The sequence below is a fragment of the Hakea prostrata genome, chromosome 5, assembly GCF_041222555.1.
Source record: "Hakea prostrata isolate BN-2017 chromosome 5, UWA_Hpros_2, whole genome shotgun sequence".
Lineage (NCBI taxonomy): Eukaryota > Viridiplantae > Streptophyta > Magnoliopsida > Proteales > Proteaceae > Hakea > Hakea prostrata.
In genome coordinates this window covers 20663216-20725276 of record NC_142604.1, presented here as the reverse complement: position 1 = coordinate 20725276, position 62061 = coordinate 20663216, and the positions used below count along the sequence as shown (strand labels likewise).

The 62061-nt window shown below is 38.0% G+C and overlaps 2 protein-coding genes across 3 annotated transcripts; both read left to right on the top strand.

Moving 5' to 3' along the window:
* The first annotated feature begins 27516 nt into the window (after positions 1–27516).
* Positions 27517–39181, top strand: LOC149015662 (protein STRUBBELIG-RECEPTOR FAMILY 5-like). Its single transcript, XM_089155436.1, has 16 exons — positions 27517–27889; positions 29303–29435; positions 29605–29676; positions 29774–29839; positions 30092–30163; positions 30255–30326; positions 30447–30518; positions 30600–30665; positions 32684–32746; positions 32848–33161; positions 33475–33746; positions 35833–36104; positions 37711–37831; positions 38365–38501; positions 38616–38772; positions 38958–39181. The coding sequence occupies exons 1-16, from the start codon at positions 27757–27759 to the stop codon at positions 39087–39089; spliced, it is 2154 nt and encodes a 717-aa protein (XP_089011562.1). The 5' UTR covers positions 27517–27756; the 3' UTR covers positions 39090–39181.
* A 3547-nt stretch (positions 39182–42728) lies between these two features.
* On the top strand, positions 42729–48915 carry LOC149015661 (keratin-associated protein (DUF1218)). 2 transcript variants are annotated; one of them, XM_089157231.1, is made up of 4 exons: positions 42729–43112; positions 44071–44186; positions 45433–45647; positions 48317–48915. In XM_089157231.1, exons 2-4 carry the CDS (start codon positions 44097–44099, stop codon positions 48603–48605), a joined length of 594 nt encoding a protein of 197 aa, XP_089013357.1. In that variant the 5' UTR covers positions 42729–43112; positions 44071–44096; the 3' UTR covers positions 48606–48915. The 2 variants fall into 2 exon arrangements, with proteins under 2 accessions (XP_089013357.1, XP_089013358.1); XM_089157232.1 differs by lacking the exon at positions 42729–43112 and having other exon boundaries at positions 43520–44186.
* The last annotated feature ends 13146 nt before the right edge of the window (positions 48916–62061 follow it).

Sequence of the window (62061 nt, the reverse complement as noted above, 5' to 3'; positions counted from 1 at the left end):
TTCACGGTCTTACCCATTAATAATAATAAATGCAAAAAATAGATAATCAAGAGCAAGAGCAAGTTTAAAAATTAATCAAAAGGATTACGGGAATCCAAATACTCCAAAGAATAAATCAAGAAAGAATCAAATGAAAGTAATCAAGTTTCAAAGATTAACGAATTTAGCGGAAGCAATAAAATAAACTAAATCAGTTTCTTTCTCCAAAATTATAGTCTTCTCTTCTAAAACAGCAAGAAAAGGGGTTCTCCAGTTCTTCTCCAAGGACTTCTCAAAATGTCTGGCAATCTACCTTCTTCGGCCATCAATGGGTGCTATAAGCACACTCGAGGCTTTGTGGACCACATCTCTGTCACTCACTGACGGTGCCAGATCTTCTTCATACGTGATATTGTACCCACACAGTACCTCTCTAGTTTCCAATGTGCTACCATTCTCTACAATATATTATAACATACAAAGAAAGGAATGAGTTCTGATGAACTCAGTAAGGATAACACATTTCTCATACATATGTAGACATAATTAGCAATGCATATATGAAATGAATGATATGTCATAATATGAATGCTACTAAGATCTAACTATGCAAGTCTCTAGACAGTTGACATGCTTTAAGATATAATACCAACCCTCCTCTGGGTAGGTCTAGTCACTCTGATCGTTCATGGATTGGATACCTCTGTTGGGATCCCGGGTAAAGGGGTTAAGTCTTCATTAGTCAACCATGGCTGGGGTTTAACTCAACACTCGTTTACCACGACCATTGGCATGAGTACTGGTGCATGTCGGGGTTTTGAATCCAATGTAAGGTCATACAGTAACGTACTACATGAAGTTCGAATACTTCCCCTATGGCACCAACCAACTCGGTTTCGTATCCTTCTTTACCTAGGAATGAGAACCCTCACGGATTGGCTACCACTATTGGACTCCATTCTTTAACCCTATGGTCATCCACATATTGTTGGGGCGGATGCTCTTATGACCCCTTAGGACTCCTTGGCCGCTCCTTGGATATCCATGAGCCCAAACCCTAACATATGCAACCCTACCATTGTATGACCAATAGTGAACCACTGAGTCTCCACACAGATTGGTTACCATTGTAGGATGAAATAGAGTCACATCACCATTATCACGGGTCATTTGATTTCAATTCCCCTACTGAAAGGGTAGTAGCATGTAAGGGTTTCTAGCCATGCATTCTAGACTTCCTAAGTATATCATCCAACAGTCATGATAGTACTGGAGGCATCAGTGAGCATGTGTCTCATACCGCAGCCCTCTAATATATCAAGCAATGGATATCCTTTCATCACAACTACATCACATCATCCAACATTATATCATAACCATCCATTCAATATCATAAAGTGATAAAGTATATAGAAACATCATATACAACATACTTTCAACAGTAATATAACGACTTATACAACTACAGCAAGTCATATAATCAATGGAAAATGTAAGAAATATATCATTTGTCATATAGCATGTCATTACATATAAATAAGAAAGTATGTCCTTACTTGTAATTATGTAAAAAGCCTACTAAAGTGCAAATAAACTTCACCCACAAGACTTCTAGTAAACTCAGAGAACACCTAAACATAGAGTTGCAAGAATACATTGAATACATGAGTCAAATCAGAGCAAGGACAAACTTCACATAGTTACTGTGACTTAGCCGGTTGCTTGGGCCGGTTGCTTGGGTCAAGCGACCACCCCTATTACAAACAGTTTGTAAGCTCAAAAGTCTAACTTTCAACCATCTAATTTCAATTCAATTTCAGGATGATTTAGGTCCAAATTTCATTATTTAGAAGTCTATAATAAAGGTGCAAATCAACAACCTATAATTATAAATATTCATAATTTAATTCATCTCTCTTGATTAGATCCATCCTTTATTCGAATGCAAGGATCCGTTTTCGGACGGGATCTTCTCGAAATCATTGATAATGAATAAAACCAACACAATTTGGTCACAACCAACAAAAAAAGAGATGGATCCACACCATTCCAAAAGATGAAGGAAGAGAATGGAGTGAATGAAATCACTTACCTCTTCTAGATTCACAAAACAGACGGGGAAAGGTCCCACTTCGTAATCCACACTTCTCTCACCTTCCAGCACGTGTTCTTTGCCTCCTAGTTGTCCACAACAGCAATCTCGAATATAATAATGAGTTGAAAAGGTTGATGTTTGCTTTAAATAGGGAGTAGGGGGGAAAATTAGGGCAACATCCCGCAAACAGACCATGGCGGTAGCTTGGGGTGGTTGATTGGCCAATCAACCACCTTAAGCAACTGCCCCCTAGTACTTTTCAGTACTTTGGTGCTAAACTCAAGTGGTTGATCCCCAACTCAAACCTAACCCTAAACAACATGTGGGGGAGGTCTTACCTTCAATCCAAACATCTTCAAACACCTCTTGACTCTTACAAGAACTCCATTTTTCCAACAAAGCAGGTTCTTCATCAAGAGAATCCAGATCCATGGACTCAGGATAGGGGTGTAAGTTTGGCCTTGGCAGCCCTAATCCGCCCTAAGCCCCTGAGCTCGAATAGGGCTTGGGCTAAAGATTTTGGCCCTAAGGGCGGGTTAGGGCTAAAATATTCTGGCCCTGAACTAAGGGCCAAGGGCGGGCCTGGGATTACTCTCTGGCCCACCCAGCCCATTCCGGCCCGTCCCTGATTTTGGCCCTAATTATGGCCTTGATCTTAGCCCTGCTTCTAGCCCTAATTCTGGCCCTGATTTTGACCCTAATTTTGGCCCTGATCTTGGCCCTAATCTTGGCCCTGATTTTGGCCTTGACTTTGGCCTTGATCTAGGTCCATGATTTTGGCCCTAATCCTAACCCTAATTTGAGTATGGACCCTCCATCCATATGGAAAAGAATTAATTCTAATCCACATGAGTGAATACTTGACACGTGTCAAAATTTTAAAAATATGATCGTGTTTTGTAGAAAATTAATAAAAATAAATTATATCCTCATTACCAATGTAGTAAGCATCCATTTGATTTTGGCCCAATCCTGACCCTAATTTTGGCTCTAGTCTTAATTTTAATTTGACCCTGATCATGTACTAGATTTTTACCCTAATCTTCATATTAACACTGATATAACTATAAGTCTCGACTTTGACCTTCAGTCATTTTGATCATATTAGACTATAAGTTCACTTTTTATATTTTTTTATGGTATTTTTTTTTCTCGGACTAAGTCACTTTTAGTTCCAAAAAACATTGATTCTTGTTTTGGACAAGGCGAGATAATATATTATAAATAATAAAAACTAGTAGATAGAGAATTAATATCCAACAAATCTAGACCCCCAACTTCATATCATGAATATTGGCATCTTTCTTTTGCCTCCAATGTGATATTTCAGAAAAAACTAAAATATCATTTTCTTTAACTATGAAAAAAAATATCAATACTAAATTATAGTTGATTGACTTGTAAATAGGTTTTGAACGGGTTTTTTTTTTTTTTTTTGTTGAATAAGGATATCAATGGGAGAGGTTTTCAATTTCCATCACCAAAGTAATGGGAGAGCTTTTCAATTTCCATCATCAAAGCAATGGGAGACTTTCAGAGCTCAATATAGAATTATGGAGTATGAATTAATTTAGGTTTAGAGCAACACTATCAACTTATTGACTATTTTATCATTTTGTAGGAGCTTAAATCAGCTTATATTTTTATGAATTTTATTTTTAGTTTACTCGTGATACTTTTATGTATTATTATTATTATTATTTATGATTTTAAATTTGATATTTTAGGTCCAAGGATAGGACCAATTAAGGGTAGGGACAAGGCCAATCAGGGCTAGGGCCAAGATAAGGCCAATCAGGGCCAGGGACAAGACCAATTAGGGCTATGATCGGGGCCAATCAGGGCCAACCCATCCCAACCTCAGCCCAATTAGGGCCAATTAGGGCGGGAATGGGCTCGGCTTGGCCTTGTAGGGCTTAGGGCTAAGGACAATAATCCTTGGCCCGAACTAGGGTTAGGGCCAGGAATGGGCTCAGATTAGAACATATAGGGCTGGGCTTGGGATTGCAAAAGCCTAGCCCAGTTGCAACCCTAACTTAGGATATGGATCATGGACTTCAATCCGGATAGCCACAACTTATTCCGACTTGATCTTTAGGTTATCGGACCTGCAATACGAATTCCAAATTAGAAATAAAGGGATTGTTACAGATGCAGCCCCTAAAACTACACTTCCATTCAAGAAGTATAACCCATTCTTCAAATCAACAGTTTAAATTACATTGTTACCCCTCATAACCCTAAGGAAACCATCTTTAGAGATATATTGGAAACCTCTAAAGTCTAATTGACTTAGAGACAACATGTTTCTTCTAAGTATAGGTATATGCCTAACTTATTCAAGATCCCTAACAGTCCCATCATTCAATTTAAGTCTTATTGATCCTATCCCCACAACATCACAAGCATGATAATTACCCATTAACACTTTACCACCTCTTATAGATTCAAAAGTGATAAACCATTCTCTCCTAGGAGTCATGTGAAAAGTACAACCTGAATCTAAGATCCAAGTATCTAAATTACCACTTGAGGATATTACAAGCATTACTTGTAACATCAGCTGCATTAGTCACATCCACCTAGCTGGTACCCTATCTGGCATACCCGGGTATGTGATCCACAGTCCCGAAGATCAAGTATCGAGCAACCATGCCTCCCGCATATGCGATAAAACAATCATTGAACAATAAATGATCAAGGTCAAGCATATAAATAATGAAATCATGATAAGGATAAGAAATAATATAATCAGAGCGTGGAAAAATAAGCGATAGCATTGTATATAATCAAAAGAGAGAGAGTGAGCGGAATTCACTCCCTCGGTAGCAGCGGAAAGTATGATCAAATCAAAGTTAAGTATTACAAATCCAAGTCTTAAAAGGAGAGATAACAATATAAAAATCTACACAATCACTTCCTCGGTCTTATTCATAAGAATACACATATGAGGCCAAGCACGGCTGCTCCCACACCAGTGTGAAACTAATCCTGGTATGAACCGTAATCACCCTCAGTATCTTCATGGTAGCTAGTACCTTAAGGGTAGTATGCCTCATCCGGGTTCGTCTCTGGGTAGGCGCCATCACAACCTTCCATACCTGTAGAGTAATCTAACAAAACAATTGCATAGAAAGGAGTGAGTTTAAAAGAACTTAACAAGACAGTTATTCCATAATACATAAGTCACATGATCCAAAACATAACATGATGCAAGATGATATGAAATAGATGATGCAAATATGATTCTAACTCTATACATGCTAGTCTCTATGGTAGACATGCTTTAAGTCATAGCACTATACTTCTTTGGGTAGGTCTCCATCACTCTTCCCTCAACCATTTAAGATATCTTGGGTTCACCATTGGTACTTGGGTCCTGCATCCCTCGGGACAATCCATGGCTGGGGTTTAAGTCACCGCTCTCTCACATCACCATTGGTATAAGTATTGGCGCATGTCACGGTAAAGCCTAGCCCAATGCAAGTCATCTACTCAGTCGTATCATGTCAGATCCGGATACTTCCCCAATGGCTACAACCAATTCGGTTTGGTATCCATCACACTAGAGTCACGTATCCTATGGGACCAACCAGCTCGGACTATGGACTCATCAACCCTATTGGTCATCCACAAATAGTAAACGGGAAGCTCTCACGTCCTCTCATGGGTTGGTTACCGGTCTTGAGCACCCGTGAGCCCAAGTCTAGCCATTTGCAACCCTACCAATAAATGGCCTCTTTTGAGTATCCACAAGGTGATTTATGTCCTCTCATGGGTTGGTTACCGGTCTTGAGCACCCATCAAACCACATTACTACCACGGGTCGTTCGGTCTCAATACCCTTCCGATTCGGGTTTGATACAACAGGGACATCATAGCCAACACTTCTAGACAAGTCCTATACATGTCATCCAACAATCCGGGAAAGCGTCGATGGGCATCTTTGGAGAACATCCCATACTATTCCCTCCGATGTCCAAGGACAAAAATGTCAGTAGGACATTCCCCAATCCCAAATCATATTTATCCAATCACATTCTCAGTTTCATCACATCATACATAAGTAATACTTCATCATATCGAAAAGTAAGTCACAACATCACATGATCCATCATATATGTAATTGACAAGAATGAATAGTCATGATAAGCAAGAGTATATAAACATAGTAGTACTATCCTAAAGTATGTACAGTAGTCATATGATGTTCAAATACAACAAAGAAGCTAAGCCTACTAAGTTGCCAACATCAGCATAAGATTCATATAGTCTATGTATATATGGAGATAACTATCCTTACTTTGAGTTGAGATGAAGCTAATCCAACAATCACAAGAGAATGATCCAAAGGTAGTATATAGATCCTAGACAAAAATAGATGAAAGATTAGAAAAGAAATTGGGAAAATCGGAGGTCGAACGGGTCAAATCAGCGAAGCGCATAGTTCAGCAACCAATTGGTTGACTGACTTGGTCAACCAAGTAGTCGACCAAGTGAACAGTGCGGGGCTGAATAGTGAATTTTGATCCGAAACCTAACCTTCCGAGGCTCGGATCGATTTGAAACTTAGAGGGATTGATTGTAACATTATAAGAACACTATCTAGCAAGTAATTAGCATAATCCAATGGTCTAATTAGGAATCCCCAAATTGAAACCCTAAGTTCTATATGCAAGAATCATAGTCTTCAATGAAATCAAATGCAATTGCAAGGGAAATTAGGGAATTAGCTAGGGGAATTGATATGCAATAGATTAGGATCATATGTTAGCATAGAAATTAGACTTAGCATGCTTCATAAATCGTTTAGGATAAGCTAACAGAGCTAACTGACCAGAAAACCTAGTTATTTGTAGGTCCGATGAATCAAAAGTAAGAAGTCAGCTTTGAGCCAAGGTCCAAATGGAAGGAGCTTGGTGCATTACCAAGGCTTTGAATCCATGAAAGTGGTGGATGAAGTTCTATTTATGGAACCGAACTTGATGAAGACGGATAGTGATGGACGGAGTGCCTCTATCTTGGTTTGAAGGCATTTCTACCTATTAGGTAAGCACTTGACATGTGTACAAAACCCCTAGGATTGGATTGATCGGGCCTCAATCCCCGTGGTCTTGGGCATTGGCGAGATTGGTCGAGGGCACGACCAACACCGACCAATGAGGCGCTTTGGCAATTAGGTTTTTCTTGCTCTATTTAAGTCCAACCGAGTCCACCGAGCGCCCCAAACCTGGAACGAACCAAAGACCCCCGCAGTCATCTCCGCATCCGGTGTTTTCTGACGGATCTTGTCAAAACTCTTCCTTTGCATCAAAAGGTATGTCTACTCTCTCTTCTTCTCCTCCATCTTTGTTTTCTTTCCTTTTTGAGTTGAGACAGAGAAGAGATGCGCATTCTCGTTGCAAACACTCCGAACATGTTCTCATGATCATCCTAAGGATTTGAGGCAGAACAATGATCTTAATCATGATCATTGCAAGCTTTGAAGGAATCATGATCAAACCATGATCTAATCTTGTTAAACTCGATTTGAATTCGATCCCTTTGGATCTTCTATATTGATCATGTTAGTAGTTAATACGTGTTTTCTTTCCATGATCCATAATCTATCAATTTCTAGTTGTTCTCTTCTACCATACTATGTGTTCTTCATGAAGCATGGTAGTTACATATATGGTAGGTTTTATTTCCTTATTTAGATTATGCTTCTAAGTCTTTTTCATTGAAGATCTAAGTATGTTTTTCATGATACCTTTACCGAAGCAATGATCCATCCTCCTATTGTTCTTGTCTTTGATTTCTATTTCGAATTCATCAAGATCCATGGTTGATCTAATTATGGTAACTTTGTTTCCTAATTTGGATCTTGATGTCTTGATTTGATTGGTGTTTTGAAGTCCCCTATATGTTAGAATACTACGATGTAGTTTACCCCTTGATTAGTACCCTTTGAACCACCAAATTCGGATTTCATATCTTAAAACCGTTTTTAGGCTATCGTGATTGGTCGACCGATTGGTCGACGGACAACGACCAATCCACTCGACCAATGAGTTCAGCAACCCGAATTGGTCGTGTTGGATGTTTTGGTATCCTTCGTTAGGGATCTTTCCTAATATGTTGTATATACTTGTTTAGGACCTTCTCTCAAGTTTGCCAAGATCTTACTTGACTTCTTAGGATTCCTTTGCGAGTTATAAGAGGTAAGGATGGTTATTTCCTTAATTACATAGATAGCATGAATCTAGTTTCTATATTTGAATATCATTGACATGTTTCCTAAATTAGATTCTTACAATGATATACTACTGTGCATAACTTTGATTACGGTGGCATTACTTATTCATATTAAATTGATTCATGTGTGATTTACTTACCAATTATATACAAGTGATTGTAATTATTGATTTCTTTCCATATATGAAGTTACCATATATGTGATGATATGAATTGATGCATGTGTATGCTTAAGTATGGTTTGGAAAGGAGAGGTGTCCTTTGACACTCGTCCTTGGACTACTACGGGAATATTATGGGATGTTTCCGGAGATGCCCTCGGACACCTTCCTAAACTGTTGGATGACATATCTAGGATTGTCTAGTAGTGTTTGGCTAGGATGTCCGTATGTGACCCTAATCGGAGGGGTATTGAGACCGAACGACCCGTGGTAGCAATGGGGATTCATGGGCGCCAAGACCGGTAACCAACCCGTGAGAGGACAGAATCACATTGTGGGGGCCATTATTGGTAGGGTTGCACACGGTTAGACTTGGGCTCACGGGCGCAAGACCGGTAACCAACCCGTGAGAGGACGTGAGAGCTTCCGCTACCATATGTGGATAACCAATAGGGTTGATGAGTCCGTAGTCGGGGGACATGAGGACCAGTGTGAAGGATACCGGAAAGGATCGCGGGGACGAGGAATGGACGATCGGATCGACTGATGTAACTAAGTAGAAGACTTGCAGGCTAGGTTACCGACATGCGCCGACATACCAAATGGTTGTGAGAGAGTGTGGACAACCCCCGCCATGGGCCCGAGGGATGAAGGACCCAACCAACGGCGCCAAGACCGGTGAAATGATCCGTGAGAGAATCCAAGATATCTTAAATGGTTGAGGATGTGAGTGGACTCCTAAAGAAGTACGGTGCTATGACTTAAAGCATGCGCCAATAGAGACAGATACATAGAGTTAGATTCATTCATCATTGTTGTCTCATATCATATTGATATGGTGGAACCTCGCCATTTATGTTATCATGGATTAAGCCATGAGTTGAAATATCTATTGACAAGTTGTTAGACTATCGAGAGAGACATGAGGTCCCAGAAGAAGCGCAAGGAAGAGGCAACCCGGAAGGGATGGGTACACAATAACGAAGATCGGAGTGGTTAGGACGATGAGTCCGACCACGAGGGAAGGCTGTGCCATTTATGAGATTACACATAAGGATGTGTCATGAAGTGGAGAAAAAGTACCCAATGTACGCACGGGATTAGATTTGTCGGATAGAGCACCGGGTGTAGAGTGGGATTTGCCCACACAGGAACGATATATCTATATTGATCATATGATATCTTCTTATTGGATCTATGGTTATCTCCGCACTTTATTATGATTGTCATGATTATGTTATTGTTTATGTGGGAGGTTGCATCACCCGAACCGGGGGGGGGGACCCCCCGGGGGGGGGGGGGGGGGGGGGGGGGGGGGGGGGAAAAAACAGAGGAGAAGAGAAAAGAAAAAAAAAAAAAAAAAAAAAAAAAAAAAAAAAAAAAAAAAAAAAAAAAAAGGAAAAAGAAAAAAAGAAGAGGGGGGGGGAAGAAAGAAGGAATGGGGGGGGGGGGGTGGGGCGGGCCTTCAAGGTTACAACAGCAAGTAAGAGAAGGGAATAGAGTAGAATAGAGAGTGAGATAGAGGAACATACCTTAGAGATGATATTGAAGACAAGAGACAATGATTGATGCAATATTCCTTCACCACTACCAAGAGAGTGCCTTGGGAAGCTCTCCCCTCATTCTCAACAAGCTAAATGAGTAAAATAAGGTTCAAGTCACAAGGCTCACTTAAGTAGAGAAGAGAATATTCAAAAAGCATTAAATTCTCGGATTTGGGAATCCTTTGGTCGACTGGCTTGGTCGACTAGCCCAATCGACCAAGCTAGTATAGCAAGCTTGATCTAGGGAATTGAAAGGCTAGAACAACTCAAATTGAAGTGGGTTTTCTCCTACAAGTCAATCAACAAGTCTAGATTAGAGTAATACCTTCGAATCGAGTCTGGAAGCATTAGGTACTTCAAATAGACTTCCCCTCTTCTAGGTGTAGCTTCTCACCAAACACTGACAATGCATCCAAGTAAGGGGCATCACTGTCAATATCCATGGGCTCAGAATCAAACACCAAGTCTTCAACTAAGAGGGCCCACAAGTCTCTCCTTCTTCCACTTTGGGTCTTCGGACCTACAAACATCAAAGGTTCCGGGTCAGGGTCAAGGTCAAGATTAGGATAGGGCTGGATTTCACAACATTTGTAGCATCCATTCTCTCATTCCCAATTTCATTTTGTTTCTTTTGAAGTCTTTCCCTACAATATTTTCTTATATGCCCCTCCTTATAATAATAACAAAAAGTTTTTTATTGTTATTATATTTATCATTATTATTCTGATTATTACTTGCATTATTATTTTTTCTCATAAATTTCTTCTTTTTCTTGTTATTATTGAACCTCTTCTTAGTTTCAAAACCATTTCTAGTTTCAGAATTACCAAATAGCCCTTCACCAACTTGTTTTCCCTTCTTTTCAGTTTTAAGCTTTGTATCCCTAATCTTTAATGCTTCATAACATCATCTAGGGTTATAGATTTCCTATCATACTTGATAGGATTTTTAACACCAACATGAGAATCAGACAAAAAAATTTAATAACAAAACAGTAAGGGTATTATCAGTCAATTCTTCATCTAAGTCAGCCAAATCACATGACAGTTTATAAAACTCTTCTACATTATCCGTAAGAGACTTAGATGCATCCATTTTGAAGCTAAATAATTGTTCCTTTAACAAAGTAATATTAGAAATAGAAGTAGTTAAATAGAGTTGTTCAAGTTTCAGCCAAACATCAACTGTAGATGTGCAGTCTCTTACCCTCCTCATACAATGTTGCTAAGGTGCATAAATAATTATACTATAGCACAAGTCTTGTATGTCATACCTCTCATCTTCAATCAGGGATAAATGAAGTTCCTTATCACCTTTCAAGGCTTTATAACAGTGACTTTGGACAAGAATGACATGCATTCGATTCTTCCAAACCACAAAATCACCATTCTCATCAAATTTCTCCAATTCATATCGAATAGGAGCCATGAAAGGAGAAAGAAGACTAAGTCAGGGTATGTCTAACTAATATAATCAGCACCACAGTATGAAACTACTAAATCAAACAATTTCAGATTTAATTGTATTTTTGAAATAAAACAATACAGTAATTTCAAGATTATGTAAAGAAAGCAGTATTTAGGTTTTAAATGAACAAAAACTCACTTCATGCAAACAATTCTAACAATAAAGAATATGAAACAATGAGAAAGAACTAATTTCCAATTACAAACAATATGTATTGTAAACAATAATCAAATCATAATCAATTTCAAATTATAAATACATTTCAAGCATCAATTTCATACATACAACATATTAAATGCAAAAGCCCCAAATCAATTTAAGAGATAGAACCAATTTCTAACATTAAAGAATTAAAAATTCAAGAAACCCTAGTAGCTGAACCCTCAAGTGACACAGTCTGAGATTTTGGATCACAATTTCATACAATAAATTGGGGGTTTCAGTTGCAAACAATCTCAATTAGGACTAGGAATGAAAGCCCTAAAGAAATTAAGTCAACCCCTAAGTTAGGGTTTAGGGTTCACAACTATTGAATCAATGAAATGCTTGAAAATAGAAAGCAAGATTCAACTAGAAAATAGAGGAACACTTGATTGAGCAATCAATAACGTATAACATTATATCAATCAAGGTATATACCGAAGAACACAGCTCTGATACCAATATGTTGAGATTTCATACATTTTTGCAGTGGAATTAAGAAATAAATAAATAAATGAACATAACACACAGAGTTTTTACTTGGTTCAGTCATATAGACCTACATCCAATGATGAGTTTAGCAACTCATCAAGCATTACACTATCAAATATCAAAGAAAATATTATAGATTTAGTTGCTACCCAACATGAACCCACAAGATATAGATTAAGAAAGAGATTAACCAAATAAGAACAACCACACATGATATAACGCATAACCCTAAACTCTTCTTCAAGGCTAACCGAGACCACCAAAACCAACAGCTCACCCACACCTTAGAAGCTCCATAGCTTCACCAATACCATGCTCAAACACCTCATGTAGCAGCAACAACCAAGCATCTCCAGCAGAGCACCATAGCTTAAGCTCACACACCAAGAGATAATGAGAGAAAGAATGGGAGAGATTGAACCCTAAAACCCTTTAACAGATATATATATATATACAAACCATTGAAAGGACCAAATACATAATACTCCCATATCCCATGCAAATGTGAAATGACTATAAAGCCCCTAACACATAACAACAATCTGCAACTACTACTTTTCGTTCATTCTTGCATCTTTTACTTGATTTCTATTCTCCCATAAGGATTTTGTCTTTTATTTTTCTCTCTTTCTTCATCTTCTTCCCTTAGGATATAGGAATAATATCGAAAAGGGATAATTACTGTTGCCCCCCTGTAATTTGATTTTATTACTAATAAAACCCTATTCTTTACAAAATTACTATTGCCCCCTTCCTTATAACGGTGTTAAGTAGCCGTTTAGTTTGAATATGTAATATCTAATTTGCCCTTTATAAAATTAAGAAATCAAAAGACGATGTTATCCCATTTATAAAAACCAAATTAAATGTTCAATTTTACCATAAACTTCATTTATTTTGAATTAATGAAATGGGCAAAATCCAAATCCGATTTGGTTTCCCACATTCACTAAACTTCATTTGTTTTGAATTCATTTATTTTGAATTAAAGAAATGGCAAAATTCAAATCCGATTTGGTTTCCCCCCTTCACTAACTTCATTTATTTTGAAAATATTTTAGGTGATATTCAGTTTCCAATTTGAGTTGAATTCGATTTTCCTTCCTCTTCAGTTTCTATTTGATTTTTATTCAATCATTCTTTCTTTAGTTGGTGGGTTTTTTTTTTTTTTTTTTTTTTTTTTTTGAGAACAAAATGGAATATAATTACTTTTTTCTCCACAGTTAATTATGGCACTACTGTAACTTGACAAAAGGGTAAATAAGTAAAGAGACAAGTATAAGGGTATTTTGGAGTTTTTGAGAAAATATAAAGATGCCACATCATCAATAAACTAACAGAACTTAACGGTAGGGGGGCAATAATAATTGTAGACAAAGTTAAATGTTGGATTAGTAATTTTGAAAAGTACATGGGATACAGTAGTAATAAAATCAAAGTATAAGGGAAGGGGGCAATAATAATTATCCCTATAGAAAATGGATGATTAAAAAAATAATTGAGATTAACAGTATTAGGAATAGGGCATTTGATTGATAATTTGCATAATTCTAGGAATGGTATTAATTTTAAGGGTAACTCACATTGCGGGGTCGAAATTTCCATTTTTTCTTTTCAATTCTTTTTCTAGTTATAGAAGATTCAAAGATTTTATAACTGCAGATTACGTAAATAAAAAAGAACTTTATTTATTTTTTTTTATCGAAGAAAAAAGATTACTATTAATTAAATGTTCAGAACACACCTACACCCATAGAATAATAGTCTATTACAGTCATCCATTCGATTAGTTGCTAAAAAAGCTAATTGTTCAAAGTAGATTTGGAGCATAGAGTTTGGGAAAGTGCCATATTTAACTTTCTTTGTTGTGTTGGCAAACTTCAGTAGTCTCTGTACTTCCCTTAGAGGCCAAACTCCTTTTGACGGTCGGGGTAGAAGATCCGGTAGCTATTGATAGTTAATCCATATTTCTTCTATCTCAATTCCGTCGTTGGTTGCTAGATCCATCCCAGTTTGTAACCCAAAAAGAGTTGCTTCCAACAGTGATTTTGTGCTTTATCTTCCAAAATTGATAGACTCTATATGTCTATCTCTGCATCTTCCAATGCTCCATCCCCCCAGTCCTAGCTGGTGGTTAAAAATCCCTGCACACATCAGAATATTTTTGTTATTTTGTGGTAAATTAGTGCAAAAAGTTAATTCCATTTGTTGTGGCAACACATTATTAATGTACATTGGTACATTGTCATTTTCTACCTTATCCTTTTGTAATTTTAAAGCTACAATCCAGTGTTGTATATCGTTAACACCTTCATGGGACAAGGTGTTTTCTGATTAAACACCCTATTGTTTCTTTCCTTCCAAATGAAATAGCATGAGATTATAAATACAGACATAAACCATTTGAAAATGGATGGATTAAGTTGTGACCAGATGTTCTAACACAAATTCAAAAAGTTTTTGTCACTCCAATTTTCCGTGCATAAGCCCAATGGACTCGCATTGTGAATTCGCTTTGCCCATTCACATGAGAGAAACAAATGCCAAAATGTTTCAATTTCCTTTCCACATAGTGCACACTCAGGCATAGTGTTCAACCATTGGGCAAGTTTTGCCCATATCGGTATGCCTTCATTTAGCACACGCCAAAAGAAAATTTTAAATTTTGGATGGATAGGTAATTTCCACATATGTTTCCACCAATTCGCAAATTGGTGGTCCTCATCCGTGGACCGTTGTTTAACTATTTCCTTAAAAGCCAATTTGACTGTGAAGTCTCCATTTGGAGAAATTAACGAGGTCCAAGAGTCTTCTTGATCCTGTTGTAGTGCAGGGGTGGGGTAAGAAAAGGTTGTAGAAATCTCCCTGTTCAAGCTTTGCAATTCATTTGCCACCTCCGCAACTGTTGTGTTTCGTGGCCACCTAGTGAAGTCCTGAATTGTGGTAGTCTCGCCTGATCGGGGTCTTGCCCATGGGTCAAACCAGAAATAGGTTTTATTCCCATTGCCGACATTGCGAGATACCATGTTTCGAAGCTCGGGAAGAATGCTTACAATGCTGTTGCAAACCCAGGATCCTCTCTTTTTATATACCTTTGGATCAAATAGACTTCTTCCCTTGAGCTTTCAGCACTTGTACCCATAGTGCTTCTAAATTAGAGAGAATGCGCCAACCTTATTTTAGCAATAACGCAGAATTGTAATCTTCCATTTTTTTTAAGCCCATTCCTCCTAAAGATCATGGTTGGCACATCTTTCCCCACGAGATGAGGTTCAATTGCTTGCTTTTGTTGGGTTGACCATTCCAGAATCTTTGACACAGTGCATCAATTTTTTTGCAAGTTGTCTTTGGAAATCTTAAGCATTGCATCTGATATAGAGCCATAGACTGAATTGATGATTGCATCAAAATGCCTCTACCTGCGAACGACAAATTAGAGGCCTTCCATGTTGCAAGTTTTGTGGTCATTCGGTCAATAACCGATTGCAAATTCTTGACTTTTCTCTTTCCTTGGTCATCAGGAGTACCTTGGTCACCAGTGTAGGTTTGCTGATCATGACCACGAATTGGTATCTCGTCAGTTCCGTGATCACTGGATTCACCACGCCCACTTCTTAACATAACCATACTACAAAAACCAAAATGTCAAAAACACCAGATTTCAAAGTTTCGACACAATCCAAAAATCCAAATGATTAAAAATCTTTAAATCATGCTTAAATACATCCATTTAGTCATCGAACAATCAATCATTGGACAAAAATCACATTTTCCAAAATCCAACAGCACTTGGGGCTATTGGGTCCTACGATCGAGTGCTTGGTCAAGTGGTCCAATCGACCAAGGCTCACATCATGCGAATTTCAGAGTTTTAAGTGCCAAAAACCCATTCCAAACACACTTCAAACCTTGCATACTTGAGAGGGAGCTCTGGGGAAGAAGTGCTAAGGTATTTCTAAGTGATTTCCAAGTAGTTTGGTGCTTCAACAACAACACTACAACACTCATCAACTTCACACAAGGTAAACCATTCATTTCTCACTCAAGTTCACCTTCTCATGCTTGCAATTCATCCAAAAACCATGTGTTGCTTGTGTCTATTGCTATAAATCATGCTTAGGAACACTTAGAAACATGCTCCACTAGTTTTTAGCACAATCCCATGCTTAAACAACAAGTTCTACAACAATCTTGCACTTTCACATCGCTTTCATACCGAAATCGTTAACTTTAGAAAAATTTCGATTTCTCTCAAACCGCTTGGAGTTTTCGCACGAAATCAAATGCTATACACTCAAAATGATGTTGGGAACGTGAACATGTACTTTGATCTTACCAATTTCAAAATTTTCAAAAATCCAATTTGACCTAAAATGCAAAATCCCCAAATTCCTTCTTGCTGAATTTTCAACTTTAGATTGAGATTTTGATCAATTTCCTCCAAATAAACTTCATAGCCATGCAATTCCAAGTATTGTACACATTCCAGTATGTTCAATTCACATTTCCCCCAAATTTCCAATTTTGATAAAAATTACGAAAATGCCCTTCTGACAAAATTTTTGAAACAATACTAACATGCAATGTCTTTTATCTTTTCCAACAGACATCACACCATGCAGAGAGGTGGACGAGGTCGAGGCAGGATAGTAGGAGCAAGGCGAGGCAAAGGTCGAGTTCCATCTCAGCCTAGAGCTGAGGTCATATGACTTGATCGCTTCGACACACCACAGGCAGAGTTCCTATACGAGGCATTCTCTCGAGTACTGCCACATAGAGTACGGGCGACTTCTTCACCTACGAGAGCTGAGAGTATTCCAGATCCGATAGAGATTCGACACTCAGGCATGGACTCATCTCTTCACGGCGGACTTACCCGTCTATCCTGAGCTAATGAGGTTGTTCTTCAGCAACCTCACGTCTGTCGAGGAAGCCAGAGGACAGGGTCGTCCTTTCAGACTCATCATTGAGAGCAGGGTCAGAGAGACAAAGATCCGCTTCTCCACAAGGGATCTGGCACACATTCTCCATGTACCACACTATCCATGACAGTGCTTATGGATACCTGTCGGGGCAGAGGTAGACAGATTCTTGATGCCATACGAGCTTCATGAGATATGCACCACTCTCTGGGATGACTCAGGGTGCTACCTTTCGAGAGACAGTGGACAGATGACAGATTCGGCTAGGATCATCGATCGCATCGTCGGCCGAACATCATTCCGGGCCGAACATCACATCCGGGTTTCTGTGATGGAGGCCGTAGTTATCTACCGCATCTACACAGGATTTCAGATAGACTTGTCCTACATCATCCAGTTGGTCATGATAGATTTGGTGGCACGTCCTAGCATGAGGAACCTTTGCTTCGGGAGACTGCTGACATTGATCTTCCGACACTTCAGGGTTAGTTTGGAGGACATAGAGGAGCTTACTGTTTCACTGGGATATGCCATTGGGACTAGGACTATCAGGCAGATGAGGCTCACTCGGACGGTGAGATCTTTAGGTCCAGATGGTAAGGAGGATACAGATGAGGATGAGGATGAGGTGGAGGCTCCAGAAGATGAGGGTGATGCTGGTCCAGATTCGATGATCCGGCCAGAGGACATAGAGATGCATGAGGCTGATCCTGAGTATCCTGAGATTCCCACATCACCACACTTCGAGACAGGAGGCCCTTCACATTCAGTCCCAGATACTTCAGATTTAGGTGCTCAGATGAGATCGATGACTTCTATGCTAAAGAGGATGGAGGTCAGACAGGAGCAGATGTATGAGAGGATGGAGTCACGGCAGGATAGGATAGAGTCACAGGTTACTCAGATGGCCGAGGACTTCAAAGTATTCAGAGATCATAGGAGATCACCTAGATAGATTGTACTTAGGATTTCCCTTTATGCTTTTCAGATATAAACTTTTCTTAAAGTTAATGAAGTTCTTTTTGTTTCACTTTATTATTGTGTGTTATGCACTTTTCTTTTATTGCATTACATGGCATTTGTTCAAATATAATTATTGTATATTATTCAGAAATATTCAGTTATGCTTCATTAAACAGTTTCTAATCCAAGTGTTCTATTATTCACTTCTAAGAATAGATGAGTCACTTCTGGATCTATGACTCAGGAATGTTCTGTTACTTTTTTCTGTGGTTAGGATTTCCTTGAACTTTGGGCTCTGATACCACTCTGTCACATCCCCCCAGCCGGTACCCTAACTGGCATACCCGGGAGTGTGATCCACAGCCCCGAAGATCAAGTATCGAGGAAATCATCCTCCCATATATACAATAACATAATCATAAACAGGAAATAATCAAGGTTTTAATATTATAAACAAAAGATTTAAATCAGGAAATGAATAATCAATATAATCAGAGTGTGGAAAATGATACCAGATATCCGAAGATATCAAAATAGAGTAGAGAGAGGCAGAAACTCACTCCACAGATACAGCGGAACGTAGTATGTAAGTCTAAAAGGAATTACAACCGAAACAAAAGAAAATAAGAAAGACAACTAAACTTAAGAGTTTTCTATCCTATAGATGACATCTTCAAAATAGTGGACTTCGTCAGTCCAACAGAGATGTTCCATCTCTACATTATGTCTAATCGTAGTACACAATGTGATCGCTCGAGGGATGATCAGTGTAATCTTGATTGTCGCCAACACCTTGCATGTAGTACGTTTCATCGTCTTGCGCTTCATCGTACTGTCCGTCATAGTAGTCAATACCTGTAGAAAAATCTAACAAAAGATTGTACAAAAAGGAATGAGTTTCGAAAGAAACTCAGTAAGGCAAGTTAACTCATAACAACATAAATACATATATCAGAACATAACAAGATGCAATGCAATATGAAACAAATAATGTATGTATGCATCTAAACTCTATGTATGCTGGTCTCTATTGGAAAACATGCTTTAAGTCATAGCACCGTACTTCTTTGGGTAGGTCAATCACACAACGCCGGTTGGTAGTGGGTCCTTCATCCCTCTTGGACAATCCATGGCTGGGGGTTAAGTCACCGCTCTCTCACATCACCATTGGTCTAAGTACTGGCGCATGTAAGGGTTAAGCCTAGCCCAATGCAAGTCATCTACTCAATTACATCAACTTAGATCCAGATACGTCCATTCCTCCCCTCTCGGGATCCTTTTCGGTATCCTTCACACTAGAGTCAGCGTATCCGACTCTCTCAAATACGGACTCATCAACCCTATTGGTTATCCCCATATGGTAAACGGGAAACTCTCATGTCCTCTCACGGATATAACTCACCGGTCTCGAGCGCCCATGAGCCCAAGTCTAATCATATGCAACCCTCCAATAAATGGCCCCCACAATATGATTCCCGTCCTCTCACGGATATAACTCACCGGTCCTGAGCGCCCGTGAATCACATTGCTACCACGGGTCGTTCGGTCTCAATACCCTTCCGATTCGGGTCTGATATAACGGGGACATCCTAGCCAAACACTGCTAGACAGCCCTAGGTATGACAACCAATGATTCGGGAAAGCGTCAATGGGCAACCCCGGAAACATCCCATACTATTTCCAGTACAATGTCCAAGGACAGAAGTGTCAAAAGGACACCTCTCAATCCCAAACCATACCTAGTCAAACACATTCTCATATCAGTCATGTCATACACAATCAACCATTCATCATATAAAAGAGAATATAAAGTCATGATCTAATCATTAAACAATATAGTAATAAGCAATTCATATAAGCTTGAATAATGAAAAAGAAAACATAAGTGAAGTGCTACTGTACTTACAGTAGTACATCAATAGTATAAAATACAAGAACAGTACATAAACTCAGAGTTGCATAAGGTATAAACTCAAGAGTATGCGATCTATGTTATTTATGAAATAACTATCCTTACCTTGATTATTGCCGAAGATAATCCAAAGATCAAAGAGAGTAACTCCAAACTTAGCAAATAAACCCCTAACAAGCATAGATACAACATTAGGAAAGATACCTAAAAGATCAGAGAGCAAACGAATCGAATCGGGTGAAAAATGAAGCTACTGCCTCTTTTGGTCGAGTGCTTGGTCTACTGACCTAGTCGACCAAGCAGTCGACCAATCGAGTCAGTACGGAATTGCAGGAAGTGATTTGGTCATAACTTTTTCGTTTGAAGTCGGATTGATCCGAAATTTGAAGGGAAACTTTCTAGAATGTATTAGAACTATATGGGAAGGTAAAATCATCAAGTCATGGTCAAAATAAGGGTTCTTGATTTGACCCAAGAAACTAGGGTTTCAATCTTTATGGCTCTCATGAAAAGGTTGTGATCACAGAATGAAAGGGAATGATTGCTATCAAGAAAATAGCAAGAATATCATAGAAAATCAAGTTTAGATTAACATAAATATTGCCCATGAGGTTTCCCTCGCATGGGAGGTTACCAAAGGTTTCCAGAAAGGTCATACAAGGTCGGGTTTCAAGAAATTAATCAGGCTAGGGTTAAGATCATGACGATGCTCATAGATCTCAAAGAAACGAAGGAGAACACGAAAGGATGGTTGCAAGAATGCATCATCTACTTCCTGATCTCAATCAAGAATAAGATCGAAGAAAGAATAATTAAAAATTTAGAAGAGATACTAACCTTGAATTGTTAGATCAAGAGATACTAACCTTGAATTGTTAGATTAGAGATGAGAGGCTTCAGATCTGCAGAGGAATTGTTCGAATCACCAGAGAGAGTTTCGGAGAGGTCTTCTCACGTTCAAAAAGTGCTTAGGAGGATGCCGTAGCTAAGAAACACGAAGTAGGGTTTAAATATAAGTGAAAAACCCTAAAATTGGATTTTCTAGGATTTAAAACACAGTTGGTCGAGTGCTTGGTCGACGGTCGACCAATCAGTCGACCAAGGCAGATAGTAAGGTTCAAACAGGGAATTGGAGGATCAAATGGGCTCTAAACCTCAAGGGCTTTTGCACACACATCAAGTGACATATCTAGTGTGTAGAAATACCTTCAAACCAAGTCAGATAATACTCCAAGTCCTTCAACTAATCTCATCTTCTTCAAGCTGCAGCTTCCTTTCCAGATCTGCACAGACTTCCAAGTATGGAACTCCATCATCAACATCCATGGGTTCAGAGTCAAACACCATGTCTTCTACTGAGATGGCCCATAGTTGGCTTCTTCCTTTACTCCGGGTCTTTGGACCTAAAAACAACCGGGTTACCGGGTCAAGGTCAGGGTTAGGTTAGGGTTGGGTTTCACAATAGCGATTTCAACAGAAAGCCTATGGAAAATGTTATCCACATAGCCGAACACAAAGTTGTTCCAGTTCTTTAGAAACCTAGATAAAATAGCCAATTTTTCTTCCAATGGGAGATTAAGATTTTTTAACCACGTAGCCTGAAGGTCCATGAAAAAATTTGGGTGGGACAACCACGCATTTTGAAAGTGGAACAAGTTTTTGTTAAAAAATGTAGCACCCAAGGGTTTAAGAATCAAAGGGTTGTGGTCCGAGCCCGTGGCAGGAAGCTTTTCAACCAACTGGTTGGGGAAGCAACTAATCCACATAGGAGAGGAGAAAATTCAATCCAGTTTTTCTTTAACAAGGCCGGGAGGTTTTTGCTTGTTAGTCCAAGTGAACGAGCAACAAGAAGCCGAAGATTCTACAAGATTTTCATCAAGAATCAATTTTTTTAAAAATGCCATAGCCCCTGAAGTTTTAAACCCCCCCCCCCCAAACTTGTCTTTAGCATCCAAAAGCTCATTGAAGTCACCCATTATCACAAAGGGTTCCGAGATCTTCTAGAGGGTGGAGTTCAGATGAGACCAAAAAAATCTCCTATCCTGGAGAATAGAGGAAACAAACTACAAAGGCATGATCATTGTGCCAACACCTAATCAAGAACAAAGATTGATCCACCATAATCACCTCGGCATTGAAATTGATAGAACAAAAAACTAAATTTCCCCCCTTCATGCCTTTGGACCCAGTACTGCCCTCATGTCCAATAATCTTATAAAGATTAGACAAATTTTTGTTTTTGGTAAACAAAGGTAGATGGTCTCTACATTTTGTCTCACAAAGGAATACCAGGTCCGGTTTGTTCTTCTTCAGAATTTTTCCCAAGCATTGTTGAGTGAATTTTCCATTAAGACCCCTCACATTCCATGACAAGAATTTCATGATTACCAAGAGAGCAGAAAGAAAGATTTGCAGTCCTTGCCAAAACTCACAGCAACTTTTCCACTTTCTATAAGCCTTAGAACGAATATGAAACATATAATTCTTAACAACAAAGTCAAGAAATAGAATAGTCCAGAAAGGGGAAAGGAAGAAGGAAACATAAAGTACTTTCCAGCTAAGCACTCTCATAGGAAACAGAATAAATAGATAACAGAATCAAAGCTAAAAGAACTCAAGCATAGAATCTATTCCTAAATTTAGGCTTAAGCTTTTGCAACCAGTAATTAAAGACAACAAGAATAGAGATGAAAAGCACAATGCAAAAATCAAAAAATTCAGTGTATTTGTGATATGGAAAGACTTGAGGGATGCCAGTTTTATATTCCACCGCCATGTGTTGATGTATTGGTTGAGGTGGTTGTTGGTCATAGACCATTTGTTGAATTAGTGTCGCAGGATTAGGGTTGAGGAGGTAACGAGTCTGCATAGACTTCCATGCATTCCAGAAAAGTGAGTGAGGGTCCAGCGAGTCTCTTAATAGGGTATTGAAAAATATGTTGAAACGATCAATGTGGGAAAGTTGTATGAAATCCGGTGGGTCCGGTGAGTTCCGGCTGCGCTTTCTGCTGGAAGTAGTTAGTGCATTTGGTCTCATCCCATACCCATCCCCTTCAAGAACAATATCAGTTTCAGCAGCTAGAGTCTCGGCCTGGGTGTTTGGACGAATTGCCTCTTGAATTTCAGCTGCAACAGCTTGAGTTTCAGTTGCAGTGGCTTGAGTTTTAGTTCTAGCTGGCTTTGGGCAGTCACAATTGGTTACAAAATTGACCGATTGAGTTTGTAAATTTTGTATAGTCACTCGCTCAATCTGGTCTAGCCTTTCCATAACATTCCTGATTTTTTCCAAAAGTCCCGAATCTTCATTTTGCATTCCTATAATCTTCACCTGTAGATTGTTCATCTCTTGAGGAATGATATTTGGCTGTTTAGCAACCGAATTGAGTTTGCCATCATTCATTTCATTTGACAGGTTTGCGGAAATCATATGCTCCAGACCTCCTTTCTCCTTGCTGTCTTGTCCATTCAAACATAGATCCATCTTTGGTGCAGGCAAGTCGTCGTCTTTTCCCAGAAAATCTACAAGATCAGTGTCTTGTAGCAAGAAAAGTTGCTCCAACCCCGAAGATTCATCCTCCGTTTGATCAAAACTAGAATCAAACTGCTTTTGACACATTTGTTATTTTAAACTATCTTCCACGGCCACAACCACAGGTTTTTCAGCACTTGTTACCCCTTTCTTTACAAATTTTTGATTTTTTTATTGCCTCTTCTTTAGCAAGAACACCTTGGAGTTTCCCTTCAACATCCGAGTTGATGAACTCCTCAGCCTCGTCTTTCTTGTTTCCCGAACCATATCTCTTTTTCCCTTTTGCATCAGTTGATCTTGTCCCCGTGCACCTTTTTGCTACGAGAAACATCACGCTCCTGTGGTTTGCTTCCACCGACTTCCTTTTTCATCATGGAAGGAAGCGTAAAAAGTTTTTCCAATGTTGCTGTTGACATCACCCGACTATTCCCAAATTTTATGGGTTTAGTAAGAAGATCTAAATAGATCTTTTCCCCGAACTTTGAATTAGACCTTGACTCATGCATTCTCTAATCGGCCAGCGGACATCTACTTGTTGGATGGGTTATTTTCCCACAGACTTCATAGATGAATGAGAGTTCATACAGTACCTTGACATGTACCCATTCACCTCCGCTGCTCTTGATTTGTGCGTAAAGCTTTATCGGATGGTTAAGGTTGAGCATACCTTTTTATCTTGTCGAACCCAGGGGAAGCTTCATCTCTCCCACTTCTAACTAGATGTCAACGACTTTACCAAGCTCATTTGCAGCCTTCGGAATTAACCCATACTCAAAGCAGTCAAACCTGATGCCTTGGAACTACACCCATACTGGAATCGGAGGAAGGATAGCATCTGTAAACCGATCAAGTAAGGAATCCATAGCTAACATTAGCATTTGAGAGCCTAACCACCAAGGAGCCATGGAGAGAACCGCATTTCTGTTAATTTCCATGGCGAAGATAGCGCGAAACTTGTCTTTGCCCAAGATTGAGATGTCAGTAGCACCCAACGGAACCCAAAGCTCGACTAATTTCCGGCAGATATTCGAAATTGCTTCACATCGTTCCTCGATGACTCTTCCGTAAAGCGTTTTGCAACCCAAGCTAGTTGCAGAAAACACAAGTCCAGTTTCTCTCCAGCCCTTGGTCGAATTTTTATTCCTCTAGACATCCGCAGCCCATCGCTTTTCTCTCACCGTAGGATTGTTGAGACTTTGCTGAAAACCCCTTGAAGAAAGCATGGGAGAGTGTTGAGAGCCTCCTGCACTCACTTGTCTACCAAGATGCTCCATAAGAATTGATGAGCACATTGATGTGTGAAATCTTAGGGCATAAAGCATGCATTTTATACACTTAGAGTGGAGTTACCTTGGGTTTTATGTTGTTTTTGCAGATTTTAGGACTTTTCAAGATTTAAGCAAATATTTGGAGTTTTGGGCTTGAATCATGCTATTTTACACCTTAAGAAGTCCATTCAAATTCTCAAATGCAAAAATGGGCCTGATTTGGAGCATGATGGGTTAGAGATGTGTGATTATGGGCCAACTCCGAAATATTGAAGAGATAAAGAAGGCAAATTTGATCTACGGCTGAGATTTTAAATCAAATCTACAGAGATATTATTGAGAGAGTCCAAATGGAAAAGAGTCCTTGCATACCTCAATATCTTATTTCCTATCTTGGATTTAATTAAAGAAAGAAAAAGAGGAAAAAGAATTATATTCAGAAAGAAAAAGAGGAAAAATCCTGTTTTTGAATGCCTCTGTCCAGTTTCGATCAAACCCTTCATCGAACGATCATCCAATGTCCGATCGTGCTGATTTTTGGAGGAGAGCTTCAAGACTACTTAAGCCTCAAACCCAATGGTGGAATTATGCATCTGATCTCTCTGAGTCGGCGTGATTAGTACGTCAAAACCCTAATTGGCTGAGTCAGATAGAAACCCTGAGTTTTATTCAAATTCAGTCGTGCTTCATATCTCATGTAAACTCTATAAAAGGAGAGCATACTCCATCAAAGGAGAACATGTTCTAGAGCTTAGTAGAAGCATTCTTTCTTCTCTCTTCAGTTTATTTAGGCTTTCTCTAGTTTTCTTTGCTTGCATTTGTGAGATTTAAATTTATAGATTGAATGTTTAAGTTAAGTTTTTTTTTATGTAATGCAATTCAAGTTCAAGTTTCAAGTTTCAAGTTTTTAAATTTGTTTTTCTCTGGGTCTAGCAATTGCAGATTTAGATCATTCTAGATCTAGATCTGGTTGTTAGGGTTGGTTGAGATTTGAATCGTTTGTTCAATTCGCAAGTTAGTAACCTTCTTTATTAATCTTCTCTCCTCCCTCCATTCTTGCTTCTATCTATCCCTCCATATTCTTAATTTAGGATTTACTTTTAGCATTTACTTATTGTTCTCACATCCCCTGGATCCTTGATCAGAGATGCCTACAGTCGTGCCTCTCTTTGGTTAAGGTTTCCTTTTTACTTTTGCAATTTACTTTCTGTTATTTATTTTCTGCAATTTACTTTCAGCATTTATTTATTGTTCTCCCTTCCCCTGGATCCTTGATCAAAGATGCCTACAGTCGTGCCTCTCTTTGGTTAAGGCTTCCTTTTCCTTTTATTGCTTTGTTATTTATTTTCTGTTATTTACTTTCTACTCTGTTTTTTTCCCCTTTAATATCCATTCCCCCGATTGGTGGATTGTAAGCTAGGGCAAAGGGTCCACGGTCAAAGTCATTATTATTATACTCCCATTCCCTCGATCCAGAGCTGACACTCGGATCACTTCCCTTTTCCTTTTTATTTTTATTGTTCGCATTTTTTTCCCTGTCTTTTATTTATGCATTGATTGTGTTTAATTTATTGTTCGTTTCAATTCGATTGCATTAGACGTATAGATTAGGATCGTTTAGTTTAGTTAATTAGTTAACAACAATTGAATCATTCCACTCTTGCATTACTATTAAGAAGTTGAATTATAAGTGGCATATCTCCTTGAGATCGACCCGTTCGCTACACGATATCGTGCGTTTGCGGTTACTTTTAAATTTCACAAACAAGAACCCAACCACCGAAATTGGTGAGACAGAAATCGACTAAGAAAACATGCAAAACAACCAAAAGAAGAAGAAAACCAAGTGCATGGATATCTTGATACGGGAAATCGAGGAGCGGAGAATAATATAAGGCATCTGAAGTTTAGCAAATAATTCATGATGATATGGATTAAATGCGTTTCAGAGAGTACAAGATTTGGGAGTGAAGGTATAGATTTGAATTAGAGAGTTCAGAGGTATAAATTTCGGTGGTTGCTGGTCACTGTAGTAGAAAGGATTGCAGGGATTAAGGGCTATCAAAGGTCTCGCCATTCCCCCAAATCATCAATTTAGAATCGACTCATTTTGCCTCAACCCATACCTCTCAATCCAACCTTAACAACATCAACCCCATGGTGGCTTCCCCATGGCTGGCATCCCCGAGGCAGGGAGGAGTTAGCTGCTGAAGACTGAGCACAACATGCCAACAAGGCGAGATTGAGTAGAACAAGGGATCGCAACAGGAGAAGGGAGAGAACCAGTGGAAAACATTATTGTTTGTCTTTCAAACGCCAAAAACTTATCTCCTTAAAAATAAAAATAAAAAAGAACTTGAATTGAGATTTCCTACCCTAAGCCGTCACACTCACATGAGGTTTGTGTGATGGCAATGTGGTCCCACACTCACGTGAGTTTGGAGTATTGGACAAAGATTTATTATTATTATTATTATTATTATTTTATTTATTATTATTATTATTATTATTATTGGGGCCGGATTTTTATGTCTATTATTATTATTTTTTGGGTATAAAGGGACGATGAATTTTAATAATTTGGATTGTATTAGAAAAAGAGAAGGAACACGTGGCACAATAACGTAACGCCACGCCACGTAGAGGTTGCAGCAACCTCGGTGCTTTTGCAACGTCCATTTCCCGCGAGTTTCACCAGAAGATCGAATTCGAATAAATTTCAGAGGCTCTCCGTTACTTAGGGCGATTGAATCGCTTTTGACTCCATGGCACTATCCACAGCGTCCAACTCTAGCTGTTTTTCCTCAAGATTTAGCAGTAATTTTACTAAATCGGAAACAATAGAGGCATTGAGAAATCGAGGGGGTTTTAACTTTTAACATTGGAGAGGTTTTCTTCCCCCTTTGAATTCATGGCCGAATCTGGAAATTCTTCTCTCTTTCCTTCTTTATCAACGTTATAAGCCATTCAGAATATCTTCTGTTTGATGAAGAAAAGCTCCAATTTTGTATGTATGGTCGTCTCCTTGAAGGGGAAGATGGTCCCGATCTTTCTAGGATTTTGGACTTTGGTTTTCGGGATCTTTGTACCTGTTCATGCAAAAACCGATTCGCAAGATGGTGGGTACTTTGTTCTCTATTAAGTCATAGTTTCTTTATGTCTGAATCTCAATTGTATATGTTTGATTGTTCAATTGATGTTTGTTTGGATTTGATTATTTTGAACTTCTGGGCTGCATTTGCTTTACTTTATTAAAATTCTTTCGACGTCGTAATGTGATTCTCCACTTCCTTAAGGAGTTTTCGTGGACTTCGTATGTTATCTTCGGAATCTTGCCACTTACCAACTCCTCACCACACACAGGGAAAAGAAGAAAAAAATAGTTGATAACTGGATTCAATGCAGTTTAGAGAAGCAGTGTTTATCTATTAAGCTTTAGTGATACTCCTCATTCTACCCCTTGATCACACGAACATCAATCCATGGATAGCTTGGCGTCTAAAAAAAACCCAACATAGCTCCATCTATGTAAAATTACATACTTTATGCTCTAAGTGTCCACACTTAGATGTGCTCATCAAGCAGCACCCTTTTCAATGCATTGAAGATATTATGATATTAAGGAATAAAACCAGTGCTAAAAACAGAATAAAATATATAGAATGAAATCAAGTAGTCAGATCATGGTTAAAGTTCGCTTGAGTTCTTTAAAGCATGCAAATATGAAGTTGACCCAGTGGCTGAATCAGTTTGTGGGAGACTCTTAGTGACACTAGGTAGGCTGATACGTAACTCTCAAATTAGAATTCAGGCCAATGAACAGATTACAGATATACCCTTCATATTACAATAGTGGTGCTATTATCTTGGGCTGTCTTTGGTATGCATTCCTAGGATAAATTCTGAAGCAAGATATAGAGAACAATTGGGCTTCAGAGCATGATCTAAATCCAGAATCCATTTTGGGAATGCATACCAAACACATCCATGATCTATTTTGAGTCAAATGGACCATGCCTTCAGATGCTTTGATGCTTCATTAATTGGGTGCATGAACATTGGTTACTGGATTGGATATGGGAGATGGCAGGGAATAAGGTCAGCTTGATATATGTTTTAAGAAATGGAAGAAATTAGGGAAAGAATAAGAAGTAAGTACTCTTATCAGATTGTTAGTGCTACTGTTACAAGTTATGAGATCAATTCATAGCTGTTCTTTCTAAAAAAGGTGTTAGTGCTTACCTTTGTTGGTGACTGTTATTGTTGGAAAAGGTCAGCTTGATATATGTTTTAAGATATGGAAGAAATTAGGGGAAGAATAAGAAGCAAGTACACTTATCAGATTTTGTTTGTGGTACTGTTATGAGTTATGAGATCAATTCATAGCTGTTCTTTCTAAGAAAGGTGGTAGTGCTTACCTTTGTTGGTGGTGTCTGTTATTGTATTTTGAGACCATACCATTTGTTCGTTTCTGTTATTTTTATTTTGAGATCCTGAAGTGATTGGTTTGTATTCTGTAATTGTGTTTTCAGTCTCTGCTCTCAATGTGATGTATAGCAGCTTAAATTCTCCTGAAAAATTGACTTCTTGGAAATCAAGTGGAGGTGATCCTTGTGACCAGTCTTGGAAAGGAATCAAGTGCTCAGGCTCATCTGTGACAGAAATGTTTGTTTTACAATCCTTATTGCTCCTAGAATTTGATTCCCAAGGAAATCACAAGAGAGGAAAATCGTTTTCTCCTTTTCAAGATTAAATAATCCTCACCAATTATTTGTTAAGTACTGGTAAAGTCATTTCCAATGACAAATAATTGATACTCTCCTGAACTGTGCAGAAATTTATCTGGTCTTGGATTGACTGGATCAATGGGCTATCAGCTTTCAAACTTGAAATCTGTAACCAACTTGTGAGGCCCAGCTTTTTACATCATCATTTATTTCATCTTTTAACCTATCCCTTGAAGGATTTCTGCTGAAGACAATGGTTTGTTTGTCATAGTACAGTGATTTGAGCAAGAACAACCTCAAGGGTGACATACCATATCAGCTTCCACCCAATGCTGTTCGCATGTAAGTTCATAACCATGTTCTTGGTCTTCTCTTCTTGACAATCAAATTTTCTAGGTCAGATGTTTCATTTAATTGTCTAAAATTCTTGCACGATAGATTTATTGGTTCTATTTAGGTGAACATCTTTATCTTAACTTCTTTTTGAGGCAACTGATCTTTAATAGATTTACTGAAATCAAGTATCATAAATAGGAGAAATGTTGTTTAATGATTCTATGAACTCAACAACAATAAAATGAGCTGTATGTGCAGAAAACTTTCTGGAAATGGCTTTACTGGTACCGTGCCTTATTCTATTTCTCAAATGGTGAATCTTAAAGAGCTGTAAGTGGTGTTCATGTTTATTGTGTAATGTGTATACATCTTCCTTTCAGCTGGTTGTTTTCATCAGAGTGACCTTTGAGAGTCCATGTAGGAATCTTGGTCACAATCAGCTCAATGGCCAGTTAGGTGACATGTTTGGCAAACTCTCTAAACTCACTCTGCTGTAAGTATTACTCTTGATTTTAGGGGAAAATAAGCTTGGTAATGTTCTTTCTGTCTTCAAGGAAACATGGAGAAAATTAAAACTGGAAATTCTATTTCTTAATGTGCTTTTATGATTCAGGGATCTCTCATTCAATAGCTTGACTGGAAAACTTCCTCAGAGTTTTGGATCGCTCTCCAGTCTTGCTACATTGTAAGGGACATTCTCAACTGTTAGGATCTCCTTCAAGCTAGTAAATTTTTTTTTTAAAATTTTTAAAATGTCTTTGTACAGGTATTTGCAGAACAATCAGCTCACTGGTCCAATAACTCTCCTTGCAAGACTTCCTCTTGATGACCTGTAAGTGTTCTGGACAATTGGAGCTGGAAATAGTAATTTGTTTAATGCTTGAGACCTGAATCATAAAATATAATAAACATAATTGTTATTTCGGTAAATCGTTGGATGACTGACATCAGAAAGAAAAACTGAAAAACAAAATAGAGAAGCTTGGAATCCGATAAAAAAATTTCTGTAAGTTCACAATCTATATACACCCTCATTGTTTCTGTAATCCACCACGGCTTGCGGTGTTAAAAAGAACCCCGTCTTGCCAAAACTTCAAAAATCCCTACTGCAAACTCCTTCAAATTGTTCATATCTGCTCGTCAAAAATCAAAATGACTATTATCACAGATTCAATTTTCAGACTGTCTTGCAGGTTTTAACCTTCCTTTTGCAGAGAAAATTTTAGGAATGCAGGTCTGTATTGACCGTTAAGTTTGGCATTTCTGTTTCTATCCCCCATTTCTTGATTCTGTATCCATCTAGATTATTTTATTTCTTGTTTATGTTGGATTGATTCTTTATGGGTCGTGACGAATTACCTGCGATTTTGAACAAAAGAACCTTCAAGGGATCAAGGATCTGTTCCTTCATTGCAGATTATGCATTCTAAAAATCTGCCTGTGTTTTTTTCCGTTTGGTCCTTAATTAGATCTCCAATTTCTTTATTGGGGTTTTACAGTTCAAAAATTAAGATTTTAAGGTCTGTTAACGTTTCTGCTTTGATGCAGAATACCCAAGAAGTGCTTTCATTTGACCCAAATTCTGGAACCCTTCAAGAGCTTCAAAGCACCACCACAACCTCATCATCAGTTTTGTTAACTATTAGAGTTACAGCACTTCGCTTTTCTCTGATTTTTTAAGCCGTTCTGTTTTCTGGGTTCTTATCCATGTGACTGACTGAAGCATGAGTGGTAGGATTATCAAATGCACACTTCTTTTTTCATCTTTGTGCAAAAACCCTAACTATTCGAGTAGATATTGGCAGTATTGGGAGGAGAAGTGGTCCAGATCCAAAAAACTACACGACAACTGATCTGGATGTTGACGACAAAGGTGCTATTTCTGGGTGAACTAGGGCACGCCACTCAATTGCCAATTTTACACTTGATGAGTTGGAAACTTTTCTTCAAGAATCGGATGATGATGCTGATCTGAGAAATCATCAAGTGGATGATGGTTAGAGGGGTGTTGGAGAAGATGGTTGTGGTTGGAGAAGATAGGTTGCAGAGAGAGAGAGAGAGAGACGGTGGTTTTAGGCAAGGTTTAAAGTATCCCACGATACCATACAATACTAGCCGATACGTATCCATATTTGTTCCAACCGATACAATACATCTCGATATGTCTCTCTATTAAATTACACTAAAATACATTAGCCAGAGCGATACAATACTCGATATAGGACGATATGTCTCTTAAAATCACCTGGCCGATACAATAGTCGATACCAATACTTTAAACCTTGGTTTTAGGGCCTGTTGGGTAAGTTGGGGTATTTTTGTAAAATAAGAGTCAGGTGCTTCTTTAGAATCTTCAAATCCTTAAATATAAAAGACAAAAATTATATTTACAAACATAGTACCAAGGGTATAATAGTCATTTTACAACCCTACCTTAACAGTCAAAAAGCTTGACCGTTAAAGGGGGTAACTTGGAATATTTCACTTTATGCAGTGGGGTGCCGTGAAATATATCTCCCTTAAGGGGCAGTCACGAATTTGGGCCCCACTTAATGGGGCACCATGCAAAAAACTCTTGTTATTTCTGTTCATGGGAAAAGAAAATGACCAAATTATCTTATCTTCTCTTCTCTGTGCTCCTGTGTGGAACTATAATTACATTGACTTACTGGTATTAAGGTCAATTCTGAACATACTAAAACATTTTTTAGAGGACTTCTTTTTAAATAGCTTGCTAAATCAAAAAAATGGAACTAATGCTGACATTGGGTACCACACTTGTTCTGATATAGTTTGTGCTTCAGCCATTGCTGGGAAACCTAACCATAGAATTCTTCTAATTGCTCACAGGAATGTTGCAAATAACCAGTTTAGTGGCTGGATCCCTTCTGAATTGAAGGATATAAATATTGAGTGAGTGTCCCCATTAAAACAGTTGTTTTTCTTTAGTAAGTTAGATCAAGTGAAGTTGCAAAAAGTTCTCTGCTTTGACATTGTAATTGTCTTTATGCAAGGACTGGTGGAAACTCCTGGTCTTCAGGGTCTGCTCCTCCACCTCCACCAGGAACTCCTGCAATCCCCAAACATCACAAGCATTCATCCAAAGGTGAAAAAAACTCAGGCTTGAGTGGATTAGCTATCGGAGGGATAATTTTCGGTGTATTGGTGATGCTTATAGTTCTAATTGCGTTGGTTTCACGGAAGAAATCTTCATCTTCACATTATCTTGATGACGAGAAGCATAGCCGACGGAGATCTTTTACCCCTCTAGTATCTCAGGAATTATCTTACTCAAATAACTATCCACCTGATCCAAAGACCTTCAGTGGTAATTTTATTGCATATCCAATTGTCAAAATGCTATGAATCCCATGTTTAATGGGGATGAGGTAGTTTGTGTCAGTCATAATATTTTTCTATAGATTCATGATTGACATAATTTTTCTGATAATAGCTGTTGCATAATTTCGGGGCTATCTTAAATTTAATAGTCCTTCATTGCCAAACTAATCTGGTAGATTTTCTTTGGTTCTCCAAGTATGTTATCTATTTGCTAACCCTTAGTCATCTGAATAGCCATACTGATTATGAAGTTCTGTGAATTGTGTGGTTTGACTAATCTAGTGCTATGTCTTCTACAGAACTCAAGTCTGTGAATTCATCATCTTCAATAGATGTGAAATCTTTGGAATCATTTCCTTCAGTTTATCCTAAGCCAAAGCCTTCTGATTGGAAGGAATCATATACTGAAACAGAATCCACAAACATACCTGTCAAAAGAAGCAAGTCTTTTCATGCTGCACCTTTTACCTTGGCAGATTTGCAGGCTGCCACTGGTAACTTTGCTGCAGGACGCCTTCTAGGTGAAGGAACTATAGGACGTGTTTATAGGGCGAAATATGCAGATGGGAAGGTACATGTTTTCTGGTTTCTGGTGTTTCTGTTGATAATATTTATTAAGTTGATGAAGTTATTACTTCTAAATGGTTTTTCCTATCAACACTTGGTTCCATGTGGTTCACAAGCTGCTTGTACATTTAATTTATTTTGGGGTCTTGGGCTTGGCTATGTTTCCATGGCTGGAGATCACCACCAGATCTTAAAGAGTGCATTCTGATTCAAGATGCCTCAAGCGGTGGTGGTTTTTCTCCTTTTTTTTTTTTTGGTGTTGGGGGGGGGGGGGGGGAAGAGAGGGAAACAAGGATGATGAACCCAAGAATCAGCAATAAGCTTGTTCCTGTGAGAGGGGATTTTGGAGCGAACATCTGAGTAGATGAAATCCGAATCTATCTGAAAAATCTGGAGTTAGAGGTCCATCAATGAAGGAGATTTAACATACACTGGTACAACATACTAAATTAATCCTGGAAACTTAAAAAAAATAAAATAGAAAAGATAAGAAGGGGATATGGAAGACAAGGATGTGGGGATGGCTATTGCAGCCGTGGGCCCTTCACTCATAGCTGTTGAAACAAGTCTTTCTCAGACCAAACACTTGCAAGACAAAAATAGAAATTCCATTAATCCATTAATTAATTCTAACTGTTAGTGCAACTGACAGGCCAAGTTAGAGCTTGGACGAAATTTCGCATAATAGGGTGTCAAAATTAAAAATTCAAGAAGACAGAAATTGCTAATAAAAACTAAGCAACTAAAACAGAAGCTTCGCATAAGTCTAGCTGCCAAACTTTAAAATAGATACCTTTAGAAAACAAAAATACTAGCCAACCAGAGATTGGCAATAAAAGAAAATGTACTTTCTAAAACTGAAAATAGAAACTAAACTATGGAAGCATTGGGATTAAATCCTACTCAACTTGATGGATTCACAAAATTTTCTAGAAAGCACCACACAAAGCAAATGTGAGGCTGTGACACTATTCACATGAACAATGCCTAAGAATATTGTTTTGGCTTTTTGTCTTCATATTTTCAGTCCACAGTAGTTTTCCCTACTTCACTCTTTCTGTGTCAGTTTGAGAGAGTGGTTGTTCTTTTCTTTCTTTCTTTCTCTTTTTTTCCCCCTCTCTCTCTTCCAATGGTAGAGTACAAAATACCACATTTCATTACTGCTATTCATTTCGAATTTACACTTACAGAAGAGCAAAAACATAATTCTGATGGACCTTAATTTCTTCCAAAACATGTAATAAAGCTTCCTAGGTAACTTAGGCAACCTAAATGACTCTTCCAAATGAATCCCACGACTAGGATCAGGCCCACATTGCAGCTATAGAATAGTTTCTAATCTGAAACTTAAACCAGGACTGGAGGCTTGTTCACCACAAATCAGAGACAGCTAAGTATTAAAATAAATAAAATTTACATAGATAGCCCCCTGAAAGAAAGAACTATGAGAAAACCCTCCAACTTAATAAATACTTTGTGAATTACCACAGATGGTTCTTAGAGTTAGTTGATTGGAAGGAAACTGGAATGCTTGGGCTTTGGCTTCCAAAGCCTACCATAACTCATATCCAGCCAATCCCAATCCAAGGCTACCGTATTGGACCTTAATTTTTACTATGTAGCACTGTAGAATCTGGTCTGATGGGCATTGATTTTCACGGGCTGGGATGTAGCCAAAAAGTCTGTCATCATATTATCCAGACCTGGGTCTTTAAAGATGGAAATTCATCCATTTTTTCTGATCTGATGCTCCGCTGGATTTACTATATGGTGATCATTTTTGTTGTTGGCATGCTTTAACTCATACCTAGACTAAATTTCTTCACTTCTGTGTTTTTTTGTTCAATTAAATACAGTTCTATTCTGAATGGTATATTTCTATTTTGTTATCCATTTTTTTTTAAGCTTTGGTCATTCTTTCTCTGGATTAATGGTTAACTATGTTTTCCTTTTTTGAAGTTCTCTTCCATTTCTTATTCGGAATCTCAGATGGACTTTTAGTTTTCAAATAGTCTCAACTGGGTTTTATTTGTTTTTTCTAATAAGTGCCGTTTCATTGAGCTCATTTTTTCTCCCCCTCATGAAATCAGGTTCTAGCTGTAAAAAAGATAGACTCTGCACTTCTTCAGAGTGTTCGCCTAGATGACTTCTCTGAAATAGTTTCAAACATTGCAAAATTACACCACCCAAATATTGCTCAACTTGTTGGATATTGTTCAGAGCAGGGTCATAATCTGCTAGTCTATGAGTACTTTAGGAATGGATCACTTCATGAATTCCTACATCTGTCAGACGCCTATAGCAGGCCTCTTACATGGAACACGAGAATCAGGATTGCTCTAGGCACTGCACGGGCGGTGGAGTAAGTACTTATTTTCTTCCATATTCCTTGTGAGCATTGACATATTTTCTGAATGCACAAGGAAGACCTGTTAGGTGGTTTATCTTGATAGGGTTTGGCATAGAACATTTCCTTGGTGGGACACACCAAATGCTTTTCTGAAATATTCATGCTTATTTGTTGCTTTTACTTCATACTTAAGCTTGATGATTTCATACTTTAACTAATAATTAATAAATTGATGATTTATAGTTTGCTATGAACCCCTGATGAAAACAAGAACTAGGATGATTGGACAGCAGTCTGACCCTGCTGTAGTGCAGGAAAACTTATTGTTAATTTGATCTGACTAAGGCAAGTCCCTATTATAAAAATTTGTGTCTTTTCTCTTTCCAGCACAGAAAATTCTGTCAAATTATGCTCAGCTCATAGAAGAAATTTCGGTTGAAATTTCGACCGAAATTTTGGAGATTTTGATAATTCTAGAGGTTTCGACCATCTTGACCGAAATTCCGATCATTTCAACATTCTAACTTGTTTTTACTTAGTTTTTGTTGATTTCTATCCCATTTTCACCTAATTTCCATGACTCCTTTGCCTTCAATCACCTATTTTGCTTATCTTTTGCCTCCAAACACCTCCTAAACCACAACAGCTATAAAGGGAACTCCGGCAACAATAGAATGTGAAGCATGAGCCATGCCCAACAGTTCCAAACTTTCCCTTTTTATATTTTTGTTTTTTTCATGCCTTAAATGATCTTGTATTGCCTTAAAATTAATATATGTTTAGCCTAGGACTATCATCTATGATTTTGTTTTCTTAAACTAATTTTTTTATTATTTGCTTCCATTTTTTTCATTTTCTAATTTTAATAATTATTTTCTAAATTATGTATTTTTATTTTATTTATATATGATATATGGGCTTCAACTTAATATATGTAAGACACCATCACTTGATCTAGTTGGTTATTTTATTTTGTTGACTTGTTGTATATGTAACTATTCTATCAAATAATTCATGTATGATGATGATTCTATGCCTATATGCAATACAATTTGTACTTGTCGGAACTAGTCATTTGTTAGTATACTTGAATGATAAATTTTCAATGGTTTTTTTTTGACAAAATACTAGTTCCATTGTGTTTGTTATGCTTTAAATAGGTAGATGACAAGAAATTAGATGAAATAAACGTCATATAAGGCTTGAAACCTAGGGTCAAAATAAAAAAATAATAAAAAATCATATGTTTCGACCGAAATTTCAGTCAAAACCTAAAAATTTCAGCCTTTTCTTGGGTCAAAATCCTGATTTCGACCAGAATATTTTCCTTGGCTCAGCTTGGTTGAAATTTAGAATGCAATCCCAACAAATCATTTCCGCATGCTTGTAGTTTGCTCTTGTCATCTTTATGCATGTATATTTGTATCTCTGTCTGTGCATTGATAGATGAGCATTCTCATTGCAACCTATCATTGGGCAGTTCATATGAGCAAGAATTTCCATCCCATGTATGTGTGCTAGAGGAGCATCATATTTGGCATAGTTTCTTTTGGTTCATTTTGTTTGGTCAAGCTTATGCTTTTCATTTATTCTTCTTCGACAACATTTATGTTTTCAGGTACCTACATGAGATCTGTTCCCCATCGTGCATGCACAAAAACATTAAGTCAGCCAACATTTTGCTTGATGCAGAACTCAATCCCCGCGTCACTGACTGTGGTTTGGCAGACTTCCATCAGGTTACTTGATTTGTCCTTAAATGCATGTAATAGTTCCTACCTTCACTTTGTCTGAGCAATGGTTACTATGGGAACTAACTATAGGTAGTCTTTTGACTCTTTTCTTATACTGAATCCTAGACAGTGGAACTTATACAAGGGGATCAAATTCTATAAGTAATGGTAACCTAATAAGGCAATTAGTTCAATTATCTTGGCTACTGGTCATGGTTGCCCCTTGGATGCGTACCTCATGCTTGAATGTTGCTTCTGGTGCATGACTTTTTTTAAGTTTGTTTATTCTGAAGCTTTTTTGGTTGGGAAAGAGGTTCATGGGTGAAAATTTGGAGCTGTACTCATACTGTGGTTCAATGCTTGTGATTTGGATGCATCTTGTTTGTTGATATACTGAAACCTTTTATGGGCAGATGACCAACGAGAAGCCAGCATTCCTGTGTTCTAATGGGCAACATGAGCTCGTTTTTTATTTTTTAGCATTAAGCATTTATATGATCTGTGTGTACAATCAACTGAATTGATAAAATTTTCATCAGCGCACAAGCCAAAACTTGGGGATTGGATACAATGCTCCGGAGTGCACAAAGCCATCTGCCTTTTCAATGAAGAGTGATGTCTACAGCTTTGGAGTGGTCATGTTGGAACTTTTGACAGGGCGAGTGCCCTATGACAGGTATGGTTATCCAACAAAACATAGTATCTTTCATTATTGTTCTCATCCTAAAGTCTTACCTGCTGCTGCTGCAATCTTTTCTTATCAAATTTGAAACTATTGGTTTTTTCTCAGTTCAAAACCAAGAATGGAACAGTCCCTAGTCCGATGGTCCTCACCACAACTCCATGACATTGATGCATTGGGTAAGATGGTGGACCCAGCTCTGCATGGCTTGTACCCTCCCAAGTCACTATCTCGATTTGCTGATGTCATTGCTCTTTGTGTCCAGGTATGGACAAAGTGGTTCTTCCTTTGTTTCAATCTCTTTTGTTGTATGTATGTATGTATGTAAGCTTTGTTTAATGAATGATCATGATGAACTCTATTTCTTTATGACAAAACACTGGGTCTGTTGAACAATAATGTGACGTTTTTCTTTCCATTTACTTATTTTATTTTATCTATTTTTTCTAGCCGGAGCCAGAATTCCGGCCACCTATGTCAGAGGTTGTTCAGGCACTGGTGAGGCTAGTTCAGCGTTCAAGTATGACCAAGAGAGGAGACGATGCTAGTGCTTCCCGACGGACGGACGATGGTTACTTTTGAGATAATACTTATTAGTAAAAAGCTATTTTTGTACACCAATACATAGACAGCCCCATACATACACATTACATGTAAGGAACTTCAAAAGAAAAGAATAACACCCTTTTTTTCTTCTTCTTCTTTCTTTTTTTTTTTTTTTTTTTGTTGGCCCTTGATGCTTCCAATGCCATGTAACAAAAATTCTTGTCTAAGTTTGTGAACAATGGACATTTCAGAATTTATTTCATGCACCTTACCTCATGTAGTCTTAAAGAGTATGCAATGAAATTTAGGGGAGGGCTTAGGGTTTTCTGGTGATCCTCTATTGCAAATCCTTATAATCCTTACAGGGAATATAGCAAATAGTGATTAACAATCAAGAGGAGAAAGATAGTGGACGAGACCTTTTCAGACATGGCGAGTATTATTTATTAATTGTATTTAACTTAAATGCCCTAGTGAAATATTAGCCCACATGGAGACCCTAAAAATAGGTGGGATATTTAACGTTAAAGTTAAATTTAACCGAGAAAGTTAATAGAGGGGAGGTGTTTAATATATTTGCTAGGTAAAAGGGGAGGTAAGTGATATTATCCAAGTAAAAGGGGTTGTAAATGCTATATGTCCAACAAAGTGGGGAGGCAAGTGATATTTGACCTTTAATTTATGTTGCAAACATCGTGTAAAATAAAATGGGTTTGTCATTTATTTCTTGAAGCAAAAAACACCATAAACTATTTTCGGTGAATTATCAAATGGGTCCTTAAACTTATTGTAAATAATATTTCACAAAGAAATCATCAAAACAGTCTAAAATCACCCTACTGAGAGGAAATAATGGTGGATGTACAGAAAATCCACACGAAAGAGAACCTAGCAGATGCATTGACAAAGGCAATCAACATTGGCAATTCATTTGGTGCAGATCCTTATATGGTTTAACGGAGACGTAGACAGCATGGTGGTGGCTAGATAGAGAATGGTGTGGAGATTAATTAGTTCTCAATCTAATCTCCAAGTGGGAGATTGTTGAAAGTTGTAGTCCCACATCTAGTAGAAGTGAGAGTTTTTTGAGAATTTTAGTCCCAATTCGAGTAGATGTGGGAGAATGTGGGATGGAGAGACGCTATAAAAAGGATGTCTCTCCCTCCACATGTAATTCATCCCAAAATCTTCTCTCTTGTATAATTGTTTTCTTTCTTGCCCGTGATTTTTCCCTTTAAGGGTTTTCCACGTAAATTATTGTATTCTTCTTTTCTATTATTTGTTGATTGCTCTATTCCGTGGGTTTTTCATAACCCGACAGTGCCATATTATAAATATGTATATGCATGTACACCAACTAGGCTAATACATGTGGTATCACCCAATGCATGCATAACTTCCCAAAACAAAACTTCCTGATAGAATAATCAATGCTAAAACCAGTTTGAGTTGTAGAAGATTAAAATTGAGAATTTGATTATAAGATGGTTTAAAATCAGAATTTTGTCCTAAACTAATGTAAACAAATAAACCTAAAAATTTGAATTGCACCAAAACCCTTCAAAAATCTAGATTACCTTCATGCAATTTTTATTTTATTTTTTTGGTTGTGTGGATAGCTCTTGTGCATAATTACTGTATAAATAACGGTGGACAAAATTGATATTTGCAAGGAAACACCATACACTCTATAATTGAATTTAAGAATCATGATAACACACTTGAAAATTCGTTATTGAATACTTGTAAACTTGGAATGAAGGTAACATTAAATAAGATGATGGATTAACATTTTCTTTTGTTATAGATGATGGGAATGACATGCTAACCCAAAATAACTCAAATATAATAAAATTTATAGACATTAAGTAGTGCAGTGATCCTGACCCCCCCCCCCCTTCCCCTAGATGAAGGAAATTTTCAATTGCATTTAAAAGTAAAAAACAAATTACATATATAAATTCCTATATTTGAAAATTATTATGTTCATCCTTGAATTTATTCGATTATATTTATACCTCTTATTTGTCAAAGTATATGTTAAAACACCCTTACTATTAGTATAATGAGATTTTTCTTTTTGTATCTTCAATTTTTTTTTATTATTTTTTTTTTTTGTATGTATATGTATGTTTTTTTCACTTATAACAATATGCAATAAGGATAAATATACCTCTAGCAAATTGTATCAGCATCCTCAAAATTGAGGCCTTAAAGCACCAACACTCTATTTTATCTTTGAAAAACACATAAGTCTTATTCTATTAGAATGGCAAGTTGTACAATCGTAAAAATCATTATACTCTTATGTATAATGGAGTGAAAAGACTCTATCTACCCTTCTCTATCAAACTTATTCTCCGTTATGCCTTTAGCCACAATTCTCATGCTTCCCTCTTATTCTTTCGATGTATTAACCTAAGGACTCACACTACAGTATCTAAGGTCCATATATGCAATCAAACCAATGTCTTCCCTTCAATCTTTAAGCCCCGTACAATCAATGTAATGAATTTGGGAGCGGATTTCGGTATTTAGCATTCAAGTACTCCTTTTTCTCACCCAAGAGTTGGTTGTGAGAAAGGTAGAGATTTATAGACTCTTTGGAAAACCCAAATGATTCTAAGATTTTTCAATGAGCCTGTTACGATCTAGGTAGAGTTATTTCAATTTGGGGAGATTGGTGAGGAAAGAGGGGATTGAACCGGTGAATTGGTTGAAACTAAGCATGAGGAACTCAAGATTGGGGATTTGGCAAAGGAAAGATGGGATTGGACTTGATAGATTAGTCCATTTGAGTTCAACCATTTGAAGAAGCTTGAGCTTAGTGATGGTGGCACAAATTGTTCCTGTGAGATTGGTGATGTGAAGGAAAGTGAGGTTGTTGAGGAATGGAAGGTCGAGATTTATCTCGGCCGGAAGTTGCCTTGAAATGGTGGCTTGGAAGAAAAAGACGGCAGTGGGAAACCAAAGAGGAGAAGAGTGAAGGGAAGGAAAGTCCGATGGCAATGGTGTAGTCGTTTTTATTATTTTCTTTCTCCTCAGATTTTGATAAGATATTTTTGAAAAAAAAAACAGTGGTTTAACAATCTTCAATAACATATTAGATTAATGTGTCCAATGAAAATATAATAGTGTTTGTGTTTTTTAAACTTTAAGTGGGGGGAGTTAATGCTTTAAGGCCTTCATCTTGGAGTGTTGATGCAATTTGTTCTTCATTTTAAAATCAATGATGTTATAAATATTGAGACGTTGTAATATATTAAGGATACATATGTTATAATTTGCAAATTTAAAGAGTATATATGTAATTTAATAAAAGTAATTATCATTAAGTCAAGGGTTATTAATAAAAGATTCTTACCTAATGACCCTTGATAAGACAAGATAAACACCCCCAATACAGCAACAAACAGTCTTATTGTCAATGCAGGGTTGATAGAGTGGTAAGATTCATACTTCTCAGTAGAGAGGTCATGGGTTCGACCATTGCGGACGAAAAACTCCCTCTGAAGATGTAATCGAGGTGCGCTCAAGCTAACTTGGATGAACTTCAGACAAAAAAACAAAACAAAAAAAACATCTTTTTGTATAATAACTACTAATTTTTTAAAAAAATTTGGTTTGGATTCCAAATTATTCCAATAATAAACTAACCAATCCAACAATATTCTCTGGGAGAGAGAGAGAGAGCAAGCAGCTGTACCTTCCCTTCTTGGGCAGAAATGTTCACCTAATTAATTGATGAAAGTCCTAAAAAGGAAAGTGATAATCGTGTAAAAGACCAGACATACCACCAAAGGCAGGCACTGAGAGAAGACAACCACGAAACACACCATATATAGTAAATCTCCTACCAGAACTTCAAAACCAATCCAAGAATTTTCGAGATTTTTTTCCAGCTCAGAGATTTGACTTAGCCCAATACCATTTCAGTTTACTCCTCTCTACAATGCCTCTGATAATCCTATATCACTTCTCCTCTGCTATGCTTCATCCTCCAAATTCCTTTCCTTCATTTGCCCTCTTCCGCCTCTTTTTTGAGACGAGTAGCAGCAGGTGGAAATTCCTAACCCATCTCTATCTCATGGCTTTGTTTGATTAGATTATACATATTTTCTTTTCCTTTTAAGTTTCCTTCATTGTGATTAATTTCTCCTTATTTGGTTTACTACATTGATTCAGAAATTCTCCGGCTTTAGTTTTTTTTTTTTATTTCTTTTTGGGTGCGGTTGAATAATTTGCATTTCCTGAATGCCTATGTGGGCTTTGGTTTTCGTTATTATTTTTTTAATTTAAGGGTGGGAGGGGGGAGGAAATAATCTGTGTCTGTGATGGGATATTTGGTTCTTCCTTTTGCATTGTAGGGATATCAAATATATCAAATTAGATTCTTCTTCTCGTTTATTTTCTAGTTTTATTATTATTTTTTTTATTATTTTTATTTTTTTATTTTACATCATAAGTTGCATTTTTTGCTGAAACAATGGCAACTCTGCAAACTGTTTTATTGATTGAAATTTGGTTCTTCCTTTGTATTGTTGTGGCTCACATATATCAGCACTGGTTTCTTCTTCATATTGCTATGGGTTCCTTTGCTCTCCTTCCTTATCCCTGATTTTCAATTCTGACTTGATGACAAAATCTATATCATTTTATTTAGTAACCTATAGATAGATAAATAACACATCAATGCTTCCTCATTCTAAGACTAGTTAGCAATATTATGTATATACAATTCTTATGAGTTTGAAACTTGATGGAAATTCTAATGCAATATTGGATCTGGTAAGTGTTAAGCAGTTAGCTGCTTTCCTGAGGAAAAAAAAATTCAAGAAAAGGCCTTTCATATTAGCCTGGTAACCTCCCACGTAAGATGAGTTATTTTCTGGGGCCTGGTGATTGCTTTTCACTTCCCTCAATGATCTTTCATATGGTAATCAATCATTTACTGGATCTTGGATCTTGCTGCTCTGCTCATTAATCACCATCCATCAACTTCATTCCTCATTTCCAGGGCCTTGTATTAATTTTTTAGAAGAAATGGCTTTTCGGATTGCATATATTTCTCTTACTGTGGCAGCATTTGGAGTTCTAGCCTTCATCTTTGGAGTAATTGCTGAAAATAAAAAGGTATACTTATTGAGAATTTAGAGGAAATTAATATCACAAATTAATCCAATGTTCTTTCATCTTTTGTTTTTTAATGCTTATGGTTTTATTATTGAATACCTTTAGAAAATCATTTATTTACTGCTGCCTAATTCACTCAATGATAGGGCAGACCTATTATATCTTCTGACTTTTGTTCTTGAATCTTGAGTTGACAAAGGCATGTAGTGTCATGCATAACATGATTACAGTCAGACTTGCATAAAATGCAACAAATAGATGCACAGGAGATTATTATCCAAATCTCAAAGTATGATTCATCCTAATTTTGAAGGTTGTACTTGGCTTATTGGTTAAGTGCTTTCTTGCTGAATGCTTGGTCACGGTTTCCAGGCGTGGAAATAGCCTTTCTGAAAACAGGGGTAACTGCGTACTTTTGACCTTCACCTCACCCTGCTAAATGTGGAAGCCCTGTGCATTGGGACAACCATTTTTCAAAACCATCTTACTTACCTTGCAAAGACTAGTATAAAATTATCTCAGGAAAGGAGAACAGAGAATTAACAACTTCTTATCGCAGTGGCTTCTGGTGTATTTAACAACTTTAGTACAGTTATTCTTTATCTGGTCTTAATTTCAAACTTTTTTAGTATTTGTAATGGCATCAATAGATAAAGATGAAGGTTGACGTGTCACATGCATCAATTTCTTGATTTTCTTGTTTACACTTTGTGTTTGGTTGGTTTCTATCTGAGGTGCCATGTGATACAACTGGGTATGGATACCACAGATTCCATGGTTTGCATGATGCCTACTGCTTCAATGGTTAAAGAATACATGCATGCTCATTATGTTTATTCTCCTCAATTCAAAGCCTCAACTTTTTGGAAGGCAATGTCTTAAATCATGCCTTAGTATTTTAACATCACCTTTCCATGATTTTGGCTGCTTACTCTTTATTTGATCTAGTATATTGGTATGCCCATAGAGTTTCCTGTGGCAGTGGTTTACAGAATAATTCTGTCTGCAATGGATTTCCCTATATGAGAAGCTAATTAAAATAGCGGATGTTTTCTTTGTTTCTAACTATAACTCGGAATTTTATTCTAGTTCGAATAGATTCTTTGCTTTTCTCTTTAGTTTTGCATGTGTTTTTTATGTTTTCCGTAGAAGAACCTCCCGCTCCCTTAAATAAAAAAGGTTTTTTCCCCTTACCCATAGATTGCTGTCTTATTGACACATCCTTTCTTCCTTTGTGTTTTGACAGCCAGCAAGTGGAACTCCAATTACTGGAAAAGGTGTTATTATTTGCAAGTATCCTTCTGATCCAACTGTTGCTCTGGGGAGCCTATCTGTTGTAGCTGTCTTTCTGTCAACTTGTTTTGGATTTCTCTCTGTATTTTACCCGTACAAAGGAATATCTGTTCCAAATGACGCTTTGTTCCGGAGTACTACTTTGATTGTGTTCTTCACAGTTGCAGTGTAAGTATATTTTCTCCTGTTTATCTTAGAATGTTCCTTGAAAGAATGTCTTTGTTTTGGGTGAATGGATAATATATTAGAGAAATGGGCAGAAAACAAAACAAAAGAGGGGATAGGCTAGACAAAGGGCACAACTAGCAAAAGGATGCTACATCAAAAAAAACCAGGGGCCAAAAACACCAAGCTGAGGAAGGATACATTTAAAGCCCTGGGGTAAAACACCAAACTAGGGGTGACGAATTAAAAGCCGAGGGTGAAACACCAATCCAAGATTGATAAATAAAAGGGAAAAGCAAGAATATGTCGAGATGCTTAGCTGGGAAATAAGAGGAAGATCCCTTGTGGAAGCTATATGTTAATCACTAAGGAGTCAGGGTTGACTGAACTAATTGGAGGCAATCCATTTCTGGTCTAAAAGTTGATAGCTTCCCAAATATGCTAAATATTATGTACTCTGGGGGTTACATTTATTCAGGACACTTTTTTCAGACAGATTTATAGAAATAACAGGAAAAGATGAGGTGATCTGGAGTTCCGACAAATGCAACAATTTGAGATTGAAATATTTTTCTTTTGGCAGAATTCCTGAATTTAGCATGAAGTCAGGGCACACCACATACTGAAACTATGACAGCCCACCCCTGTCATATTATATCTTCTGTCATACCTAGTATGATAACCAGGTCTAGAAATTAAAGCACTATTGAGATGGTGATGATCAGGCAAAATTAAGTGTCCTGACCATCATCTATGCATGCTTCAACAGCATCACCATTAAGGTGTCTGTACTTAAGCAATCCTCCGCACCTGCCCTGCATTAGAAGGGCAAGTAGCAGTATAAATTGTGTCAAACTTAAGTCTTGGATATACCCATCCAGTCTAAATAAAAACATTCCTACACTCAAATTCCCATACAAGTTTGATGATTCCAGCAAGGTTAAATTCCTTTCCTCTACAAAGATCCAACCCACCTTCTCTAGGGAGGCATACTTTAGCCCAACTAATGTTACGATAAAAATTAGGGTTTTGAAATGGAAGACACAGCAAGCCCAAAGTCACCAGACCAGTAAATGTAGGAGTTTTGCTCAACTTATCTGATGAGCTTAAGACAGCCTTCAAAAGAGGGAATATCACTCTTTCATAACTGAAATCTGTGCAGAAAGCTTTGAATAGATTAAAGGAATACCCAAGTATGTGTTTGGAAAATGGATCTCTAGGACACCTAATATATGTTTAAGGTAAGCTTTGCCACCATAAAAAACACTAACAAAAAATTCCAAGAAGGCATCTAAAGCCTCCCCTAACAGAGGAAATGCAGCAGGAGGAAACCTTTGCCAAAATCTTCAGGTCATCAATAAGAATCTGATGAGTGATTTTCATAGCCTTACATTTGGTTAGGCTGGATAAATTCTGCATGGTTTTAAATTCTAAGTACCTGGCGAGGCCCCCGTACCAATAGAGAATAAAAGAGGAGATATCATACCTCCATAGAATAACGAACAAAAAGGTCATACTTTCATCTGTGATCTCCTTTTATTCCTTCTCTTTTTTATGGGAATGTCATATAATTGGTTTTTTTTTCTAATTATTTTTGAAAAAATTTGCATGAGAGGTTATTTCTTGTACACTTCAATTTTGTATTGCCAGTTAGTACAATCCAATTCAGGAATAACAATGTTAATCCTTCTCAGCATTTGGTATTCAGCCGTTTAATTGGGTTTCCGATCAATGTTTTCTTTTTTATAGAATTTTACCTTTCCCTGGCATCAAGTACCATTTAGCACTTTAATTCCACAAGCTTGAAAGCAACCAGTTCCTAATTAGTATGTATGATTTGTTCCCCCCATCACGTTGCCCATTCAGTTTGTGGGACGTGTTGACATTGCCTGCTTTTAAGGTGCCACCAAACTGCTGGTTGTGGTTTTATTATGACAAGAAAATTCTTTTGAAATAAGTGGATGGTGGCCATATTTGAATGGAGGGTTTGATATAGCTGCACTGGAGATCATTTGAAACCAAGTAGGGTGAGCCCTTAACTGCCTGAACTTACTGGGAGCAATCCCCAATCTCCAGGTAAAGAGATTCAGAGATTCAGTTTGGCTTGGTATGTTGAGAATTCTTGGATGATTCTGAACCAAACTAGTTACCCAAAGATGGCTAGTACTATTTGCCACCTAATTTCCTCTAAAATCTGCATGCTGGTTGTTTCTTTGAAGTCTTCAAATAGATGACAGAAAGTCAGAGAGTTGAACAGGTGAATTCAGTCTGCTGCTAAAGAAGCAGTAAGAAATGACAATCACACCACACTAAATTCCATCTTCTAGATGATTACAGTCACTCCATTAGCTCTATCCAGTCGCAACCATTTTGCCTTATAGGAAAGCATGCACCACATTTGAGCATTATTAGTTTCTTTTTTCTTTATCTGGGATAAGTATTTTCACGTACATTTTGCTAAAAATATGAGTCAATTCTAGCCCCATTGAGGCCTACACCAGAGGTTTGCATGGAATCCTTTTAGGTCTCTACAGTTGAGCCTAGTCAATGTTAATGCAATACTTGGTGTTCTAATTTGGACACAGGAAGTGTGCTTTACATGTATTGAATTTGTCCAATAATGAATGCTCATGTAAATTTGTCTTACTCCTCTGCTTTTATGGTGAAACCAGGTGTGTAACTGTGCTTGCAGAGGTGTTGATGGTGTGGGTAACTGTCACTGAAGCCCTTCACATTACTCGTAATGTTCATTACGACCTCGATTATCAATGTCCCACAGCCAAGACAGGTCTCTTTGGCGGTGCTGCCTTTCTGTCCCTTGATGCTTCATTGTTCTGGTTGATCTGCCAAATGCTGGTACTGAATGCCAGAACTGATTACCTAGATGAAGATGACCCCAAAGGTGAATATGGGCAGGTCCTTGTGAATGATTATAATGCAAATGCGACAGCCAAGCCCTAAATCTCCTAGGACAAACCATCATTAAATCCTTGCTGTTTCGGGTTGATCATTTTCCATGTTATCTTTACTGTAAATATGTATGTCCTTCTGGGTCTGTTGTTCCTCTTACTTCTGACATCTCTAGTTAAATGCTATAATGTTTAATAGAGATTATGAACATGAAGTATCCGTGCTAGTCCGGCCCTTCAATCTTTTAGTGTGGGAAGAAAAAGAAAGAAGAAAAAAAAATTCAAGAATTGCTTCATTGTAAGAACAGGATGTTTGTTTTGTCCCTTTCATGCAATTGAAGAATAAAGAAATGGTAGATATAATTATGAGTTTTTATTTTTCATGCTGCCCACTTAAGTTGGGCCTAAAGTCTTGTCAGTGTACATAGCAGCTCCACCTCAGCACCTCAAAAATTGTCTTCCTCCTCCGTCCCATCCAGTGCGAATCTCCACGAAAGGATTTTCGTTCACTGAAAGGCCTATGGTTATCAATTTCCATTTCTCCATTATAAGGGATTGGGATATTGTTAAACTAAAATAGAGACTAGTTTCATTTGATTAGTAGGTCTCTGAATTGTCTTAAAAATATTGTAGAGATGCCAATTCTCTCCTGAAACCAGTGTTGTATCAAGATCCAGTGGCACCTGCAGCTGCGACTAGAGTCTTTCTTTTCAACAGGGTCCCTGCTATCCCTGTTGATCCGAAAGCTAACATAGCTCATTCAAGCTATCAGGTCCAGATGCAACAGCAGCAGCAACAACTACACAAGGGAAACTCGTGAACCCAACACTATCATATGGAATTGGCTTTTCCATTGGATAGTAAAACTGTAGGTAATATTCTATATAATTTTCAATTCTATAATTGATGGGGAAAGATCCTTACTTGGATTCGTTTTCCTGAATATAGAATATCTGCAGTGGAAGTAATCTGGATTCCACATCCTCGTTCCTCCACCAAAGTTCCACCGGTGTGATTCCACAATCACTAGGAAAGGGAATAAATTCTACAACCCAAATGCCATGGAAGGATGGTAAGGAGATATAAAGCAAGGAACTCATTTCCTGCATTTCTAGGGGAGAGGAAGAGAGAGAGAGATGGGAGCCACCTTTTTTTTTAAAAAAATCTCCCGCACGAATAATCTCATATCTCTTTAGTGATGCGGTCATTACAAATATATAACCCTATATTTTGTAATCGCCTAAAAGTGATTTTCCAGATCTGCCCTTAGGCATCCCTTATGCATATAATTTATTAATAAAATAATTAATAAATCCCAACATCTCCCCACTTGCACAAGGGCAAGTGTTAATCTCTCTTTGTTACAGTGTGTCCCAAACACACATTTATATCCCAGATATACACATTCAATCTCTCTATCACAGTGTGTCCTAGACACACATGTATATCCTAGATATACATATATTGATCTCTTGCTATGTATTCCAAATACATAGACCACTTGTGTCCCAAACACTAACATCCACAAGTCATACTGGAAAAATGGGTTGTGCGACCGGTGATATACCTGCACGTGTGAGCCCAAACAAGAAACCTTCTCAGAAGGCCAGAATGGCACATCACTCAAAGAAACACATCAAATAAGCATTAGTATACCACAGTGTCCTAGGTTTATTCAAATTCATCAGACTAAAGGTATCTCAATCCCTCTGAGAGATCACCTTATTGTTCTTAAAATATTCACTACTGTAACACATACAATTGGCGCCAGCAAACACTTTTAGGTGCAGTTGAATCAAACCTTTCCTTTCGCCCCAGACCATCACTACACTCAGGATTAACTCCTTTCTCGGTAATGCCCCTTTAGGTCGAATCAATCATGACCATAAGTAACACCCCAAAGTAGCCACATGAACCCTTCGTTTCATGATGTCGTCGAAAGTCACTAAGAACACTAGTGGACCATAAGGTCCAAGACTCACACAATGAAAGGAGCAGGGATCCATCCTTTCATTTCCAATGATCGCTAGGCACACATAGTATGATGTACGTGCTTTGGTGGAGCATTCTATACACAATAGAACGTATGTCCCTCTCAACACCATACAGGTCTTAGTCTAGTCGCAACATCTTGCGTCTAACCCGAGTTTCTTTATTGTCGCCACCCTAGCGCCATATAAAGTACTCGCACCTTGCTCCTATAGGCAACATGAATAGTGGGAACATTCATGTCGATTCTCTTCACAATAGAGAAACTCATTTTGATTCCAAATCAAGGTGACATCATGATTATGAATTGACCTACACAAAGTCGTTCACAAATTGTCTCATCTCTGATCGCCTCCAAGGCGCCAGAGGCCAATGCTCGTGTGAGTGAGCCATTCTCTTGCCTATTGACATATCTCGTTTTATGCTAGAAGAACACAATCAAACAGAAAGTGAAAAATAAATAAATGCTGGAATGAACTCATATTACTCAATAATAAGAAAGTTTCAGTACAAAAGTAAGTCACAATCTATGCAAGCCCAAGGATTTTACATGAGAAATAAAAACATCCTTGGCTATAGGTTTGGTAAGAGGGTCAACTACCATCTGACTAGTAGATATGTGCTTAAGTACAACTTTCTTCCTTGATATAATGTCTCTAACAAAATGATATCTCAGCTGTATATGTTTGGTCTTCCCATGATACTTGGGGTCCTTGACATAGCTAAGAGTTGTCGTACTATCACAATAGACAAGGGCAGCCTCTTTGGATGTCATCACAAATCCAATATGTCGAAGGAATCTCCTCAACCAAACAACCTCTTGAATCGCAGCTGAGCATGCCATATACTCTGCTTCCATGGTTGAGAGGGATATACAAGTATGCTTCTTGCTACACCACGAAATGGCCCTGCCATTCAACAAGAAAGCATATCTAGAGGTCAATTTGTACTCATCAATGTCTCCATCTCAGTCGGCATCACTATATCCAACCAATCGCAAATCCAATCCTTGGCAACACAGCATGTAGTTACTCGTTCGTCTGAGATATCTCAATATCCTCTTGACTGCTTTCTAGTGCTCTATACATGGGTTTGATTGGTACCTACTAACCAAACCCACTGCATAACAAATATCTAGCCTAGTACACATCATAGCATATATAAGGCTACCCACTGCACTAGAATATGGAACTCTTTCCATCTTGGTTTTCTCCTCTGGAGTCTTAAGACCCATATCAAGGCTCAAATGCAAACCCTTCTCCACTGGAGTATCAATTGGTTTGCAATTGTGCACCTGGTATCTCGTCAAGACATTGTCAATATAGGTCTCCTAAGATAAACCCAGTAATCTCTTTTGTCTATTTCTGACAATCTTGACACCAAGCACATAGCTTGCTTCACTCATGTCCTTTATATCAAATATGGAGGACAACCATTTCTTGATGGTTTCCAATAGCTTCTTGCTATTGCTAGCCATGAGTATGTCATCTACATACAGTGTCAGAATGACATAATTACTATTAGATCTCTTGGTGTAAACACAATGGTCTTCCTCAAGCATGGAAAACCCATTTTCCATTATAGCTTGGTGGAAGCGCACATTCCACTATCTAGATGCTTGCTTTAAGCCATATATGGACTTCTTAAGCTTGCACACTTTACGCTCAAGTCCATTAGCTTTAAAGCCTTGAGGTTGATCCATATAGATCTCTTCCTCACGTTCTCCATTGAGAAAAGTAGTTTTTACATCCATCTAATAAAGCTCCAAGTCCAATTGAGCAACAATGACTAGTATGAGGTGGATGTAGGCAAATCTAACTATAGGGGAAAAAGTTTCCTCATAATCAACGCCCTCTCGCTGGGTGTAGCCCTTAGCCACTAAACGAGCCTTGAATCTCTCAATAGATCCATCCGCCTTTCTCTTGATCTTGAGAACCCACTTGTTCCCAATTGCCTTTCAGCCCGACGGTAAGTCAACCAAGTCCTAGACATGATTAACTTTCATCGACTCCAACTCTTCCTATATCACTTTCAACCATTCCTTTGAGCTTGTCCCCGCAAGAGCTTCCTGCATGCTCTTCGATTCATGCTTATCGACTAGAGCCATCTCACAGTCTATCTCTTCAAGAGTTACCATGTAGGGTTCATCCTCTATGTCGAAACGTTGACGTGGAACTAGCCCGCTCCTACTATGGCGCACGTGCATGTCAGATTGCTCAACCTCTAAGGGAGCTATCACATCTGCACTCCCACTCCCACTAGGATCTTCTAGATGAACCTCAGGTTCATTATCCAGAGTCTAAATCCTTGGAGTGACAAGATCACTATCTTGTATCTCAAGGAATTCTGATGATTCTTTGTTAACTCCTGAAAAAGATGAAAAATCATTCTCCAAGAATGTTGCATCCCTAGATTCAAGTTCCGTTCTCCTCTCACTCTCATATAGACCAATGAAGACATGTCTTTTTGAGAGTTCAGAAATCTTACAAAGATACATTTTCTTCTTGTGAAATCCAGCCCAAACCTAGCCAGGACACCCTATTTGTTTTGGGTTAAAGAAAGGCTTGTTTAATGTTCGACCTTGAAGTTGGACCTTGATTTCAATGTTGCTATCTTTGAAAGCCTTAGGAGGTCATGTCCGACTTTTTCCTTAGGGTAGATCCAATGTCCCGAAGTGAAGGAAGAAGTCCTTGTGGGCCCTCTTTATGGAAGACATAGTGTTTGACCCGAAACCCATGGATTTTGAGGATAGTGCTCCATACTTGGAAGCATTGTTAGTGACTGTTAAGAATCTGCGCATCGAAGAGGGGTGAACTAGTTGAAGTACCTAATAAACTCTCGTGCTTGATCCAAAGGTATTTCCTGAAACTAGACTTCTTGATTGACTTGTAGGAGAAAACCCCACTCAATTTGACCTCGTATAGCCCTCCGAATCCCTGTCCGAAGTTGCTTATCTATGTCTGGCCAATCTTGTTTGGTCGATCCTCTTTGGTCGATCCCATCAACCAAGGCTTCCCAGCTGCGAATTAATGATTCTTTTGGAATATTCCACCCACTATTTATGCTAGCCTCGTGTTTTGAACCCTATTCTAATCATTGCAACACCTGAGAACGTGGAGAAGGTTCCCCAAAGCTCCTCCTTGATATTGGTGAAGGATATTCTACTCTAATCATTGCAATCATTGTCTTTTGCCTCTATTATCATTTTCTAAGGTATGATTCTCTCTCTTGCTCTCTATCCTACTCATCCCTCTTCTTCTTCTTACTGTTGAGACCATGGCCAAGGTGCTGCAACCTTGCAAACACCCTGTCATGTGTGTCCCCTCCCATTTACATTAGTTTCCCCTTCATTCTTGCTATGCCTCACTCTCATTTTGATCCTTGCATATGCATTACCATTATTCCTTACTTAGCAACTTGATTTCTTGTCCTAAAATGAAGTGTGAAGTATGATTAGTCTAAGTAATGGCTTGCAAATGATTGTAATCTTGTTCCTAACCCATTCCCCAACTAATTCCCTAGCTTCCCTTTCAATTACATTGATTTCTCATTGATGCTATGATTCTTGTCTCTAGAACTTAGTATTCCAATTTGGGGCTTTCTTATTAAACCATTAGATGATGTTAATTACTTGCTTAGATGTGTTCTTATATTGTTATTAATCATCCCTCCAAGTTTTGGATCGATCCGAACCCCGAAAGATCAATTTCCGAACCAAAAATCCCAAAACCCACTATTCTGCCCGCCCTGAATTCTGTTTGGTCGATCCTGCTTGGTTGATCCCATCAACCAAGGAGCATCGACCAAGCGTGCTGCTGAACTTTGTTTTTTTCCATTTTTGACCCATTCGACCTCCGATTTTCCCGATTTCTTCTCTAATCTTTCATTTATGTTTGTCTAGGGTCTTAATACCATCATTGGATCATTCTTTTGTGACCTTTGGATCATCATCATCACGACTTAAGGTAAGGACGGTTATCGCCATATAACATAGACTGTATGACTTTTACACTGTTGTTGGCAACTTAGTAGGCTTAGCTTATTAGTTGATTCTAGACATCATATGACTTCTGTAATTACCTTATGACAGTAGCACCATGCTTAATTACTTTGTTTATCATGTCTATTTATACTTGTCATTTACTTATACACTTGATCATGTGATGTTATGATGTATTTCTTAACATGATGATGTATCATCGATATATGGTATGATGGAAATAAGCATGTTCTTGCTTAGGTATAATTTGGGATTGGGGAGTGTCTTATTGACGCTTCTGTCCTTGGACATCGGAGGGAATAGTATGGGATGTTCTCCGAAGATGCCCATCGACACTTTCCCAAATTATTGGATGACATACATAGGACTGTCTAATGGTGTGGCTAGGATGTCCTTGTCGTGTCAGACCCCAATCGGAAGGGTATTGAGACCAAACAACCCGTGATAGCAGTGGGGATTTGTGGGCACTCAAGACCGGTGAAATGATCTGTGAGAGTTCATGAATCACATTGTGGGAGCCATTTATTGGTAGGATTGCAAATGGCTAGACTTGGGTTCATGGGCACTCAAGACCGATGAAATGATCCGTGAGGGGATGTGAGAGCTTTCCGTCTACTATTTGTGGATGACCAATGGGGTTGATGAGTCCGTAGTCCAAGAGGGAATACGTTGACTCTAGTGTGAAGGATACCGGAAAGGATCCAAGATATCTTAAATGGTTGAGGAGGAATGGATGTATCCGGATCTGACTTGATAAGACTGAGTAGATGACTTGCATTGGGCTAGGCTTTACCGTGACATGCGCCAACACTTATACCAAATGGTGATGTGAGAGAGTGGTGACCAAATCCCCAACCAAGGAATGTCCGAGAGGGATGCATGACCCATTACTAGTCGGCTACCCAAGATATCTTAAATGGTTGAGGGAACCCAAGATATCTTAAATGGTTGAGGGTGTGAGCGGACCTACCCAAAGAAGTATGGTGCTATGACTTAAAGCATGTCTACCTTAGAGACTAGCATTCATAGAGTTAGAATCATACTTGCATCATGTGTTTCATATCATATTGCATCATGTTATGACTTGTATTCATATGGCTTATGTTTTATGGAATAACTGCCTTGTTGAGTTTCTTTTGAACTCACTCCTTTTGCAACACATTCTATTAGACTTTTCTGCAGATACTACTACTGTTGACTATAATGGCCAAACACTCTAAAGACCAAGTTGGTGACTCACACAAGACTGGTTATGGCGACTAAGTTGATGAAGACTATCAGTACGAGATTGGTACTTATTTGGAACAGTCCGGCTTTTACACTTGTGTGATAGCGATGGGATATCGTCCTATTCTCTTTTGACCTTTTATTTGATTCGTTAAGACTGTAGTTTAGTTGTTCCCCTTTTTTATTTGGGAATCGGTTGTAACCCTTATTTTTATTCGATCTACCTTCTGTTAATGTTGTAGAGGGAATTTCCGCCTCATTTCCGCATGTGACTATTTATTCTATTGGTATCATTTTCCGCACTCTGATGTTCTTTTTCGATCCTTTTGAGATCATTTCTTGACTTTTATTATTAAACTACTTGAATACAAAGATTTGTTCTTGTTTTTTTATTATATTATTGTGCTAAGTGGTTATGATCGTTCCTAAACTGGATCGTCGGGACTGTGGATCATTCCCCTGAGTAATCTAGATAGGGTATACCCTAGGTGGATTTTAGGGTGGATGTGACACTTCCTCTGGGTCCAAGCTTCCCATATTGGTGAGATGTAGAGTGAATATATGCTGCACATCCCCATGCGCGCAAGTAACTCAAATCTGGCTTCCTTCCGGTCCACAACTCATGGTGTGGAAGGAACCGATCTGGTTGGAACTCGGTTGAGGATATAGGCAGCAGTCAGCAAAGCATCTCCCCAATAAGAGATGGGTAGGTTTGCCTACGCCATCATGGATCTCACCATGTCTAGCAAGGTTCTATTCCTCCTCTCAGCAACCCCATTTTGTTGTGGAGTCCCTGGAATAGTAAGTTGCCTAGATATCCCCTTTTCATCACACAACCCTTTGAACATATCGGAGAGATACTCTCTACCTCTATCTATTTTAAGAGTTTTAATTCTTTTATCTAACCGATTCTCAACTAAGCTCATGAATTTCTTAAAACATTCCAGAGCTTCTGACTAATGAGAAATTAGATAAATATGACAATACCGTGTATAGTCATCTATGAATGTGATGAAATAAGCATGTCCTTTTCTAGTATGCACATTCATGGGTCCACATACATCCGAATGAATAAGTTCTAGAAGGAAGAGAGGCTCTCAAAGCCTTTTTGAATGGTTTTCTAATTGCTTTTCCTACTAGACATGACTCATATGTTGGCAAATTGGATAGTGAACCTTGGCCTAAGAGACCTTCTCTTGCCAACCTATTCATCCTATCTAAGCCAATATGTCCTAGTCTAGCATGCCACATATTAGAATCAATACACACAGTATTTTGACAAACAAAAACATTACTAAAATTAGATAAAGCATCAATTGTATTCAATACAATAAAACCATTTTGAAGAAAACCATAACCATAAACTGTATCACCTAGATACAAAACCAAAGAATTGTTTTCAAATACAACTCTAAAACAATGTCTCAAAAGAAAATAACAAAAACAAGATTCCGCCGAATGTCTAGATCATACAACACATCATGGAGTAACAACGTCCGGCCACCTTGCCTATGCCATGAACCTCCACATTTGAGTTGTTCCCCATTGTTATTCTCCTGCTTCCTCTTGGAATACAACGGTATTCCACGAAGCTCAAGCGTTCCCTTGTTATGTATTTTGTTGCACCTGAATCAACAATCCACAAAGGATTTAGTTCAGCAAGTATAGTAGAACTTGTTACATAACAAGATGAGGTAACACATAGTACATACCTCCTGCTCAGTGCAATCATGAGCAAAATGACCAGGCTTTCGGCACATGAAGCAAATCAAAGGTGATTTCTTCTTGCCAGCTCTAGTCCCCCTTAAACGTGTAGGGCCATTCTTATTCCTCCCCCCCCTGGGGTGCAGTAACAGAAAAAAAAAAGAGAAAATTAAAAACTTTTATAGTTGGGGGGGGGGGGGGGGGGGTATTTTGTCGTGGTTCGGGGCCAACTTGGTTTACTTTGCTTGGACCGTTGAGGTTGATGCTTTCTCTCTCTTAACGAGCACTTGAAGCTTGCACCCTTACTAGTGCATGAGTTGACCAAAGGTAACAAGTGGACTATCGTAAATACTTGGTTTTCAGTTTGAGGGGCATGGTTCTAACATCCGATGCCTCCTCTAACTCAAGGGGCTTGGCAGGGAGCTTGAGCAAAAGTCTTGACATCATGAGCAAGAAGAATGAGCTCAAGAACCTATCTTCATATGCTCCCAACAACTGTCTTTATGCTTTGGTGATCATTTGTGTTGAGATGATAGTAGTACCTAAACCTGAATTTTGAATGTATTAATCTTGGCTTTAGTTTCATGCAATCTTTTTTGTAGCGATGGCTACATGGACTCAACTCACTAAGTCATGTTTCTTAATTGGAAATTGATGAAGTTATATGTTGCCTCATGGTGTGTCCTACCATTCAAAACCATTTTGTTCCTTTTACTTGATCATATTTTATAACCGTCAAAAGTGAGTCCGAGCTGGCGGCCTCTTGTGGTGGAAGTCCCTCCGTACTGGAACTTCATTGCCTCCCACAAAGACTTTGTAGTCCTATGCTTCTTAAACCGAAGCATCAGGTCATCCCTCATGGAACTTAGGATAGTAATCCTAGCTACCCGGTGTTTCCTCTTCCAGGCATTGTAAAGCTCAAGGTCCCTGCGGTGCTATGCAATGGTACCATCCTCGGGTGGGGACATGATCTGGTTTATGGTTTCCAACATATCCTGCTCTTCCAGGAGATACTGCACATTTCGGTGCTAGAGGTCATAATTCCTCTCATTCAGTTTATCTCCTTTCATGAGGTCAGCAACTATGCTCTTTGTAGCAGCCATTATACTAGAGACAATATATACAATGATGAGTTCAACTATTCTAGCATAAAACACAACACAAACAACAACAAATCACACTAACATAGTCAACCTATAGGATAAACATTTAAACCAAAATATATGCTAACAAACATTCAATCAAATTCTCATGCAAATCCACATAGACTTCTACACTAGTTTCATTATGTGCAAGAAACATGATTAGTAGACTCATAATTAAAAACAATTTTATTAAAATAAAACATCCAATCATGTTTATGCTATGAGGTGGTTCACATAGAACGCTCCTACCTCACTAGCTCCCACTAGGCCCCATTAGGCCTTTAATGCCCAAACATCACACAGATTGTCCGGCTCATTGGTGTCCAGTAAATTAGAAACACATTCTGAACTGGACTGACCAAAATTCAAAAAAATCCATCTCCTAGATGGATGACGGAGTCTCAAGGAAATCCGTCGGTGCCCATTAGACGGACATCCGTCTAGTTCACAGTGACCAAAACGGGTCATTTTTCCTTTGAACGGATTTTTTTTTCAAAAAACGAAAAATCACGTTTTTTTCTCCCAAAAATTCATCCAAAAAAAAATGAAAAAAAAAAATCTAACAATAAACATTGAACAAAAACATTCATCATGGATTATCAATGCATGCAATTTTTTACATAAGGGAAATCAAAGGATCCTCCCACTCGGATCCGAACCAAACATAAGGATTTCTAAAAACCCTCTCAATTCTCCCATGGGTTTCCTATTAAACCTTGGATTTTCTGTGGGTTTCTATAAACCCTTGAACCTTCTATTGTATCAATTCAAGAAAAATAAACAATGGGGAATAACCAAAAATCACGGAAACCTTAGGCTTTGTGCCATGAATTCTAATCAATCAAAAAATCAATTCTACATTGATGAACTTCACTGGATTCATCATATGCATGACCATCTCCCCACCAAGCCTATGTGCCCAATCAAGGATCCCCCCAAAGTCGAGATCTACAAGGAACTCATTTTACCAGAGAGAAGGAGCCGCCTTTTTTTTTAAAAAAAAATCCCATCTCAATAATCTCCAATGGGTGATTTTAAAAAAACCCTATATTTTGTAAACCTTGGATTCTCCGCCCTTGGGCATCCATTGGGCATATAATTTATTAATAAAATAATTAATAAATCCCAACAAAAACCAAAAAAGTGATTCTTTGTGCAAGAGGGGGGGAAAAGGCTTAAAGAAAAAAAAAAAAAAAAAAAAAAAATGGGGCTTCTAGAAGAGATGAAAACGTGCATGAATTGATTGCCGAAATGCGATGAATTGATTGCCAAATTGTACCGAAAGGCTATATAAAGAAGGATCACATCAGACTCCAATGGCATCTGAAAACATCCTCAAGTGAAGGAGACGAACTTTAAGAGGCCCAGTCCAAAGAAGAAGGTACTCCACTCAAAAACGCTAGTATAATCTTTGTGCTGCTTCTTTATATTGGAACCATCTTAGTGCTTAACCATTGATGTAACCTTCGAATGAATCACATTATATCCTAATTTGTGTGTGTTTTTCATCGTTTTTCTTTTACTATGCACCATTGCTAACACTAGTCCCGTTGGCTTCCATAGCCTATTGCTGCGGAACCTAAGCATGGCTTACATTCTTTTCTCTTTGGAATTCAGGTTCCTTCGACCAGTTTACATGCACCTAGACCATATAATCAAGGGGTTAGCTTTATATGTTATATATATATATATGTCAGGACTTCACCCCTAGCTCCAACGAGATTCAAACTCTTGACCTTACACTATGGGACATGTGGTATTGGCTAATCGAGCTGATACGTCTCAGTTATTATTGTGATGTTGACTAAGCCCCTCCTGGTTTCCAAGATGATGAGTTTTGCAAGAAAGGTTAGACGCGGGCCGGCTCATATGCCGGGCAACAGCCTCCGATGGCTAAGTCAGACAATGAACAGATTAAGATTCTGTGCAAGAATTACATGAGGTTATGTTCAGAATGTATTGGATGCTTACCGAGGGGGTGAGTCCTCGCTTTTATAATGTATGTGTTACATTTTCTGTGCTGGGCGGGTTTCTCGTCAAGAGCTGCTATCTCTCCCTGGACTATGCTTCCTTGTCGTCCGTCCCGCTCAATCATCCTTGTAGTTGACCTTCTATCTAGAGTGTTCTTGCCATGTAGGTTCAGTGTAAATGACGCTCTAATTTAGTTAGTCGGTAACTATCCCAACCAAGTGTTGGGTTCAGCCCCCACCCGGGTCTAAAGCCGGTTGGGTAGAAAACTACCCGTATCACGAGCAAACCTTTGTGATAATAATTGTTGACGTTATATAGCTCTTTGAAAAAACACTAAAAGAAATTATTGAATGGATCCCAATGCCTCAAGAACTAGATCACTTAACCATAAGTCTTGTAATTGATTCTATAAAGTTGGCTTATAAGGTGTCATGCATTTCATTGTACATGTATAACATCCAAAACCCCTCATTGAGCTAATTGAAATTCATTCCACATGATTGCCTACTTTTTCTCTTATCATATATTTTATCAAAGCTACTCCCAAAGCAGCTCTAATATAATTTTTCATTATCTTATTCTTCTTTATTATGCCATTCATCTATCTTAGCATCCTTATTTTTGTTACACTTAGTTTATCTATATGATGTTTCTAATAGTCCAACACCCTGCATCAAACTTCATAGCTGATCTAAAATTTTTCTTTGAGTTTTAGGGGAATACGTCAATCATATAGGGGCATTTATCCACTTCATCCATTCTATTTTAATTCTTTGGAGAACATCATGTTTTACATCACCCCCCCCCCTTTCTTTTTTTAATTTATGACTGGTACCTAAAACAATTGTTTTGTGAAATCTCATTCTCATCAAGTTTCACCTCATCATACACCCAATCACGATCAAAGTTACATACTAGATATTATGTTTTCATTCTACTTAATTTAAAGCCTTTTGACTCCAATGTTGTTTTCCTTGGTTCTAACTTGGTATTAATCCCTACTTGTGTGTCAATCTATTGAAACAATATTATTAGCCAATGTTACCTTGAATGTCTTTGGTCATTTCATTTTAAGTGCAAATAATATGGGTTTAAAGTTGATTTGATGTAATCCAACTGTAATTGAGAATTCACCACCTTGTCTCCCCCCCCCCCACTCCATTCTTACACTTGTCATTGAACTATCATACATATTTTTTGGTAAATATCCACATATTTACTTGCAACATTTATTTTCTTCCGGCCAATAATTGCTTAATTAACGCTCTAAGGTCTCTACTATAAGCTTTACATTCTCTACACCTTTTCCATAGATCTTCTAATTATAAGATAAAATAGCTTCCAGTATAGATTTTCCCATAAAGCTAAATTGATTCTCCATAATAAAAGTTACTTGTGTCAAACAGGTTTTAATCACTCGCTCTCAAGATTTCATAGTATAATTCATCAGTTTGATGCCTCTATTGTTATTA

Coding starts and splice junctions, on each gene's coding strand:
- LOC149015662 (XM_089155436.1), top strand. CDS start 27,757: ATGAAGAAAAGCTCCAATTTTGTATGTATGGTCGTCTCCTTGAAGGGG. Junction 29,677..29,773: donor TTGAAATCTGTAACCAACTT/GTGAGGCCCAGC, acceptor GTCATAGTACAG/TGATTTGAGCAAGAACAACC. Junction 33,162..33,474: donor TGATCCAAAGACCTTCAGTG/GTAATTTTATTG, acceptor TGTCTTCTACAG/AACTCAAGTCTGTGAATTCA.
- LOC149015661 (XM_089157231.1), top strand. CDS start 44,097: ATGGCTTTTCGGATTGCATATATTTCTCTTACTGTGGCAGCATTTGGA. Junction 44,187..45,432: donor TAATTGCTGAAAATAAAAAG/GTATACTTATTG, acceptor GTGTTTTGACAG/CCAGCAAGTGGAACTCCAAT. Junction 45,648..48,316: donor GTGTTCTTCACAGTTGCAGT/GTAAGTATATTT, acceptor TGGTGAAACCAG/GTGTGTAACTGTGCTTGCAG.